A 72,089-nucleotide genomic window follows, 5' to 3' on the forward strand; every position below is an offset into this window, starting at 1 on the left:
TTAAACAATAGTATTTTTTTATGATGATTTTTATTTGTACAACCATTTGTATGACAACTTATGATATAACCATAAATTTATACAAAAAAGTAGGTATTGACACGAATAATCTATTTTAATCATTTGTATGACAACTTATGAGTATTCTTTTAGCCACTCATTTAAATAATTTATTTTAATCATTAACCAGTCATTATTTTTGATCTAAAACAAACTAAAGACACCAATAACACCAAAACCAAAAGTCAATGACTCTCAAGTATTTTCCTAAATATTGTCACAAAATATTTGCTTATATATCAAAGTGAATTACAAACCACTTTTAGTGGCACATTTGTCATTTCCATCTAAATTTTGCATTTTTTTAAGGAAATTTTTTGCTTGATATGTTAAATAATCGAATTTATATTTTTACCATATAGTTGAAAAAATTTCAGATTTAATTGCAATAAATAAATTTATATATAAACCCAAAAATTAAATCCATTCCAAATTTCATACACAGCTCCGTCGTGAAAACCAACCAAACACCGTTACATTCCACCGTTGTTCAGAATCAAAACCCCTTTTCCAAAAAAGGAATTTTTTTATTATTTTATTTTTTCTATATAATCTAGAAACCCAATTTAATTAGTGATAAGAACGCACTTAATTCTGACCCAGTTAAAGATATTTTCTTTGAAAATTAATTTTTAATTAGATTCCATTTCAAACCCTAATTACCAATTTTGGTTTTTTTGATTCATTGCATTGTTCCCTATTAATGTTTCATTTCGAATGGAAATTGGTTTCTTTGCTGTTAGACCTATCATTGTAGTTGCTGCTTCACTATCTTCAACTCAATTCTTTTCTCAGGTATTTTTCTAATGACCCTTTTACCCCTTTCTGTGTTTTCTGTTGTTATTTTCATTTACTTTGTTTAATTCTGTTGGAAAGTTGTTAGCTTGATTTCTGTTATAGATAGATATTGGTTTTTGCTTTATGTTTTAATTTCGTTTGGGATTTCTGTTATAGAGAGATCTTGGTTTTTACTTTATGTTTTAATTTCGGTTGGAAGTGACAAGTTCTGTTTTAGTTTAATTAATTGTTTGTTAATAAGTTCTAGAAGCGAGAGGTCCCAGGTTCGAATCCATTAGGTGCCAACGATTCCTGTGTTGGGGCAGTCCACACAGAGCTTTGCTCTGGCTTCAATTGAGCCCCTGTAAGTGGACGGTGGGATCTGTCCCTCGGATTAGTCGGTCCTTGGGTTGGATACTGAGTTTTTGTTTTTTAAAAGAACAAAAAGAAGGGAACATGTTTTGAATTTGATGCAATTAGAACTGAATATGGATATGATTGCGAAATCTATAAGTAGTTTTGCAAATTGTGTTATATGATACGATGATAATCTTAATGATGAAGAATATGATTGAGACATACTTGGAAAGGAGTTGTATTGGGGGATGTTTTTTAAGGAGTTGCTTTTGTCCTTTTGAATTTGTGGTGCAGTAAATAGTTTTTTTTTTTTTTTTTTTTTTTTTTTTTTTTTTTTTTTTTGTTTTTGTGCTGTAGTTTTAGTTTGTTTGTTTGTTGTAGGGTGTTTTTCGAACATGGATTTGAAGAAGTGCAAGCCTTGTACTGGTGTTGCATCTTCGATGAATGGTGTGCCTTTGAGTGTTCCGAATCAGGAGGATGAGATGGCCCGGTCCCTCAAGGATATGGTGCCTGTCAAGACTGATGTGGATATAGACCTCAAGGAAGTTTACTTTTTAATTATGCATTTTTTGTCTACCGGGCCATGCAAGAGGTCTTTTGATCAGCTCAGGAGTGAACTTTTAGAGCATCGGCTTCTACCTAGAAGATATCATGCTTGGTTTTCAAGAAGCGGCGAGCCCAGTGAAGATGATGCTGGCGATGATGACGGCATCTCTTTACCTTTACATTACAACAATTTAATGGACAGGTATTTTTGTTGCCATTTTATTATTGTAAATAAGGTTAGAGTTTTAGGTGCAGCCATTCAATTTCGTATGTTTATTATAGTTTTGAAAATAGTGGCCATTTAGCATGTTTGTGAACTATTCTTGTTAAATGCAAGCAGAAATACATACTGAATCAGCCTGAAAACTTCTTTTTCCTTTCCATTTGGTTCATTATGTAGGCTGTTTAGTAGAGCTCCAACATCCACTATTTTAGCAATTTCATCACTCGCTATCTCTCAACATATGCTTTATTTAAGTTTTACTGGTCAGGTTGTTGAATGTCAACATATAGGTACAAGTATTGGTTGTTCTTTGTGGTTTAACCATCTATGAGTGGTTTTTCTACTCTTAATCAGATGGACTATCAACAAACTCGACCTTTAAGTGTCTACAAGGGACTAAACTAATATTTGAAAGAGGGTAGCTTTAGTCAATGCCATTACACTTGAAAGTTTCTTGTTATTTATTTAACATTTAGTGGCGGGTTTTATTTATTTACTTGGAGTTTAGTATCGGAAATGTTTTTACCTTTTTCAGTTAAGAAAAAGGAAAAAATGCTTAGAAATTGGGTTGGGCCTAACTTAACCTTTACAAAACCGGCTTGCAAGGTGAGGACTGCCCTCACTTAAACACATGTTCCCATATCTCATCCAATATGTTTGTAAGGGTGGGCAATCCTCATCTTACATGCTGGTTTTGTAAAGGTTGAGTTAGGACCTACCCAAATACTAAGATGGTATCGGAGCCTATTTATGATCAGTTGGACCATCTGCTATCAGGTCACCGCTCTCGGGTCACGCTCCAGATGTTCAATCCTGGGCGAGAGGACCGTGTCAAGAGTCCCACATTGAATGAAATATGACCTGAACATATGGTTATAAGTAGAGGCAGTCCTCACCTTACCAACCGGTTTTGTAAGGGTTGAGCTAGACCCAATCCAATTTCTAAGATGGTATTAAAGCCTATCCAATATCCGTTGGGCCACCTCTTATCAGGTCATCATTATTGGACCACTCAGTTCACGCTCCAGATGTCTAGTTCTGGGTGTGAGAGGTGTGCTAAGAGTCCCACGTTGTATGAGATAAGGTCTGAACATAAATTTATAAGCGGGGGCAATCTTCACCGTGTCTTCATTTGGCGATTATATTACATTGAAATGGAGGATGCTTCATATTTTAATCCAAATATATGTTATTTGGTTTCAAAAACTTTTCTCTCAAGCTAGTGATGGCTGCTTATTGATATTACATGCACGATGACTAATGTTGGTCATTTTTTGTAACTTAAGGTATCCTCATGTAGCTAAGGATCACCTGGTAAAGCTTCTGAAGCAATTAATGCTGAGTACAGCCCATCCTTTGAATGGAAAAGTAAATAGCCCTAATGCAGCGGATGTTCCCACTTTACTCGGAGATGGTTCATTTTCGCTTCTTGATGGTATGTGATATGCTACAGTAATCCACTTTCTATAGTTGATCATTCAAGCTAAGATCTATAATTTTTAACTTAGATACACTAAAAACAACATCTTAATAATGTCTTGCAATCTTAGGTTAGCATACAAATGCTGTGAGTTTGTGATTTATTTATATTTCGTATCTATAAAAGATTTTCTTTTCTCGTTCTCTATAAATTTGGAAAGGGATGTATTAATATGTTAGGGCTAGCTGTATACTACTAGTTCTGAAATGGTTATATCAATCCTTGTTTCAGTTTCTGCTTTTGTAAGAATTGACAATTGAATATATATGATGAACCCCAAAATGAACTTTGCTTCTGCAGAATACACTTTTTACAGGGATTATATTTTTTATACTCTGTCATTAACTAAAAACATATTTCTTCTTCTTAAAAAAAAAAACTAAAAACATATTTATGGAATAATGTGATATTGATATCTGTTTATCTTAATCCTTGTGTTTTTACAGTTGATAGAAAAACGACTGTTAAGCAGGTGAAGCTCCCTCCACTTTACATGCGTTGGCCACACTTGAAAGCTAATCAGGTTCAGGGGCTAAGTTTAAGGGAAATTGGAGGTGGTTTCTCAAAGCATCATCGTGCTCCATCTGTTCGCAGTGCATGTTATGCTATTGCCAAACCGTCTACCATGGTGCAAAAGATGCAAAATATTAAAAAGCTAAGGGGTCACCGTGTGGCTGTCTATTGTGGTATGATTTACTCATGTGCTAAATTTGCTATTAACATGGTGGCTTAATGGGCATACATTTATATGAATTCATCTTCAGTTGTTCTCATTAAAGCTATTGATTAGATGTAAAAGCCACATGACATCAACAGAAGTTGCCTCCAATGCTTTTTGCGTTATAAATGTTGCTTTCTCTTCGTGTAGTTTTGTTCTGAAGTTAAATACCGATTCCTCTAAAACACATATAACCAATTACTTCAATAGCTAAATTACGATTGGTGATATTTGAAAAATGGTGCTATCTCGCAGCCATATTTGATGGATCAGGGCGGTATGTTATCAGTGGTTCAGATGATCGTCTTGTCAAGATTTGGTCTATGGAAACTGCATTTTGTTTGGCTAGTTGTCGTGGGCATCGAGTGAGTCATGATTTTGAATTATGGAACTAATTTTGATATGTTTGTGTTTCTTTCAATATCATCTGATCTTCTCTTGTCATCATTGCATAAAACAAAGGGGGACATTACTGACTTGGCAGTAAGCTCAAACAATGTTTTGGTGGCATCTGCTTCAAACGATTTTGTTATTCGAGTTGTAAGTAGTGTTTTTTAATCTGTATGTTCAATTCAATCATGTAAACCTTCGGGGATTAAATTGATATTTGCTTCACAACAGTGGCGCTTACCTGATGGGATGTCAGTATCAGTTTTGCGTGGGCATGATGCAGCCGTGAATACCATTGCGTTTAGTCCAAGGCCAAATGCTGTATACCATCTGCTATCGTAAGTTCATTTTAAAAGCTACTGGTCCCCATTATTGCCTTTATATATATGATTCTTGTAGCTTGAATGTCTCATTGTTAATCTATTTTGTGCATGGATAATTGAATCCTAAATATTTTGCAAATGTCAGGTGTCGCACCATAGTTTAAATTTTTACTTGCAAACCCGTATTTTTTTTTTTTTGTGCGTATATGTAAAACTAAACTTCAATAATGTAACAAATGCTCATTTGATGAATTTAAATGCTCTTTTGCTTGCTGGTGGATCCCTTTGCACTAATCCAGTGGCTTACAGTTGAGTCTAGGTGTTTTTTCCCCTTACCAGTCGTGTGACAAACATATTCCGTAATTATAAGAGTACTGGCTTACTCTATCCGGTCTTGATTATGAGAAAAAACAACTGATTTCGAACTTATTAAGAAATTTAGTCCAGTGTAATTTTTTTTTTTTTGATCTTATAAAAAAACAAGTGTGTTCTCAAAAGTACCATTCATAGGAAGTCGTTTCATGTAAATACAAGAGCGAGTCATTAAAAAATAAAACTTATATCAATTGAAGAGTATTTTAGGAATGGCATTATTAAATAGAGTAAAAGTAGTTAGTTTGTTGTAATAAAAAGAAGAGTACACTAATGTTGTGCGAGATTCGCGGGTAACATAGTAGTGGCAATGATAATAAAAAGAAGAGTACAATAATGTTGTGCGAGATTCCTACTATATACCATATTTATCTGAATTTGGATACAGATTTTATAAAGATTTTGATTTACAAATTAACTATTCACTGCAATCCTTATTTTGTCCTACAATTAGATTAAAAAACGTAGTAAGTAGTTGTAATCGAAATAAACCTAATGGAGAGATCGACCCCTTAACACAGCTCCAATAAACTGAATCCTTCCTGACTGTTGATATGCCATGATGGAATCTGTAGCTGCAAAAACAAATATTTGCACCCTTGTTGGCCATGAAGTCATGAACTTAACCCTCCAGTTATTTACTTGTCATTATCAGGTTATTTTGATATATTTGATAGAAGAGCAGGTGTTCTGAAATAAAATACAAGGTAATCTGAAAAAGGAAATACAAACTAATGCTAATTATTGCACCTATAATTAAGGGTCAGTGATCCCTTTTCACAATTAAAAATATACAGATGATCCAATCTCCTGTTAGAACATCAGCTAGCTGATTTCCTATGGATACATATGGTGTACAAATTATCCCATCATCCTCTAACTTTTTCTTGATATAGTGTTTACCTACCTCAACATGCTTAATCCTATCACGTTCCATTGGATTATGTGCAATGTTTATTGTTACGGTATAGCCTCATAGGTCTACCCCACTCGATTTTTAGGTCAACCAAAATTATTATCGGCTTTAGGAGTTTGCAAATTCTTAATACTATATCCCTGAGTTCTGCACTTGATCTTTGCAAAAACATTATGAATCATGCTCATCCATGTTACCAAGTTTCCTCAAAGAAAAGTGCAGTATCCGGCTGTGGATCTTCTGTCATTTATGTAGGGATGGCAATGGGTAGAGTCTGGGTAGGATACTATAGTACCCATTTGCATACCCGCAACATCAACAACCAAACCTTTTCCCACTAAGTGGGGGTCAACAGTGGATCAAATTACCCATTGACATACCTGCATTTCGGAAAAATACCTGTACCCACATGGGTAGCAACTTCAATACCTGTGCCCTATAGGTAGTCAACAGTAGCCTATCGTGCTGGAGCGAATCGGCCACTGACCGCAACGGTGCCGGCAGGTGCGGACGCAGCAGAGTTTGCAAAATGTGTGCTGCGGAGCAGGCGGCAGTAAATTCCACAGATTACCATAATACGCCGTTAAAACTTGAGATTTTAAAGGGGTAATCTTGACATTTTGCATGCAAAACACTCCCTTCTTCTCTTACCTCTTTCTACGCGAACCCTAAATTTCCGTGATTGCCTTTTTTGTTTCCTTCTTCTTTCTGCTGCGACTGGCAGGATTGAATTAGTCACCACCCAAATTCGAAGATGGTATCAGAGCTATCTACGTTTCGTTGGCCCACTCACTAACGGGCCACTGGGTTCAAGCACTAGATCTCCAGTTCTGGGGTTAGGTGGATGTGTTGAGAGTCCCATGTTGGGTGAGATATGGCTTGAAAATGTGTTTATATAAGTGGAAAGTAACGAGAAATCCCTTACCTTACAAGGGTTGAATTAAGCCCAATCCAGATCCTAAGATTATCTATTCTCTATTTTAACTCTGTTACACTTACACCATTCAATAACTTAGTGATTTTTATCGATCCCCTGTAAACCTTGGTTGTGTGTCAAATCTTGAACAACGATATAATTAAAAACAATTGGTTCTTATTTTCATATATTTTAAATGTGTATATCATATTGATTTTTTTATGCATATATTTAGTGTTGAATAATTTTTACTAATCTAAATCTTATAGATACGATCTATATGTATTATAGAAACTTGCAATCTAACAGTCTGCATAAAATCATCTTATAAAATTTTACACTGGTTTTAAAATCGATCCCCTGGGTACATGTGCGTTGTGTAATTTCCATTCTAGTCCTCATAGTCTGCAATAATATCAGTTCTTATTCTGTTACTTGACTTTTATGACTTATGTGATATATAGGGCATCGGATGACGGAACATGTAGAATATGGGATGCAAGAAGTTCACAAAATCCATGCATATACGTACCGCGACCTTCAGATGCTATCAACGGTCAGATTATCGATTCTAACTTTGTCAATAGATCAAAACCCACTTTGGTTGGCCTAGTGGTGCTGGCTTGGGACCTTGGAGTGTGCTCCTCTCTAGGTCTTAGCCCCTCCGTGCCAATGACCCCTCGGATTCGTCAATCCTTGGGCCGGATACCTGGTTTTTTAAAAAAAAAAACCTTGGCAATAGATAAAGACTGGATTAAATAGATTAGATTCTAATAAAATCTAAATACAGTATAAAAGATCATTTTACTTTGAAACATATTAGTTTAAATGAATATTACATTTTAGAACCATGGATGGAGTTTACCATGTTTGGTTCAAACCAAAATTTATTCAAGTGTGGACATGCAAGTTGCTTAAGCCTTCTAGATCAATAGTTTGACCTGTTCACTGCCATCTTTTTGTGATATTAGGTTAATCTGATTCACTATAGGATTGCTTGAGGAATTATAAATTTTTTGCAGGGAAGGGAAATGCTCCACCAGCTAATCTACCATCTTCAAGTAATGCTCAACGAGGCCTTCAAATACTTTGTTGTGCATTTAATGCAAATGGAACTGTTTTTGTTACTGGTAGCTCTGATACTTTTGCCAGGGTATGCTTACTGATGCACTCTTCAGATATTTCCTATTCTTCCAATAATATAATTGGTCTTTTCTTGTTCAAATATCACATCTATTAAGATTCGAGAAAAATACTACTATTTAACAGGTATGGAGTGCTTGTAAGCCCAACACTGACAACTCAGAGCAACCACCAATTCATGAGATGGATTTATTATCTGGTCATGAGAATGATGTTAATTATGTACAATTCAGGTTAGTCATTGCTGTTATATCTTTTCTCATTTTGTTTTATTTTTTCTTTTGTAATGATTCTCACTGTCTTCGCATTGTTACCTCTATTTGCAGTGGTTGTGCCGTGTCTTCGAAAGTTATGACATCCGACTCTTGGAAAGAAGAAAATACACAGAAGTTCAGAAATTTCCGGTCAATATCTATCTTAATGATCATTTCCTTTAGTTATTATGTTTTTAACAAACTTGTTAGGGGTTCATTTAATTTCCTAATCACTTTGGATGCCTGATATTTTGTGCTTTTTTTAAAATAAAAATTGGGGAATGGGAAAATCATTATTAATGAAAGTGGCATTAATGACCATTTTACAACCGTCCATGACAGCATTTGCACTCCACTCCGTCCCTTGAGCTTTTTTTTTTTTTTTTTTTTACCAAACTTATTAGGTGTTCGTTTAATATAACTATTATACCCTGTTCTCATTCCTAATCACTTTGCATGCTGATATTGTGTCCCCTTTTTTTTAAATAAAAACTGGGGAATGGAAAAATCATAATTAATTGAAGTGGCATTTATGACCATTTTACAACTGTCCCTGAGGGCATTTACACTCTGTCCCTTGAGCTTACAAGACCAAACTCTCATCACTAAACTAGCACCTCATGGAAGCATGCTGACATTGTGTATTTTCAGGTATTCTCATGATAACATAGTTACCTGCTCTCGCGATGGAAGTGCAATTATTTGGGTTCCAAGATCTCGTAGATCTCATGTGAGCTCCTTTATTGTATTATTTTACCATTGACCTATGGTCTATTTCGTCCTTGAAGACATTTTTCTCCATTATATCTATTCCACAAATCCTTGGGCATCTTAGTGACATGCCCCCATGCCATTCCAGGGAAAAGTAGGACGTTGGATTCGTGCATATCATCTGAAAGTGCCACCACCTCCCCTGCCTCCTCAACCTCCAAGAGGGGGTCCAAGGAAGAGATTGCTACCTACTCCTCGCGGCGTCAATATGATTGTGTGGAGTCTAGACAACCGCTTTGTACTGGCAGCTATTATGGGTAATGTTCTTGTTCAAATTAATAGATATAATGGGGCATTGTGATGTTATTTGATTTAAACAGTCAATCCCATCAGTGGAAAGAGTTATGTTGCGTCTATGAATTTACACCACTATATTATATCGTATTTTTTTGTATTACTTAGATTGTCAAATTGATGACACCTTATATCTTTTTGGTGGTGGCCGGGGTTCGAACCCTGGACCTTGCATATTTGTCCCTACCAACTGAGCTAAGCTCACGAGGACGATGACACCTTATATCTAAATTCAAGTTGAACTTCTACTGTGATTATTACAATCTGATTTTTATTTTTTCACATTCTTTGAGAACATCTACCCATTTTTGGTACAGATTTGTCCTCGATATGTCGATTATTATCACTTCCATTTCTAGAAAAACATACTATAGAATTAATTAGTTGTTCATGGATCAAGGTTGTTTAAATACACTGTTTGAAAATCAAATTTTCCACAGACTAAAGCTGTCAAGTAGCACTGCCATGTAATATATATTTTGCTAAATTTGTAGCACTGGTTGATGCTGTTGCTTATATGGCAACACATTATATTGCTTCATGGGTCCTTGTTTTAGTATGCAATTGACATTGTACATTACATAACTCATCATCATTATGTTCTTATGATTGTCATGATAATACATCTTTATTTGTTTGATTTTGCATTCATTTGCAACTTAGCAGCACCTTTCCATAATTTCTATAGATAATTTAAGTTATTTCATAGTGGAGGCTTGCTTGAGCTGAGGACTTGTCTTTTCATCTCATAGATTGCAGAATATGTGTTTGGAATGCAGTTGATGGCAGCTTAGTGCACTCTTTGACCGGCCATACTGAATCTGTAAGCCCTGTCCTCTCTTACTTCCCCTCTTTCTGTGTGTCCTTCCTAGAGGTGGTAAAATGGACCAGCCGACTGTTCGGGTCAGCCCGAAATGGTTGGTTTTATCGGACCAGGCTAATAACCCAGGTTAAATATGGGTTCTCAAAATAGTGCCCACGTCCGACCTTAAGTGTGCTGTGGGCTTTTTGGGATCGTCCGACATATATATTTATTAAAGAAAAGGACAAAATTAAGATGCATTCCCGTAAATGTCTTTCGTATGGTTCTTTAATTAACTAACCATGATTTCTTCAAATCCATAATTTTCTCAACGTTTGTTATAACCACAAAAAGTGTATTTTAAGTTAAGAACCATACAAAGTAAATGCATATTTTTTTCCTAAAGAAAATTCAATTAATATTTTTATCTTTTGTCTTTAATTAAAATCTATTACCGTGTTTTTTTACTTTTGGAAAGATAGAATTGGTTTTTTGGTAAAAAAAAAAGTGAGAGTTTGCTTGCTAACTTACTCCCAAAGTGAGAGTAGACTTGCTAACTTACTCCTTCATGATTTTGGGTGGGAGTAAGTTAGCAATCCCCATAAATATATACTCCCTCCGTTGCCAATTATAAACAAATTTGACTTTTTAGGTTCATTCAATTAATGATGTATGTGGTCCATGTTATGAACCACATACATCATTAATTGAATGAACCTAAAAAGTAAAATTTGCTTATAATTGGCAACGGAGGGAGTATAGGGTAATATTATTTTCGGGAACAAATCACAATTGCATTTGATATTCTTAGGAATCTTTTTGAAATTTGTTTAGTTTAGAAATAAAAAATAAAATGGAGATAAACGGGGAGTTATTGCAAGTTATTTTGATTTCTATGGGAAGAAAAGATTCCCACCCTCTATTATGGGAGGGTAAGATAGAGTAATTATGTAAAATTTTAATCCCAAGAATAAATAATATTTGCTAATAATTGTAAACTCTGTACCAAACATGAGAATGTCATATTCCCAAGTCTACTTTCCTTATAATAATCTTAGACAAACACCCTATCATGCTCGGCTAATCTGCTCCATCAGTAAACATACTAAATATTTTATTGTTTTTGCTGGACCAACATAAAATTGAAATATGGTCATACACTCGTACTTTTCTGGTTGGATTAAATTTAAGCCTCTTCTCATTTTCTGTCGTAATTGGGATACTCATCATTCTATTGTGATGTTACTGAATGCTGAGTTTTTATTGGTTGGCAGTCTTATGTTTTGGATGTTCATCCTTTCAACCCTCGGATAGCTATGAGTGCTGGGTATGATGGTCGAACCATTGTGTGGGATGTAAGCTTCTCTTCTTGCATGTCTTTAGATCCTGAATAACATGTACTAACAATTTCTTTGTAAAACATAAATCAGTTAATGCGTTTTGGCATATTCTTTTTCTAGGTATATATGTTAGCATGTTCTTTGTAAAACATTATAATGTTTGTTGTAAAACATTTTCTAATTTATGCTTTTTGGTACGTTCCTTTTCTAGATATGGGAGGGCATACCTATTCGAACATACGAAATTGGACGCATTAGATTGGTTGATGGGAAGTTTTCTCCGTAAGTGATTTTATAACAGTTGTTACTAATAGAAAATTTTAGTTGCCTATTATTATACAGTATACATTTGATGATTTCCGCGTTTATCTTTATCTTTTTATGCACTGAGATTTTGATTTGTTACATACTTTGATAATACTTAATGAATTCTTCCGTATTTCCCTTTCACATATTGCGGGATTTGTCTTTGGCAATGAGATTATATAACTCTAAATTGGTTGCATGTAATTGTTTTGATTGATATCCTGTCAAGAAAGCATGCTTAGTTTGTTAGTCAAAGATTTATATATTTTTTTCTTTTCAATCTAAGACTGTCCTTCATGCAAGAAGCTTTTGAGCTTCGTGTATGCAATTCATGAGCCCACTTCGAGCTGTTTGGTCAAATGCTACCTAGACACATGTTTGTGGCAATGGAATGATGCTCAGTAGTAACCAGCATGTTTGGTTACTTTGTTATTCTTTTTAGGTTAATAGAATTGATTCTAGATGTAAACAACAGCCATGTCTTTCCCACTAGGTAGGTAAAGGGGGCATATGCATGGATCAACCAATCTATTAGGTCCAAAGATAGACCATTTACCACATCTTTGTTGATGGTTTTGACATGTTTTTCCTTGTTACTCCTCCAGCTCTAAGTATTGGACCATCCTCCATTTAATCAAGCATCATTACTGGCACTTTTACAGGTTTTCTTGGTGCACGTCCTAACCCTAAGTCAAAATTCTATCATTTTTTTCGATAATGACGGGGTGCCCCAATTGTACTTCTAATCCTATCTTGTCTCATGTTACCATTCATCCATCATAGCGGGGCTAAGTTTACTTTCTTGTAGATTCACATACTCCCTCCATCTCTTATTAAGTGTCCTCTTTAGAATATTTGTGTGTCTCAAACTACTTGTCACTTTAGAGTATGAAGAAAGTATCAATTACTTTTTCCAACAGTACCCATTTCAACCACCCATACATTAATTTGTCTTTCTAACTAACTGCTCCACTCGCTAATTAATTAGGTTTTTAGCTGAGAAATTTTTTTTCATCTTGGAAACTACTACATCTAATCATTTCTTTAGAGGTGTGAAACGACACATAATGTAAGCCGGAGGGAGTAATTTTAAATTATATGCCTATTGCCTATAATTATACTTCAAAAGTAATCGTACTTTACTATCCAAACACAATCGTACCAAACTATCTTTTGACTTCGAAGTCTTTGCCATGTTACTAGAAGTTTGTGGGTTCAAATCAGAAAACCTGCCCCTTGAAAGCGCAATGTAAGTATGCATATATATGATCCGCATTGGGTTCATTCAATCTTCCATAGATGTGCAAAAGTGAATTTGGAAAGTTATATTATTAAGCTGAATGTGGAAAAAGTGCATCCCAACACTAATATAATATGAATGCTTATACAAATCTAAACCGAATGGGCCCTCTAGCTTGTGCATAAATTCAACTTGCAATTAGGGTTGTAAGTAGTAACTTCTTGACCACTTAATCGCATTGGCTTTGATACCATGTGAAGACTTATGAATTCTGTTGTATTGGACCATGTTTGATATATCTCATTCTCATCTTAGAAAGACCTTTAACTGTCGCTTCTCTCTTTAATAAATGCATGATGATTATGAATCTTGTCATATAAAATATGTAGCTTGTCCCTTGTTCATCAGTTTGGCTAACAAATATTCTTAATTTGTTGTCATGAATAGTAGTCTAGTTGTGTAGATTCATACCAACAGTGAGCTACCTTTGTGCAGTTGAGATCGAATAGATATCCAATTTAGTCCCTGAAATTGTAGAACTATATCAACCTTGTCCCCCACATTATCAGTATTAAAAAATGATATATGATATTGCAATATAGGTTTGTCCCTCCGTTTGTATTTGCAGGGACTATAATTAAATTATGGGCTAAAAACATATTTAACCCTTAAATTAAGTTAGCAATGTCAGAGATGAATATGAAACCAAGTTAATAATGTCAGATATGCATTTAATAAAAGATCCAGATAGAGGGACGAACGTGATAGCATTTTGCAATTCTAGAGAGTATTTTGAAATATTGATAATGTGGGAGCTAGGTTGATATAGTGCTATTGTTTAAGAAAGGATTATACTATCAACACACTCTTTTATTGGTTGATATTCATGTGGGTCCCACTAAATTTATGTGGGGCCTAAATGATTTAGTGGAATCCATTTGAATTTCAATCAATAGAAGAGTGTGTGTTGGAAAGGGTGTGTTGCTAGCACCCCTCTTTAGAGATAAACTTGGATATTTACTCGGTCAAGATCCTCTTTGATGTGTATATTGATTGGTTCAAAATAATCACATTATATTCGCTGCTTTGTGTGTTGATGAAGAAATTCTGTAGGCTTTACACTCACCTTGCTGACGATGAGTGTTCCATGTCATAGATTTTATGCTTTATAGTGTCCATCTTTGATGAATCAAGAGTTCTGAACATTTAATAGAATGTTGAAAATATACTTTTCTGTTCATTTTAGGGATGGAACATCAATCGTGCTTTCGGATGATGTTGGACAGATATATTTTCTGAGTACAGGTCAAGGCGAGTCTCAGAAGGATGCAAAATATGATCAGGTTGTCAAATAGTGCACACGCTCACACACACACACACAGATATATATAGAGAGAGGGAGAGAAAGTTGTATCTACAACAAATTAATTTATGCTGTTGTCTCTTTGATTTTTACGGCAGTTTTTCCTTGGTGATTACCGACCCCTCATTCGGGATGCTCAGGGAAATGTTCTTGATCAGGTTGGGAATCATCATTGTGCTCTTTTTACTTTTTTATTTTGCCATCATAGTTGAATTGATAAATCTAATATCTATTTATTGGCATTTCCATACAATCTAAATCTAAACTGATGTTACACTGCTGTAGGAGACTCAACTTCCACCAAACCGAAGACACGTCCAGGAACCTCTATGTGATTCTAGTATGTTGTGGATAGAGGAATGCTAGCAACACTCTTTTCAACACTCTCTCAAACACTCACTCTCTTATTGGGTGAAATCAATGTATGTCCCACCACTTTATGTGGGTTTTATTTTCAAAACGTAGGACCCACATTGATTGAAGCTAATTTAGAGAGTGAGTATTAGAGAAAGTGTTCAAAAGAGAGGTTTTTTTTTTTTTTTTTTTTTTTGACGTTCAAAAGAGTGTTCAAAAGAGAGTGTTGCTAGCACTACTCGTTGTGGATATTATTCTTAATTTCTTGCTGCTTTATTTGGATGTAAATGTCTCTTATCATAAATAATTTAATTACCAGCTATGCTGCCATATCCTGAACCTTATCAGAGTCAATTCCAGCAACGTCGTCTCGGTGCTCTTGGCATTGAATGGAATCCTTCATTAATAAAATATGCTGTTGGTCCAGTTTTTAGTGTTGATCAGGATTTCCAGGAGATACCTTTGGTTGATTTAGAAGGAATGCTTGATCCACAACCTGAGTTCTTGGATGCTTCCATCTTCTGGGAGCCAGAACATGACAACGTCAGTGATGATAATGACTCCGAATACAATGTGAATGAGGATAACTCTAGTGCAGCTGAGCAAGGGGTTGTTAGCGCCACCTCTTCTAGTGATTTAGAATATAACGAAGGTGACTCTAATAATAGGGATGGTTTTAGAAGATCAAGAAGGACAAACCATGGTGTTGGAGTAAGTAGTGTATTTATTTTTGTTTGTTTAATCTTTAATTATAACTTGTCATCTAATCTTAGTGGTTCTCAGGTTGAGGGAATGATTTCTTCTGGAAGGCGTGCTAGGAAAAGGAATTTGGAAGAGTGCAATGGTAATACTTCTGGAAATAACAGAATTAAGAAATCCAAAGGAAGCTCAAAATCAAGAAAAAAGAAATCTTCCAAAGCTAAGACATCGAGACCTCAGAGAACTGCTGCGCATAATGCTCGTAATATGTTCGTTCAAATTGGCGAAACATCAACTGATGGGGAAGACGATGATTCTGATGATGAATCATCAGACAGTTTTCAAGATTCAGAAGATTTCAGTGAACCTGAGAGGAAAATCCATAATAAGCGCGAAGAACTTAAAAAACCCCTATTGGAAGAGTCTGCCAATGCATCCAATACACCTCCATATTCTGAATCTCAGGCAAATCTTGAAAGTAGACCGAGACTGGTTCTAAAGTTATCACTTCGTGATTCTAAGAAGAATGTGTCTTTAGAGGATAGAAGATTTGCATGTGAGAATCAGGCTGATATCGTATGTCAGTCTTCCAGACCCCAACCCCTAGAACGTGTACAAAAAACTTCGCCAGAAAAAAGTTTTACGGGCCCAGACGCTAATGGTATGTCAGATGATACTAATGCTAACCTTCCGGAATGCCACAACAGAAATGAAAATGCTATAAGTTATCTGGATTGTCATGAGGGGCACACAGATCAGAGAAGACACAAGTATGAACTTTCAAGATCAGGGGATGCTTTGCTGACTGATACTGAAGTTAATGGTCATCCTGAATTCAATGCCATTGGGTATGCAAAGCCTGATAAAAGTGTTCAAAATATATTTATGACACCGCTTCATTTTAGTTATTTGGTAACTTCTTCAAACTCAAATTCAAATGTTTTTTCTACCATGTTTTGCAGGAAATCAGAACATATGACCAACAAGCTAGAGGCTGACAGTAGCATGGTTAATATAGAGCTATCTGATTTTGATAATACAGCTAAATTTTCATCCCTTGAATCTTGGGGGATGGACAACCATCAACAAATTGCTGATGGCCCCATAGCATCTGGTTATGATAGGTTGAATGATGGTGATAAAGGCCGATCTAGATCTGATAAATGCACGGAGGACTCACAGGAAAACAATGAAGTTGTTAACTCAAGCCACACTCAAGAGGTCAAAATGAAAGTACCCTTTAAACCAACAAGAATAATTATAAAAAAGAAGCAGCCTCCAGAAGACATTGCAAATCCCTCCAAACTGAAAGTTGGAATTCCCAAGTCAGATTCAGTTGGTGCTAGAAGTGATGTAGTCTCTGGAAATCCCGCTTTTACAGGGCCTGATCGATTAACAGAAGCACTAGAAGGGGGAGATGGCACTAGTACAAGTTCCCCGCAGCTACTGAATTCATATTTTGACCAGAGAAGTTATAATCATGTCCATGAAAGGAATAAATCACATAAAAGGGAACCAAATCCTAATGGTTTTGGGTTTGATCTTGGAGAAAATGCTTCCATTTACAGCAATCAGCGCGACTTAGGAGTTGATTTATCTAATGTTGTCAGCGATCCTATTCGTCGACCACGTTCAATTAGGATGAAAACAACTTCTGAGGAGCCAAATGCTTTCAACACAAGGGTTAAAATTCGAGGGGGCCAAAGTTCAAGGGGCACATCCAGTCGGGAAGATTCTTCTATCAAAGTGTCTGATGAACTTCATCAAAGCACAAGGTCTGCTAGAAACAGGTCTGATGTATATATTGCCAATGATCCTGGTGCTTTAATTCGAAGTATGCCAAATCACCATGTCAAAAAGCTGTCATGGCTAATGCTGTCAGAAGAGCACGAGGAGGGTTACCGTTATATTCCTCAACTTGGGGATAAAGTTGTATACTTGAGACAGGTAGTTTATGTTGTTATGATTTTTTTTCCTTATAAATCATACTATCTACTTTGTTTTGGAATGCAAGTTTCTGCAATATGTTTCTTGGTTTATATTCTTGAGCATTTTTTGTTGTCAGGGTCATGAAGAATACGCAGAGTCGTGTACGATGTCTGAACAGGGTCCATGGATATCATTTCAAGGACTAAGGGCTGTTGAAATTTGCAAGGTTGAAAAGCTTGAGTATGCGGAGCTCCCAGGTTCTGGGGATAGCTGCTGCAAGCTCTGGCTTAAATTTGTGGATCCTTCTTCACGTGTGTTTCGAAAATCATTCAAATTAATTTTACCTGAGTTGATCAACTTCTGCGATTTTGTTATTGAGAAAACATTCTATGATGCTGCCATGAAAAGAAATTGGTCTCCAGAAGAAAGATGTAGAGTATGGTGGCGGAATGAAGACGGGAAAGGTGGAAGTTGGTGGTATGGTCAAATCGTTGCATTGAAGGCCAAATCTGATGAATTCCCCGACAGTCCTTGGGATAGGTTTAAGATTGAGTATGATACTGATGATCCAACAGAAGATCATTTTCATAGTCCTTGGGAACTAAACGATCCTGAGGTTCAATGGGAGCACCCCCACATTGATCATGAGATCAGAGATAAGCTGCTATCTTATTTCACTAAATTATACCACAGGGTGAGTTGACATGAAGTTCCATTTCTCCTAGCCTACTTGTTTTCCTCCTTTAATTAGGCTTGTTTAATGTGTGTGCGCGCGCGCGCGTGTGTGTGAAAAAGTTTGCCATTCATTTTTTATTTCAAGAATACAAGAGTGACATGTATCTTGAAATCAACTTTTGGAGTTTGGGAGGCTGGAGGAAATCAGATGTTAACCTCATTATTTTTCTCTCTCTTAATCCAGGAGAAGTATGATTTCCAGGCACTGAACCAAGTAGCTGAGAGGACGGACTTTTGTAACAGGTACTAAAACAAGTTTGCAACTTGGCAAAACTCATCTGATTCATATTTCTCTCTGGAAAAATAAATTAAGCAAAAAGAAATGACAGCAATAAAGAGACAGTTTAAATTTCAAACTTCTAATAATATGTCTTTGGATTTGTGCTACAGGTTTCCTGTTCCATTTTATCCTGGACTGATTCAGCTAAGGTTAAAAAATGACTACTATCGGAACGTGGAAGGCGTCAAGCATGATATCATGGTAATGCTATCAAATGCTGAAAAGTTCTCTATAGTTACAAAAAATAGTAAGTTGCAGCGCAAGGTCGAGCGAATATCAGAATGGCTTGGAAGGAAACTTGAAAGGATATAGAAAGCCCAAAATGGGTTATATAGGTTTCTTCTAACATTGGTTTCCATTCTTTTATCCAATTTTGAAAAATTAATTGGTCTTTATGCAATGGTTTTGTAGAATGCACAAGGCCATAGGTGGTGGTAAATATTAGTTGTTACCTGTGTATATTATTATATATACAGATCATCCTTTTGAATACTACAAGTGTTGTACTCAGTTACAATAAAAAAAAAGTGTTGTATTCAGTTCAAGACATGGCTAATTGGCTTTATAATGGTGGTTTCAAATCTGAAAGTGTTGGACTTGTTGGTTTCAGCATCCTAAGTTTCAATAGAAAAATATTTTCGAAGCAATAAAATCATTCATTTTCTACTTGCCACTGTATTCAGCAAGTTACTTTGAGTTTGAGATTGATGCATTTGTTTGACAGTGTGCATGGTAATCTTATCTTATACATTTACAAATAAGGGTTTCATACGTCCTTGATGCCTATAAATAAATACATCGTATTTAAGATTTTCTTCAAACAATAGTTTTTTAAATGTTTTCCGTTAGCATTTTTTATATTTTCTTGGCTTAATTGTATTTTTGGCCCCCTATCTTTCCAAAACTTGTGGTTACAGCCCCCTAACTAATTTAAATACCAAACAGCCCTCTAAGTATTGAATCTTTGACAGTTTTGGCCCCCATTGCTGACGTGGCAACCTAAATGAGGTGCCACGTGTCATTTTTTAATTTTTTTTGGCCTATGGGGGCCAAAACTGCCAAAGATTCAATACTTAGGGGGCTGTTTTGTATTTAAGTTAGTTAGGGGCTGTAACCGCAAGTTTTGAAAAGATAGGGGGCCAAAAGTGCAATTAAGCCTATTTTCTTTTATGCCAACTCTTGTGTAACATTCTAATCTTCGAATGATTTTCTGCAGTCTTGTTTATGACATTACATAAATCTCCCAAAATTTTAGACGTTTTTAACAAGTGATGAATTAAATATGAATTTTAAGCATTTGCAGCTTAACAATTCATATTTAATTCATCGCTTGGTTAAAAAGTTTCAACTTTTTGCTGGTGAGATTGTTATAATAATTTATACATGTTTACTAAAAAATCATTTCAAATTAGTCTTTCAATGTTGCTAGTAAATATTTTCTTTATAGGGACTAATATGACAGTAAATATTTATAGTGGCTGAAATGATATTAAGTATATTGAGGGACTGATATGACAGTGTTAACGGAACATTGCAACGTTAGAGACCATTTTGACTAATGTAGTGCATAATCATGAAATATTTTAGAATAATTTTAATACACTGAGAGACTATTGTGACAACTCATTATATTGAGTTCCTCAGTGTTCCTTTTTTAAGACACTAATACGAAGATAGTTAAGCTAACAAAAGAAAATAGAGATAAAATCCATCATATTGTGATTCTAAGATTTGTACTGAAAAAACACATTGTACTAATCACCAAATATGATTTTAAATAACCCGAGTAATTAAATTCGTCTCATGTGTGCCTTTTAGTTTTTTTTTTTTTTGAAAGAATGCGTGCCTTTTAGTTTTAAAATTATTGTGTTTTGAATTATATATAAAAAATATTCTATGTGTAAACGGATATATCACTGTTCTTAATTCCTCAAAAAAATCATTGTTCTTTTTTTTTTGAGTAAAAAAAAAATCATTGTTCTTAATTAGTTAATGTTGTGTAACTTTTTGAGGGGAACTTTCCTTCATTAATTGTTCATGATATATTTTTTAATTTTATGAATTACTACTATAACGTATTTATATGACCTATTTTAACGTATATGAGATATGATTATATCATTGTTCTTTTCCTAGTTATTTGTATATGAGAAGTATAACACATGATATATTTTATTAAGATTGTGTTATTTTAACATAAATTTAATATTAAATTTTTGAAAATGCATTAGATGGTTGACAAAATTCAATATTAAATTTAATATTCTAATATGTAGAGTAGATGATTAATAAATATAGGATTAAATATGTTTTTGGTCCATATAAAATGGGGACTTTTTAAGTTTAGTCCTTACTTAATTTTAATAGTTCTTTTAGTCCATAATTTTTTTTTTCACTCAGTATTCGTCCCTACTCAAATCAAATTTGTTTAATTTATGCTTAAACTCTTGAGTTTTTGAACAATTTTTTCGTAGACATTTTAAGTGTAACGCCCATTTCGATTATTTAATTATTTTAAATGAGTTTTAAGATATATTTATATGAATTATGTGATTTTAGAGAATTTTATGAGATGTTGTGACTTATTTTATTATTTAATAAAATAAGATTTGAAAATAAAATAAATATTGAGTTGTTGGGCTGTTTTGTGAATTTAGAAAGTTTGGTGTAGAAATATATTTGTTATTTTGTGTAGAAATATATATGTTATCTGGTGTAGAAATATATTTGTTATTTTGTGTAGAAATATATTTGTTATTTGATGTAGAGATATATTTGTTATTTGGTGTTAAAATATTATATACATACATATTTTGATGAAATATGCTATTATGTGTTATTTGGTGTATGAATATTATTTAGTGGGAGAATATATTTAGTGGAAGAATATATTTAGTAGAGAAATATAATTATTAGAATAAGTAGATTTGGGGGCTGAAATAGAAAGAAGAGAGTTATTGCGCCTAATTAGATTTAAGAAGAGAAGTTAGTATTATAAATAGAGGAGATATTAGGTTGAAAGACTAACATATGTAAAAAAAAAAAACAAGGATTTGGAGAAAACAAGGTTCAGAGAGAATAGAACAAGAGGAGAGAAGAACCAAGAGAAGGGCTGCCAACGATAATTCTAAGGTAAGGGTGAGACTATCATTCGGTAATATTAAGTCTATAATTCTGAATTTGCAATTAACATGTTCTAGGATTAGTTTGTGAGAATTTGCGAATTAGGGTTCTGAGAGAGAATTGATGATTAGATGATGAGAAGTTGTTAGATTGATGTAGAAATTGTGTACAAACCTTAGATAATCCATGGGTAATCGTAATCATAAAGCTTGAAGTGAATTTATGTTATTCTTGAAGGTTTTCATGAAAAATGGGTCAAATGGTGATTTTTGTTGAAAGGGTGTTTTAGTTCAAGTTTTATATGGATTTAGGTGTCTTTTCATGTTTAGAAACGTTTAAACAAACTTTGGGACCAAATTTGGGCTTAGGGGATTCAAAATTGGGATTTTGGGATGAAAAATGGAGTTTTCCCGAGAGCTATCTCTGACAGCATTCTCTGTTTCATGTTTTTGCATCTTTTTCACACATTTCAGTTTTGAATTGGTTTTAGGTGTAAACATGAAAGTTGTAGGTATGCATGTTAGCTTTCTAATGCCGTTGGTTTGACTTCAAAAAGATTTATAGAACTTGAGTTATAGTCAAATTACTGCACGTAGGTCACAGTGAATTTTTATGGACTTTCAGCACAACTTTTTCGAATTTAAAATGAAAACTGGTATTGATCGGCACAGAATTGGTCTTAGGCGTAAACGTGAAAGTTTTAGATAATTTTGTTTGCTTTCCAGTGGCTTTGGTTTGACGTGAAAATGATGTTTGGTCTTTGAGTTATGATGAAAATACTACAAGGAGGTCTTAGCAAAATTGCACAGTGACAACATTCTCTGTTTCATGTTTTTGCGTTTTGTTCATATGTTTATGTTTTGAATTGATCTTTGTTGTAAACATGAAAGTTGTTGATAATTGTGATATCTTTCCAGTAGCCTTGGTTTGACATGAAAATATGTTGTGCATGATTATTTATGTTCTTACAAAGATGCATGATGAATTGTTGATACTTGAATACGATGATATATGATGAATTGTTGATGTTTGAATACGATGTTATATGATGAATTGTTGATGTTTGAATATAATATTAATGATGATCTGTGAAGTTGTTATAAGATGATTTAATGTTGTTACAGATGATATATATAATCGTATATGCATTGTGTGTTATTATGATGCTTATGTTGATGCGATGTTTAAGATGTTGATGTTTATCGTTTGATGCCGTTGTACCATGATACTAATATGATATGAATTAATATGTGCTGCATATGTTGCTGTTAATCTTTATTAAGATGTAAATGTCGGTCTAAGTCAAAGAGTTGTAAGATGTTCATGAAGTTTCTAAGACGTAAGATGTTGAGTACATGCACTCATTTAAAGATGAGGGCTTATGCCCTGGAGCTTTTGCTCAACGACGACGAGGGCTTATTGTAACGCCCTCCTTTTATTTAATTATTTTTATTAAGTTAGAGTCTATTTATGTGATTTATTTATTTATATGAGGTGTTAGTATTTTATTATGTGGCATTATTCTATTATTTATTAGAATATGATAATTATTAGAGTAAGTAGATTTGGAGGTAGTTTTGAGATTAGATGTCTTTTTATGATTTAGTCGATTTATTTTGATGAGTGATATTTTGTTATGTTATATGTTGGTATTTACTATAATAATATATATTTGTTAGAGATATATTTGTTATTTGGTGTAGAAATATATTTGATATTTGTTAGAGATATATTTGTTATTTGGTGTAGAAATATATTTGTTATTTGTTAGAGATATATTTGTTATTTGGTGTAGAAATATATTTGTTATTTGTGAGAGATATATTTAATTTAGAAATAAATAAGAATATGAGGATTATTAGTGTGAGTGGAATTGGGGGTTAGAATAGAAAGAAGAATAAGTTGTCGGGTCTAAATAGATTTGGGAAGAATATTTTAGTATTATAAATAGAGAAGCTTAGGTTAGAAAGAGTTTACCGGAAACCGCTTTTTGGAAAAGAGGAGAACAAGAAAGAAGAGAAGAGGAGAGAAAAGTCAAGAGAAGAGGAGAAGACCTTAGGAAAGAAGAACGTTGCCGCTGATTCAGGAATTAATCTAAGGTGAGGGTGATACTATCTTGCATTAATATTAAGTTGTTAAATCATTAGATTACATCTAACAAGTTGGGGAGAGTTTGTGAGAATTTGAGAATTAGGGTTTTGAGAGAGATTTGATGATTAGATGATGAAAACTTGTTGAATTGATGTAGAAATTATGTACAGACCTTAGATAATCCATAGGATGATTATTGGAAGTAGTTTTGAGGTTAGAACCATGAGATTAGGTGAAACTTGGAGAAAATCTGCATTCAGCCCGAATTTTGATATTAAAACTGGAATTGATCGGTGCCGAATTGGTCTTAGGTGTAAACACGAAAGTTGTAGGTATGGATGTTAGCTTTCTAATTCCGTTGGTCTCACGTCAATAGGATTTATAGAACTTGAGTTATGGTCAAATTACTGCACGTAGGTCGCAGTGAACTTTTATGGACTTTCAGCACAACTTTTTCGAATTTAAAATGAAAACTGGTATTGATCGGTACAGAATTGGTCTTAGGCGTAAACATGAAAGTTTTAGATAATTTTGTTAGCTTTCTAGTGGCTTTGGTTTGACGTGAAAATGATGTTTGGTCTGTGAGTTATGATGAAAATACTACAAGGAGGTCTTAGCAAAATTGTACGGTGACAGCATTCTCTGTTTCATGTTTTTGCGTTTTGTTCATATGTTTCTGTTTTGAATTGATCTTTGTTGTAAACATGAAAGTTGTTGATATTTGTGATATCTTTCCAATAGTTTTGGTTTGATATGAAAATATATTGTGGACAATTTATTATGTTTTTACAAAGATACATAGTGAATTATTGTTGATGTTTAAATATGATGTTATATGAAGTTGTTTATGATTGATGAATATGATGTTTTAAGATGTTGTTTATTATCATTTGATATTGTTATATTATGATATGACATGAATTATTTATGTGATCCATATGTTGTCAAGATGTTAAGATGTTAAGACGTTAAGATGATAAGAGTTGTTAAGTCGTCAAGTCGTTATGAAGTCATCAAGTTATTAAGATGTTATGTTGTCAAGATATCAAGATGTTAGGATGTCATAGATGTTCATGAAGTTGTCTAAGTTGTAGGAAGTTGAGTCCATTGCATACTCATTAAAGTTGGGGGCTTTAGGCCCGGCAGCCTTTGTGCTCAAACTACGTTGGAGGCTTTAAGCCCGGCAGCTTTATGCTCACATGTTGAAGAGCCTAATTACGCTCATTTATGTTGTTGAATGGTACCACATGCATTTGCATATCAAGAAGTTTTAAGATGATTTAAGATGTGAAGTTGTCGAGTTGTCAAGTTGTTAAGTTGTCAAGATGCTAAGATGATTTGAGATGTTAAGAGTTACATAGTCGAGTTGAGTCGCATTGTCGAGTTAAGTGAGGTTTGATTATGAAGTTTGATTGTGATTTGATGATGATGTTTGTTTATGAAGTTGATTATGAACTTGATTATGAAGTTGCTTTCGATAAATGCTATGTTTTGATAATGATACTTATGTGAATTATATGATGATGCTTACGATTATATTTGGTGTTAGATATTGATGCTTATGATCATGATTTAAGATAAGATATTTTATGAATAATAATTGAGATTACTTGATGAAGTATATGACTAATGTAGGAAGGATAATGACACTAGTTAAGGAAGTTTAAGTTATTAGATATGATTAATGAATTATAAGATGTTTAAGTTGTTGAATGTACTTTATATGATTTATATGCTTAATATTATTGTTTGAGAAATCTCACCCCTCTGCTTGGAAATGTTGCTCTTCGTATGGGTAACTTGCAGGTAACCAGGATTAGTTGCAGTCGTGAGTGGACTCCTCACAAGTGTGTCTTAGGTGCTCTGATACGTAAGGGATGGGATTATGTCTTTACTTTCTGTTCCTTACGTATTACTTTATGAATCTTTCAAGAATTGATGTTGAACTAAGTTTTATGAAATTTTATATTGAGGCCCTTGTGCCAAAGATTATTTAAGTTGTCAAACTATTCCGCTGCGAAGTTTTAAAGATTATGTTGTTATATTTTTGAAGGATAAATTATTATTCCATTTACGTTTTTTAAGAAATGTGACATTCCGTTTTATGATGAAAAACTCTGATTTTATTTAAGAAATTTTTACGTTGGGAAAACGGGGTGTTACAATTGGTATTAGAGCAGGTCGGTCCATCAGGCCAAGTAGATGAGTCGTTGTGTCGTGACGTCATGTTTTCTAGTTAGTAGTTATGTTTTATTATGTGATCATGTTTAACTGACTAACTTTGATGTGGTTTTGTGTTTTGTTTGAAGAAGCAATAACTAAATTTATTTTCTCTTGTGCTTTGAATTTCGAGGACGAAATTCTTTTAAGTTGGGGAGAGTTGTAACGCCCTCCTTTTATTTAATTATTTTTATTAAGTTAGAGTCTATTTATGTGATTTATTTATTTATATGAGGTGTTAGTATTTTATTATGTGACATTATTCTATTATTTATTAGAATATGATAATTATTAGAGTAAGTAGATTTGGAGGTAGTTTTGAGATTAGATGTCTTTTTATGATTTAGTCGATTTATTTTGATGAGTGATATTTTGTTATGTTATATGTTGGTATTTACTATAATAATATATATTTGTTATTTGTTAGAGATATATTTGTTATTTGGTGTAGAAATATATTTGATATTTGTTAGAGATATATTTGTTATTTGGTGTAGAAATATATTTGTTATTTGTTAGAGATATATTTGTTATTTGGTGTAGAAATATATTTGTTATTTGTGAGAGATATATTTAATTTAGAAATAAATAAGATTATGAGGATTATTAGTGTGAGTGGAATTGGGGGTTAGAATAAAAAAAAGAATAAGTTGTCGGGCCTAAATAGTTTTGGGAAGAATATTTTAGTATTATAAATAGAGAAGCTTAGGTTAGAAAGAGTTTACCGGAAACCGCTTTTTGGAAAAGAGGAGAACAAGAAAGAAGAGAAGAGGAGAGAAAAGTCAAGAGAAGAGGAGAAGACCTTAGGAAAGAAGAACGTTGCCGCTGATTCAGGAATTAATCTAAGGTGAGGGTGAGACTATCTTGCATTAATATTAAGTTGTTAAATCATTAGATTACATCTAACAAGTTGGGGAGAGTTTGTGTGAATTTGAGAATTAGGGTTTTGAGAGAGATTTGATGATTAGATGATGAAAACTTGTTGAATTGATGTAGAAATTATATACAGACCTTAGATAATCCATAGGATGATTATTGGAAGTAGTTTTGAGGTTAGAACCATGAGATTAGGTGAAACTTGGAGAAAATCTGCATTAAGCCCGAATTTTGATATTAAAACTGGAATTGATCGGTGCCGAATTGGTCTTAGGTGTGAACACGAAAGTTGTAGGTATGGATGTTAGCTTTCTAATTCCGTTGGTCTCACGTCAATAGGATTTATAGAACTTGAGTTATGGTCAAATTACTGCACGTAGGTCGCAGTGAACTTTTATGGACTTTCAGCACAACTTTTCCGAATTTAAAATGAAAACTGGTATTGATCGGTACAGAATTGATCTTAGGCGTAAACATGAAAGTTTTAGATAATTTTGTTAGCTTTCTAGTGGATTTGGTTTGACGTGAAAATGATGTTTGGTCTGTGAGTTATGATGAAAATACTACAGGGAGGTCGTAGCAAAATTGTACGGTGACAACATTCTCTGTTTCATGTTTTTGCGTTTTGTTCATATGTTTCTGTTTTGAATTGATCTTTGTTGTAAACATGAAAGTTGTTGATATTTGTGATATCTTTCCAATAGTTTTGGTTTGACATGAAAATATATTGTGGATAATTTATTATGTTTTTACAAAGATACATAGTGAATTATTGTTGATGTTTAAATACGATGTTATATGAAGTTGTTTATGATTGATGAATATGATGTTTTAAGATGTTGTTTATTATCATTTGATATTGTTATATTATGATATGACATATATTATTTATGTGATCCATACGTTGTCAAGATGTTAAGATGTTAAGACGTTAAGATGATAAGAGTTGTTAAGTCGTCAAGTCGTTATGAAGTCATCAAGTTATTAAGATGTTATGTTGTCAAGATATCAAGATGTTAGGATGTCATAGATGTTCATGAAGTTGTCTAAGTTGTAGGAAGTTGAGTCCATTGCATACTCATTAAAGTTGGGGGCTTTAGGCCCGGCAGCCTTGTGCTCATTAAAGTTGGGGGCTTTAATCCCGGCAGCCTTTGTGCTCAAACTACGTTGGGGGCTTTAAGCCCGGCAGCTTTATGCTCACATGTTGAAGAGCCTAATTACGCTCATTTATGTTGTTGAATGGTACCACATGCATTTGCATATCAAGAAGTTTTAAGATGATTTAAGATGTGAAGTTGTCGAGTTGTCAAGTTGTTAAGTTGTCAAGATGCTAAGATGATTTGAGATGTTAAGAGTTACATAGTTGAGTTGAGTCGCATTGTCGAGTTAAGTGAGGTTTGATTATGAAGTTTGATTGTGATTTGATGATGATGTTTGTTTATGAAGTTGATTATGAACTTGATTATGAAGTTGCTTTCGATAAATGCTATGTTTTGATAATGATACTTATGTGAATTATATGATGATGCTTACGATTATATTTGGTGTTAGATATTGATGCTTATGATCATGATTTAAGATAAGATATTTTATGAATAATAATTGAGATTACTTGATGAAGTATATGACTAATGTAGGAAGGATAATGACACTAGTTAAGGAAGTTTAAGTTATTAGATATGATTAATGAATTATAAGATGTTTAAGTTGTTGAATGTACTTTATATGATTTATATGCTTAATATTATTGTTTGAGAAATCTCACCCCTCTGCTTGGAAATGTTGCTCTTCGTATGGGTAACTTGCAGGTAACCAGGATTAGTTGCGGTCGTGAGTGGCTCCTCACAAGTGTGTCTTAGGTGCTCTGATACGTAAGGGATGAGATTATGTCTTTACTTTCTGTTCCTTATGTATTACTTTATGAATCTTTCAAGAATTGATGTTGAACTAAGTTTTATGAAATTTTATATTGAGGCCCTTGTGCCAAAGATTATTTAAGTTGTCAAACTATTCCGCTGCGAAGTTTTAAAGATTATGTTGTTATATTTTTGAAGGATAAATTATTATTCCATTTATGTTTTTTAAGAAATGTGACATTCCGTTTTATGATGAAAAACTCTGATTTTATTTAAGAAATTTTTACGTTGGGAAAACGGGGCGTTACACTTATGCCTTGGAGCTTTTTCTCAACGACGATGAGGGCTCATGCCCTAGGAGCTTTTGCTCAACGACGATGAGGGCTTATGCCCTAAGAGTATATGTATGCTCAACGACGATGAAGGCTTATGCCCTAGAATGGTACCACATGCATTTGCATTTCATGATGATTCGAGATGGTTTAAGATGTTAAGAGTTGCATAGTCGAGTCTAGATGCATTGTCAAGTCAAGTTGTTAAGTTGTGATGTTTTAACAAATTACCTTGTGATGTCTTTTAGTATGATGATATGTGACGATGATTGTGACTGCTATATGATGATATATTGCTAAGATGAAATGATGATGTCTATGTATTTGATTATAATTGTTAAATTATAAGATGTTTATATTGTTAAATGTAATTTATGATTTATGAGCTTAATATTATTGTTTGAGAAATCTCACCCCTTCTGCTTGAAAATGTTGCTCTTCGTATGAGTAACTTGTAGGTAACCAAGATTAGTTGCGGTCGTGAGTGGACTCCTCACAAGTGTGTCTTAGGTGCTCTGATACGTAACGAGATGGGAATTTGTTATTGCTTTATGTTCCTTACGTATTATTTAAGAAGTTTTCATGAATTATTATCGAACTAAGTTGCTTTGAGATTTTATGTTGAGGCCCTTGTGCCAAAGATTATTTAAGATGTTGAAATAATTTCCGCTGCGAAGTTTTAGATATTAGATTGTTGGATTTTGAAGGATAAATTATTATTTATTCCATTTATGATTTTTAAGAAGTGTAGCATTCCGTTTAAGTTGTTAAACTCTGATTTTTATTAAGAAATTTTTATGTTGGGAAAACGGGGTGTTACATTAAGAACATTACTAAAAGTTCTTCTGCAAAAAATTGTCACAAAATTTGATTTCTACGTCCAGACTTTGTTACTTTTATCTTTAATTTTCGTCGTTTTAAAAAATTCATATTTAGTTATTTTCATGTTAAAAAATTCTAAATTTTAGTAAATGAACATTTCATAGTGTTCTAAACTTGTCTAAGAAAAATTGTTCAAAAATTTAAGACTTTAAGGATAGTTAAACAAACTTTGTTTTAGCAGGGACTAAAATTAGAAGTAATTTTTTTTTGTAGGCACCAAAAAACCTATTAAAATTAAGTAAGGACTGAACTTAGAAGTTCCAATTTTATAGGGACCAAAAACATATTTAACCCATAAATATAATGGTGTTGTAACTCATTACACATCAACTGAATACATTTAACCATGATTTTAAATGTTATTACCACAATTTTTAACTGTTTAAATATACATAGTTAAAAAAGTGTTAATAAAATTTCTCTTTATTTTTTTTTTATGATAAAAAATTTCTCTTTGTTTTTCTTTTGTTAATTGTATGATTTGTTCCTGTTGAACATTATGATCCTATCATCGTATACTTTTATTTCTTACGCTTAATGTCAACTTTTTGTCAAAATACTTACGGTCAATTAAATCCATCAAACTTATATATGGTTTTAATTAGATTTATACTTTTTTTTCATAGGTTCCTTCTATTCAAGCTACTCTTAGATTTTAAATGTGAACACATCTCTATGCTAAGATTGAATCTTATCTTGGTATGTTGGGTTGTGGAAATCTAACTCCATTAGACTCAATCCATTAGTAATTAGATTTATATATTATCATATGCTCTTGAGAATGACAACTATAATTCGTCCTAATGAATCATGAAAGCAATATCATTTATTTTTTTACTTTTTACAAGAGAAGTAAAATAAAAACAAGAACTAAGGTGTGACTGAAGAGGAGCATCCCCCCCTTAAATTTCTATCAAGAAGCTAAGTAAACTAATACTAGGAGGAATAATATCTAACGAATGTTCCTTCTAATATCATTTAATCTCCTCAATTTGATAGGTTTTGTTATCAATTTTATAAGTAAGATGAGTACTAAACTCAATCTCTCTAGAAAAGAATACAAGGAGAGAACAAACCATATTAAACATTAATATTTGTGTGAAAGAAATAATATTGAAAAGTTGTATATGACTTGGTTTTCTAAAGGAGATTAATTTTGATACACTAATACTGTAATTTTTTTACAATGTCAATCAATTACAAATCATTATATCTAATGGTTTAAATCATTTTTAAAAAGAAAATTAGAAGTCATAGATGTAATATATACACAGACTAACCATTTTTTTCACATCTAGCACAACTAACATGACACATAAAGTTGATAAATTATAATGTGTAAATATAATATTTTCAATGTATTTGTTAAAATGTGTAGATATAATTCACATAAAAATATATAGAGCAAACGATAATCATAATAGTAGAATTTATTTCTATCATTCATAATTGATGAATTAGTATCACTGTAACTTTGTAATAGATCATCCTAATTCTGTAGTTTTACAAAGGAAAGCCTTCCTTATTAAAAAAAAAAAAAAAAAAAAAGAAGAAAACCAAAATGGTTAAAAGGCTTCCTTTATCCTAGAGTATAAAAAAAAAAAAAAAAACCTTACATTATTATTTTTTTTTAGAGAAAAAAAAAACCTTACATTATGTCACTATTTTCTATGTACGCAATAGCTTTGAGTAAATGCTCTTTCTTGATAGGTTTGGTAATGTGGAAATCCATTCCAGTCTCAGTGGTCAGCTTGTCAATTTCAGCAGATAATGCAATGATAGAAATGTGAAGACCATAGTGTTTCTCCATCTCTCTTATCTCCCTTGTTGCCTCAAACCCATCCTTCACTGGCATCTGTCCAATTCATTGTGGAAAAGTTAAGCACATTGACCAAAATATAAAGCTTAAGTTATATTGCAAAAGACTTGCAAGCATGAAAAAAAATGCTCTCAAATAATCATTACTTACCTGACAATCCATTAAGATATAATCATAAGGAGGATTAGTAAAATCCTTGGTTAAACCCTCTTGAACAGTTCTCACAGCCTCTTCACCATTCTCACATTGGTCAATAGTAGTCACACCAAGAGATCTCAAAGTAGCCATACAAATCTTTCTCAGCATAGGACTATCATCAACAACCAAAAACTTCTTTCCACTTAATGGTTTAGGATTGCTTGATTCTCCACTTTCTTCTATTTCACCTTGATGAACAGAACCTTTTCTTCCCAGATTAACATAGGACTTTTGTGTTCCCTTCCAACATTGTTCCACACTTAGACACACACTTTCATCATTGGAAGGTACTTGTGATCTAGGTTCATTTCTTGGTTTACTAGAATTGCTTATCCAATTACCACCGAACTCAGGAAGAAGCCTAATGACTTGGAACAATCTACTACCATGAAATGGTTTTGATATCACAATATCATCTTGATCAATTGCTTGGTAATCAACACTACTCTCAAAAGGCTTTTCCAACCAAACAACTTTACTAGGATTGAGAAGATCTTTCTTGAAGTTTGACACAATCTTACAAAGCTTAGAAAATGGTCCTGTATTTGCATCAATGATAATCAAAACAAAACTTGGTGCAGCTCCATTGTTTTTCTTCTTGAACATTGAAGATAGATATTCATTTCCATGATCCATAGCTTTGAAAGGAACTCTTCTACTACAAGAAGAGTTATAAGATGTACACCTAGAACTCATCTCCGAAGACTCCGGTGAACTTTGATCACTGATATCGTCACCCTTTTCTTTTTTGATCTTCTTGAGAGTATGAATTAGATGATTTCTACTCTTCACAACCTTGACTTTAATCCCTAAGCTCTCTATGAACAACTGCGAAGTTCTTCTTCTTTCCTCATCAGTAATGTAAAGAATGACATGTGAAGGCTCAGGCCTCTGAGAGGGGCTAACATGGAGTTTTGGACTCAAAGAACAAATGCTTGAACCAGAACTAGCAGTACGAATTGTTAATTTTTTCTCTAGGGTTTGGTTTTTGTCACCTGAGGTTGATCCATACTCATAATTCACTGTCTCATTCTCACATAAGGTGAGAAGCACATTGAACTTGAAGCATGTTCCTCTTTTGCCAACTTCCTTGTCCACAATACCAATGTCTCCATGCATCAAACGTACCTAGAAAAAACCATTTGACATTTTTATTAAATGATTTTTTTACAACTAAAAGGGAGGACTAATGTATGCATACTATTAAGATTCAAATCATGAACTGGAAGATGTTGTTTTCGAATTGTGAATCGAATCTTATTATGAAACATAAGCTACATTGTCAATAAAAATTTATTTTTAAGTAAAAATCAAGTGACATAACAAAATTATAAGCTAACCTTTCTATATCATATATGAACTTCAAAATAATTCAAGATTCAAGTCATATATTAAAAGACAAAAGAGAAGTGATTGGTTATACAAAATTGACCAAAAAGTTGTTAACTACATTAAGTTTAGTAATGTTTCATTAGAATGAATCAAGGTTCATCATAATGAACTGTGATTCAATATTCAAACAGATACATATTAGAGTCATATTGTTTGTGTTGGGTTTCTAGTAGGAGTGATTAAGTCTCACATTGCCTATGAATAGGTAAAATGTTGGATACGTAAGAGAGGTGACCCATATACCTAATGCCTTAAGGTTTTGGGTGGAGATGTGGTGTCTATGTCTCTTGTGGTTATGGAACATTGGTTCGTTGTTGCCCCCGATGTTTCCTCAGATTCCCCAACAAGTGGTATTAGTGCCTTGGTTCAGCTTGGTGGAAGAGTGGAAGTGGGATTCTAGTGTTTGGATTAAGTATAGGAGGTGGGAACTCACTTGAGGGAGAATCTTGGGTTTATGGGGTTCCAACAGACCGCCCAACAAGTGGTTGCAATGTGCTGGTTCGGCTCGGTGGAAGAGTGGAAGTGGGATTTTCTAGTGTTTGTATCAAGTATAGGAGGTGAGAACTCGGTTGAGGGAGAGATTGTTGGGTTTTAAGTGAGTGGTTAAGTCTCACGTCACCTATAAATGGGTAAAATGTGTGAGTGGTTAAGACTCTTATCGTCTATAAATAGGTAAAATGTTTGATATATAAGAGAGGTGACACATATATCGAGACGTGACGTCTCTCTCTCTCTCTCTCTCTCTCTCTCTCTCTCTCTCTCTCTCTCTCTCTCTCTCTCTCTCTCTCTCTTATGGTCCTAAAGCATTCACCCAATAATGCTCCTGACTCTCCTCGGGCTCTCTAACAGATTGTATTCAATTTAGTATGACCTCTAAATGAATTGACAACTAAGTGAACTATAAACTCGAAATTTTCTCACAATTATTTGAATAGATAAAAAATATGCTTACCAATGACTGCACAATCCCAAGTCCCAAGCCAGTTCCTACTTGGCCAACAGAATTCTCTTTAACTTGAACATAATTCTCAAACACTGACTTGTGATTCTCTTTAGGAATACCTTTCCCTGTATCATCCACTTCAAATACAAAATCCATAAGACATGGATCTTGTTGGGCTAAATTCACAGCTTCTATGTCTTCACATTCTTTGTCTTTCTTACTAAACAACCAAGACAAATGTTTCATAACACTCTTGCGGTTGGTCTTGGATTTTTGCAATTTGGCTTTCTGAGTCCATGCTCTAACTGTTATGTGCCCTTCATCAGTAAATTTAACAGCATTGCTTAGCAAGTTACACAAAACTTGCTTCAATTTTCTCCTATCACCTTTCACACGTGAATGTTTGATCACTGAGCCATTACAAGGGTCCAATACAACTTCTACACCTTTCTTCATTGCCATTGGATGATACAAATCAACTACATCCTCAAGGAGAGAGGATAAATCAAATTCCTCTTCCTCTAGTTGCATTTTTCCTGCCTCAATCTTGCTTGTGTCAAGTATAGAATTCAACAGTCCTAAGATTGTAACAAAATAAAAATGAGTTAATGATGCCATTATAGCCGCTCGTTAACAATATTTTGTACTAAATAGTATATCACGGAACAACAACAATTTGTTCAAATTCAATTATGTTATAACACTATAATGTGCCCTATTTAACAACATTGGTAGCATGAACCTATGATGATTTACCTAGCAAATCTTGGGCACAATTATCCATTTGTTTTAAGTTGGTCTCCAATTCTGAACTTGGTTTCAAATTGGTGTCCAATTTTGAATTAGTAACAACTAATTTAGAGGACATTTCAATCAAACCAATAAGGCCTGCAAGATAAGCACGAAGATCATGGCTAGCAGTAGCAAAAGCAAGACTCTTATTGGTATTCTTTCTCTCAGCTTGTTCTGTGGCTTCTTTTTGTTGTATGAGTGATGCACACAAATGCATTTCTCTCTTTGTCACTCCAACATTCAAGAATAGAAAACTCAAGATAGCAATAAATATCATCATCATCATTACAATCAAGAGTGTCAATCCCTTTTCTTTATGACTTGGATTAAAGATGAGAGATCCATTTTGTGGGACTGCTAACACATGCACCTGTTATTTAATAAAATTAGTTAGAGATAAGAAAAATATTTAGTTACGTACATGTTAATTGAAACATACATGACATTTGTGAACATATTTGGATAATTAAACACATGTTAATTGAAGTCATTATTACTTGATTATTTTTTTTTCTTCTTCTTTGAGTTAAAACTATTAAGGTTATGTTCGACAAAAAAACACAATGTTCACTTTCTTATTGAGTGAAATTCATGTCAATTAATGTGTGTTAAATTTTCAAATTATGGGACCACATCAATTTCACGTATGAGTTAGAAATAATGTTGCTAAAACTTATCTAAAATAAATGTTGTAAACAATGTGTATTTGAATTTTTTTTTTTTATGGAATGTGTTTATAAACGGTGATTATTTAAATAAATAATGAAATAGAGTGAGAAAAATGTAGCATAAAAAATAAAATTAGAAAACAATTATAAGATACAAGACCAAGAGAGATGTTTTGTGAAAATAGTATAAAAATATTAAAGTGTGAACTAACATGCAAATTGTATTGTGAAAGTAGTAAAATTATTTTTTGGGTACAAAGTACTATTTGGTATTTTCGGGTACAAAAGTACGGTCTTGTTTTCTTAGTTAGTTAATATACTACTATTGGAATCAATTGAAAAAAAATTGCATCGTAATCAAACAAACTAATATGCAAAAAATATTAAAACGTACCGATTCTATTCCCATAATATCAATGGGGTAGCAATGAATCAAATATTGAGTATCATGAATATTCAAACTAGAACCAACAGCTTGATCCTTGCAAGATACAGCTCCCTCATTCCTTATTAGATCTCCATTACCATTAACATCTTGAATTGAAACACTATCATTAAAAATCATCAAACGGATATTTTGAATTCCTTTTACAATAACTTTTCCATCTTTGGTAGCCAAATATGATTTTGTCCCTTGACGATCGACAATGCGAGTGATATAATCAGTTATTGCTTTCGTCGAAAATCCAAGAGAGACCCCTCCTATTCTGTTGATTCTAGCTGAATTCATGAACAAAAGATCACTAACATTGTTCAACTTTGTTCCCAATGATGCAAATTCATGTGAAATATTATTTGTTCCATTTATCCAACTTGCATCAATATTGATAGTGTTGTTAGATATTATGGCTTCCCCAAAAACCATTCCAGTGTCATGGTTCACAGGTTGGATATAGTATATGGTTTTGTTTGAAGCACCCCCACTAGATGAGTTAGAGTACATTGCTAGAACTTGATCACCGTCATTGTAGTGTGTGAAAAAAAGACCTTCCATTCCTATGTATGAGATTTGTGTCAAGTGAGGAATTGTCTTCAATGCTTGAAATAATAACGGAGCCACCTACAAAGTGCAAATAAATTAAACCATTAAAGCTACAAAGATATTTTTTTTCTTTTCGCGCTGGCGCGAAAACTTAATTCCTTCGCAAATCTAGAGTACATTTAAGAGTTTTCGCTCCAAAAAAGTGAATTTCCTTCGCGATCTCGAACTACTTACCACTTTGACCACGACAGTTCGGTAATAAAAAATAATTTTGATATAAAAAATAATAAAAAATAAGCAAACAAAATATTTATGGTTTTGAAGGGAAATTATACAAGAAATGGGTATACCTTGGTGTGAACATCAGAGAAGGTGACATTAGTAGAATTAAGGGTTGAGCTCAATAATGTAGATAAATTTGTTGATGATGATTTCATTGGTTGCAATAGTTCAGCTGAGTACTCAATTTCTGATTGCAATTGTGACACAATATTTGCTGAGTGCAAATTCACACTTTTCTCAATATGTGTGACCATGAGATACCAACATGGTGTCAATGAGGCAAGGACTATTAGTGCACCATATGCCTACAATAACACAACAAATAATATCGTAAATTTATGTGTAGCTATGTGCTAGTTGAAGACATCAATAACAAATCTCAATTGTTCCTTAATCTTTGTTACAAATCAAATCGAAGAAAATAAAGAGTGCTGAGGAACATGAAGAAAAATAGCATGAACGCATAAATATAAAGACGTACCAGCAAGATCATGAAAGATGAAGGTCGAAGTAATGCCATTGATAAACCAGTATTCATTGAGTATGGTGGATGTGATAGTCAACTTGCTCTCTGTAATATTTCTGCATTGGAAACTCCATAAAATCAAGTTCATATATTGAATTTTTTGAATAGTGAAAATACTAGGATTTAGGGTTTGTCTACTCTTGAACTGCAAAAGTTATAGTAATTTCAGGTCAAATTGTGATAACATGCGGGTTTAGATTGAAGAGAGAATGATGAGAGAAAGAACAAATAGAGAGATATAGAGAATTTTTGTCCAAAATACTACGGGCTTTTTACAAATAGGAATTCTTGACAACAAAAATTGTAGAGAATAGTTTTATTTTGTATGCATATCTATAGCATAATTATACAAGGCGAGGCATTAGGAGAAAATATCTCTAAGATAATATTTGATTTTCTTTGCACATATATTCTTCATAATCAGAACTCAATCTTTTTATTTTTTTGATAAAATCAGAACTCAATCTTGTTCATTACTCACATCTACCAAAAAAACAATACAATTTAATTTGATATTTACTAATATTATCATAACTTCAAAATTTTCAATGCTATAACAATATTTAAATACATAATAAAAAAAAATTATGAATATATGAGCCAAGGAAGAAGATCAACTGATATTGTGTTTCTGGTCTTAAGATTAGTGAAAGAAAAAACATATATTCTATATATCATCTAATCAAATAAAAATGAAAACAATTAAAATTATACATCAAACTAATATTTGTTGGCGCAAATGATTTATCAACCTGAAATTGCAATAGATGTCAATCTATGAAATTATAAACTATGTAACAATGTAATCTCTTAAACTATATCAACCTGAAATGGAGTTGGAACTGCCTATGAGCATAGAAAAAATTCATCTGCTCGATTTTATTTTGCGATAAGTAGTGTTTAACACCCATCACTTTTTACTTTTCTCTTAAGCCCATTTCATTATTCTTTTTCTTTTTAAATAAAACAGTGTGCGGTTTTGAATTTGTGGTTTTTTTTAGGAGGAAGGATGGTGGTTTTTCTTTTTAAACTCTTTTTTCTAAAGTTTGAACTAGTTTATCTTTGAAACTACAGTGACACTATGATATTGTTAAAATTTTAAATCTAATTTTTGTAAAATCGAGGTATCGCGGTCATTTTATCAAACCCGCAAAAGATTCAAACGTATTATAATTCTCGTATAAAACTATCGCAGATTATCATTACATAGTGCGATGGAAATTGCTTGATATAGCGAAAGATACCATCAATAAAGCAAAACGAAACAAATTTCGTTAGTCGTTGACATGTGTGTTGCGTCAAAGCCGTTGAAATTAACTCAAAATTTCCTCATTTGTTTTGAAAGTCTGACACGCGTATTTCATTATAATTCTCGTATAAACCTATCGTAGATTATCATTACATATTGCGATCGAAATTGCTTGATATTGCGAAAGATACCATCAATAAAACGAAAAAAAAATTATTAGCCGTTGACATGTGTGTTGCGTCAAAGCCATTTAAATTAACTCAAAATTTCCTCGTTTGTTTTGAAATTCTGACACGTGTTTCCATGATTTTTGCGATTCCGAGATGCGTGTTTCCGTGATTTGCGCGATTTCGAGATTTATCACTTTTTTTCAGCACAAAAAAGAAAAATTATTAAAAGAAATAAATAAAAAAAATTAGAAGTCATATAAATATAGTGTTACTTTACATGTGTGCATTTAAAGGATTACCTTCTTCTAAAAAAAAAAGAATTGCCTTTTTATTTTGTTTACAATAGAAAAAAAAATACCTGTTTCCTCTTTTTTAAAGTACTACCTGTTTTTTAATTTCTATTAATAGACTAGAAAACCAGCACCCTGTTTCAACTCAAATTTATCAAATCTTTGATTTGGTATGAGTAGGCTCTTCGAGGTGTCAATCCCTACATCGCTTAGTAGCTCTCTGATTTTTTTTTTTGACTTCTTTTTTCTTTTTTCCTTTAAGTTTTGGCTTTTGTATTAAAAGAACTAATAAATTTTCCAAAATTTTGATATTATATGTAGATGCACAACAATATATTATAGGTGAATAAAATGTCAATTGACATATTACTTTACTAACTACTCATTTTATATGAGCCAGACTCAAAAACTTGGTAGGAAAACCACAATAAAGGGTACATATATATATTTGAAAAAGACTAAAACAAATTTCTACATTGGATGGAACTAGTTTGCCTGAATTGAAAAAAAATAGAAGTTTGATGACACACATTAGTAGTGTTTATATAGTGGGAGACGTGCCTCTGAGCGGGTGCATAAATTATGTGAACCGAAAGCACTAGTGGAAATGTTAAATTAAATAATATTTTGGTAAAATATTTTGGAACTTAATATTAAATACTTTGGTGCATAATCTGAAATATTTTGGTATGCAATCTAATATATTTTAGTACGTGATCTAAAATATATTTTGACACTCAATAATATATTTTTGTACTCAATAATATATTTTTGTACACAATATGATATATTTTACTAAAATATATTGGTGCACAATCTGAAATATTTTGGTATGCAATCTAATAAATTTTGGTACGTGATTGAAATATATTTTGACACTCAATAATATATTTTTGTACTCAATAATATATTTTTCTACACATTATGATATATTTTGGTACTCTATTTGAGATATTTTTGTACTAGATCTAATATGTGAATGACTTGTTTCTGAAATTTCTCACATATTAGTTGTGAATTTTCTCTATAAATAGAGAGCTCACGTAGTTTATTCACCAAAAAAGTATTATGAAACTTCGAATGATTTTCTTTTCACTCCCCCATTTGACTTGGGTTGATGATTTTTTTTTTCTCTTCATCTTCTTTTTTTGTCCCTTCAGAATTAATAGTGTTCTTAAGATCATAGACATTTTCTAGATGTCCATTCAGAATTAAGAATGATGTTAAGAGCATAGTCCCTTTTATGGATTATGTCCCTTCGAAATAAATAATATTTTAAGATCATAATCATTTTTTTGGTGTAATAAAAATGATCTTAAAAATATATTCTTCTTCAATTCTTGCATAAGTTAGAATGGTGGTAGCATCGTATTTGAGTAGTTGAAATACCATATTGATATTTGGAGATAATAAAATTTAAAATGGTGGTAATAAAATTTAAAATGGTGGTAACACCATATTTGAATGGTCACAATACCATAATAGAGTGCTCATATGGTTTCAGTATTAAAAGAGTGGTCTTAATTGTGTAATTCTCGAACAGTTGTCTACAATGTAGTAGTTAATCACACAATTAGAGTTGAGCTTCTTTTATCCTAAAGGCGACGTGATTGATGGTCTGTCATGCACATACGTCTTAAAGAGAGCGACTTGGTCCCTAGTGACAACTTTGGTAGATGAAAATTATTTTTCAAAATAGACTTTAGAAATCCAAACACAACGGTTTCAAAATCCAAAAACTAACATTTTTAAGACGAAATAATTGCAAAAAGAGTCTTCTATCACGCACAAGCTAGTTTCTATATTAGATACATAAATCTCACCATTAAATTAAATGAAATCTGATATGACTTTTCAATCTAATGATAAAAAATATGTATGATGCATGCTAAACAAATTCATCTTTTTTTTTTTGAAGGAAACAAATTCATCTTTGTATGCTAGTATTCAATTCACAATAAGAAGTCGATTATAAATATTGGTTTTTTCTTTTAGGGAAATTATAAATATCGGTTGACTATCGATGTTTGATTGATTCATTGATATTTAGAATTTTCTTTCAAAAAAAATAATTGTGTACACCGGTTCTTTCAAAAAAAATAATTGTGTACACCGGTTTTAAAAAAAAGTTGATAAAATATAAGTAAAAAAATTAAATTTTATTTAATATACGAACAGAATGAATATAGCGTCGTCATGTGATACTGGTCTTGAAGGGAGAATTTATTTTATGGTAATAAATTATATAATAGACAGTCTTACATCACAAAAAGTAGCAGTAGCATTTTTCTTGTAAAAAAGAGTAGTAATTTGATTTGATTTATAGTTAATATATATTTATTTTATTATTTCTTTATGTACTTTTTTTTGTTGAAAGATATAAGATTACTATCATATCTTATTTAAAATGATAATATTTTTACAAAAAAATAAAATATTCTTATCAAATAAACATTTTTTTTTACGAATAAGGATTGCATTAACTAAAACGAAAGCTAGCTGAGAATTGAAACTTCCTACATCAAACATCAGAAGATTATTTAGCAAAAAAGAAAGAAGAGAATTTGTCCAATCATTACGAGGAATAAGGGACACGATTTCCCTGAGAAGCAATTAGAGAGGAGCGAGGAGCGAACTCAGTATGATCTTTCTTAACCATATTAAATAACACAAGGAAGTCGATTTCTGATATGTTCAATGAAGATCGAGAAAGAATACAGTTGTGCTTGACGTTCCGTTGCACTGGACGTTGATCTCAGTGGCGGAGCCAGGAATTTTTTGGAGCCTGGGCAAAATAAAACAACGATAAGTTTTAGTGACAGCCGCAACCGTAGGTAGAGGTCCATAATGCTTTTAAAATGGTCTCCTTAGAATTACCTACGGTTTTTTCCGTAGGTAAAGATGGAAAACATGCAGTGACAACCATTTGACAATGACAGACAGATTTACCTACGGAAATTTGCCCTATAGTGACGGATTTTGGCCGTCACTAAAAGTCAAATTTCTTGTAAATTTCTCGTAGCGATACAAAGAAAGTATGGGTTGAGCCCGGGCGCGTGCCCGGGCTAGCTGGGGGGTAAAATCGCCCCTGGTTGATCTTCTGCGGTGGTCTTCACGGTCGAAGAGAATTGTGTCTACAAGCACGTTAGCAGTCTGACGTCCAAGTCAGTGAGAGAAATGAGGTGGATATGTGCGAAATGGGGTAAAAGTAAATCACCTTGGAGGTAACGATATGTCGCCCTTATATAGGCATGTAGGAGAACAACTATCTCCATAAAATGTGGCGCCTCTGTAGGAGACGGTTAGAGATGACCTTAACAGCTCAGATGGGCGTGCTCCAGTGTGGTGTTCCACACGGAGCTTGACCTGCTCCATCACTGTCATGAGCTAGTCTTATTTGGGCTTTATAGCCGATCCGAAACAGTTTCAAACACTACTTTCATGAGACGAAGGTTGCGTGCAAGAACGATACCACTTCTAAGGGACTATACTTTTACTAGAAGTCACCTTTGCTGAAGAACTATTTTATGAAAGATCCATCATAATCTCTAAAAATACTTCTATAAGTCGAAGAGCCATTATCAAAATTATAAGCACTATCCAAATGTACTTGGAGAACAACACATAGATAGAATGCATGCTATACTTCGGAGAAATTGAATGCATCATGTTGTTATGAATAAAACCAACTTGATTTCATCCAATAAAAGAGTGGGTGTTAAAGAGAGTGTTGAAAAGTGGTGTTGCTAACATTCCTCTAATACCAAATGTGTGGTTTGAGAAAAGACAATGAATTACGACCTCTCTTGAAAGGGCATTTTAAGCCACATCAAAGAATGTCTTCCAAGACCAAGGAGTTTATCGATCTCAGTGCTCAAATATTCCATTCAATCCCTGCATACAAGCCAAGGCTAAAAAATGTACTCCATTGGTCGGGAGAAACTTTGTTAATGATAAAGAATTTCTTAATTGATTTGTTAATTATGTACAGATGAAGAGTTGAAACGAGAACATGATATGTAGAGATTGTGGGAGGGGGAGATGGGGTGGAATGAGAAAAAAAAATTCGATGTTGGTTTTGATTTTTTATACTTTTGTTAGGTTAAAGACAAAGACAGAAATGAAGATGATGAATTTAATATGATTTCATATCTCAAAAAAAAATCATTGCATACATGCCTAAATTGAGGGGGATTTTTAAAATATGATTATGGAATACATTGAGAGATAAGATCAGAATCTAAAATAAGATCCTCAATTTAATAATTTTGTCATCATCGAAAAAGGAGAGAATGTTGAGGAAAATCACAAAATTCCGTTTTAGATGTTTTAATGACAACAATCTTATTACAACAAAGATCAATTGTGATTCTGATGTGTTTTATTTTCTAACAAAGTTTATTTGAGTGTTATTTAGAACATGATATTACAAATGTACACATCACAATATATCCAAATAAAATGAATCTGAACTTCATAATTACTCAAAAAGGACTTCAAATTGATTAAAAAGGACTTCGAGTACTTTAGAATGACTGAAAGATACTTAAGATTGAGATCATAAGCACTTGATGTTCATATCAAAAATGACTTTAGAACAAGAGTTTAGAAGCATTCTCATGTCACATCAAAACATTACAAGGTCAAAGATTTATATCAAAATGAGGATCAGATTAAAGTTATGACAATCAGATTGAAGGTTTGAAGATAAGGTTTAAGTTTTGCATTTCATATTTGAAGATCAGACTAGACATTGAGAAATTCAAAAAACAACAAATTAATGATTAATGGAACCAACTTCAAAAAGTGTGCTAGAAGATCAAATTGAACTTCATAAGATGAAATTAAGATCAAAGCAAAATTCTTTTGTGTAGTGTCAACAAAGCATTTTTTTGCTTTTTGGGGTTGCAAGTAGGATAAAATCCTATGAGATATTTGTCTTGGAAGTCGATTATCATTTCATTAGAGAAGACACTTTTATGGTGGAGATGGAAGTATTTATCAATCGGAGGAAGGGTGGTTCTTATTAATTTAGTAGTTTACGGTTGTTCCTCTTCAATTTTTACAAGGCTTCTAGGAAGATTTTGAAAGAAGTGACACAAATTCAACGCTAATTTCTTCGCGGAGGAGGCTTCGATAAGAATAAGGTAAGTTGGGTAAATTGTGAAAATGCACTACTAGAAAAAGAAAAATTAGCAACATAAAAAATGATTTTCCTCGTCACAAAATTTAGCAATAGAATTAGAGAGGGATTTCACGTTTTCCCTCTCTAAAATTGCGCGTATGTCTTGCATTGATTCAGTTGCTCATGCAGATGGTGATATAGATGGTCTGTGCTATGCAGAATTATGCCATTTATGGATTGTTTCCACATTAGTCTGGTGTCGACAATTAATGGGTTGTGGAAAAATATAGCTCCCTAAAAAATGCATGTTCTCATATGAAGTTTGCTTCAATGAAGTCTACCAACATGTGTGGAACAATGTTGTGTGTCATATTTCAACGAACTTGAAAACATTTATTTATAGATGTTTTTGTAAAGTGTTCAATGATTATTTGGTTACATACATATAAAAAAATGTATTTGATAGTGCTGAAAATGAAAAAAAAAATCATCAAATAATTTTAAAATATAAATAGATGTAGAGAATTATAATTCATAGATATTTAGATGTCTTTAATTTTTTAATATAAAATAGCATAAATTTCTTAGTCTAAATTTTGCTTTGTAATAATTATGTTAATATTTTTAACACTTACACACTAATGTGTTTTTTTATAAAAAAGATTACAATATAAAACATTTCCCCATCGATTGAAATTTCTGAATCCGTCATTGACTACATGCATTTAGCCTAAATTAGTTAATATCATGTTTTTTCTATACTCGAAAATAGTTTTTTTTTAACATGACTAAAATTAGTCATCATGTTAAAATTCCACGAATCCATTCTTTTAAAAAATGCTTTAAAGCCATGCATGTTATTACGTATGAATGTATGTTTATTTCAGTCACAATAAATACAATGCTTTAATTATAGTACTAAAAAATTTAAGGTTGTCACATTGTACATGTTTTGGATTGACATGATAATGGACAAGTGAATACATATAGATGAAGTTGGTTGTTCCATCTATTTAGGTTATTGTGTGGTAGATGGGGACACACTATCATTAAAACGGCAAGGGAATATATATGCATTTCAATGTAAATTCCATTCATTTTTAATAATAAGAAATAAATTTATACTCAAAATGTTGGAATTTGATAGAGCATCAGCATAATGCTCTTATACACAAATAGTAATAAAAGTATTATGACTAATAATGTGAATGTCTTAAAATTGCAATATGTGGTGTCCCATTTTCTTCATCATCTCCATCAGACATCAATGAGTCATCTTCAGAATCCTGATATGTAGAGCAACAGATTAAATCATTCATTAGTTTTATGGTTGCAATTGCACATCAAACTCAAAATCTAAGTATTAATCTGTCCAAACAAAACTAGATGAAAAATATGTTGAATTAACCTGATGATAATGACGTTGGATACTTTTATGAATGGCTCCCATGGTCCTAATAATTATGCACATAGGTATAATAATTCCACTGGCCCTTAATATAAAGATCTACAAAAAAAATACATCATAAAGTTAGAAAATCAATCAATGATTTACAAAACATATAGTTTTCTATTACTTGTAAGTTTAAAACTAGAAACCAATTAAGTAGTACTTACTGTAAGAATTGTAAATGGATAATCTTCCATTCCATTTGTAAGCAAAGCAAAAAGATGTCTTAGAAGCAATATGAGAGTAAACTGCAAAACCAAAAAAAGATAGTTAAACCACTTAGCTTAAATTAATTTCAATATATTCAAATCCAAGGGCGCGGATTGAATCGCTGAGGAATCACGCATTCACGCAGTCATGTTAATTAGAATCTCGTTTATATTTGGAAAAGTAAAATTGAAAAGCAAATTTAAAATCTACACAAAATAAGCTATCTGATTACATGACTTCCAATTTCTAAACAGGAGAGAATCCAAATGCCAAATCTATGGTAACAATGAGTAAAGTCATGACCTAATAATGAGCTGCACCCAAAGGTCAACAAATCCATTGTTCCCTTAAAAGATGAACCCAAACTCATTGACCATAACTAGCCAATGGAATTGGCAAGGCAAATAATTGCAATCAACATTGGAGTCTTTGACCCATTAATTCTTTTCCAACTCCATAATTACTCCTACATTTTCATTTTAATATCACAACACGGCATGTACCAGTACCACAATGCTAATGAATTCTCTTAAAATTGTTTAACAACAAGCCTAACAGTGGTGAGCGTGAGTAACTGTATCGGAAAAAACCAAAGTTTATACATGCATCTAATCAAATTATATCATAATACCATTTTCGTAAGTTAGTTGTTAAAATATCTCAATTAGTATTAGGGTCTTGTTAAAAATATTTATTGGTGTATACGGATTAAATATACAAAGACGAAAAAAATTAAAAGAAAATGCTTACTGCTAAAGCCAGTGATCTGCAGCAAGAAGCACTTCTATCTGTAGCATAGGTGCATTGAGAGTAATTGTTTTGTCTTGTTACACCTTCAACTATACCAACTATTCTTCTGTTTAACTCTTCTTCCTCCCTCCTTGATATTTCAAGACTATCTCTGTATATTCACACTCAAATTTAGTTAGTATTTCTTAACCATTCAATAATTAATTATAATTATAAACATGTGTTACAAAAAATTTAATTTGACCAAAAAAAAATGTGCCCGTTACTTAGTAAAGGTGTTACAGTTTAGAATTAAGGAATGGTTGAGGCTAAATAATTAATTGCAAGGCACATGAGTTCACTTTGATTGACTTCCACGTTGGAATGTTGAGTAACATTGAGAAATTTGCACCCAAGAAAATTAAATTAAAATTGCGTTACATTACATTCAACTTAAGCATGTGACATATATTTGACTATATGAAGGAAAAAAAAAATACTATAAATGGGGGAATCACCGAATGCCAATGGTCATTGCTTCTTCAGGTTTTAGAGATTTCTTTGGTGGGGGTGCTGTGTATCCAGGTTCATATTGCTGCAAAAACAAGAATATTTTCAGAAATAAAAATTAATTAGTTTTTGCTTATCAAATATACTACTCAGCTCTTAGGATAATGATAAGGGTACATTAATGTCTAATAATAAAAATAATTATATTAAAAATAATATTATTATTCCATAGACCCCAAGTTCCTAAAATATAAAATGGAAATAAAGATTGAAACAAATTAAAATGAAAGATAGTTTTGTCTTTTGGAGAAACTATAAGCATTCAGAAGTAGAATGAATTTAACATTTTTACCAACAAAAAAATAAAGAAGAATTTAACTTTAAGTCTTTAACAAGTTTTATTGTATAATGAACATTCCATACCTGTAGACAAATTTCACAAATTGTGTTTCCTTTTTCATTGCACCATGTTTGAATGCAATCCCTATGAGCAAACTACACAAAAAAAGTATATTATCATGAGAAAATTTCCATAATGAAAAAAGGGAAGCCAAGAAAAGCTTAAAGAATTTATAGTTTTACCTTAACTGTACCAGAACATGCACAAGGAGCTTCTAAGCTTTTGAAACTTTCAAATTCTTCTTCATGACATATTCTACAACGAGAAAATCCAGAAAATGATTTCAAATCATCAACCAACAAAACAACTTCTCCCATGTTTCTTAGAACTTTGAGCTTTTGTTTTCAAATTTTGTGTCTTGTACTCTGTTTTTCTCTGTTCTCCTCTCTCTAGAATCTAGGCTTTATATATTAAATAAAGTAATTTGGATTTACAATATTGTCCTTGTATTATTTTTCAAGAAAAAAAATATGTCGATATTGATTAGACCTCCCCCTTTTTCATTAACTTTTATATATTATATTTATTATATTCTTTGTTTTTTATAGATTATTGTATTCTATTTATATTGAAGCCTAATTTGAGAGAAACAAATTCGTGAATATAGTAAAATGAAGGATACCTTTGACTCATTCATTAACTTGGCAAATGGACATACGATAGAGAGTCAAAGAAAATCTCATTTTGGCCTACTTTGAAGGTATGAAGCATTTAAGTTGGTCAAAATAAACGATAAAAGATTGAAAACATACAAAGGACATTAAGATGCTGTATAATTCATAACGATAAAGTCTTGGGATATTGCTATCTGGGAAGAAAGCAAGGGAAAGAAGGAAAGAAAGAAAATAATATTTACTAAGCCTTTTTTCTTTTTGTTGACAAAAATCTTAACTAAGCCTTTGGTAACGGGTAAAACCCATATACTAGGGGATAAAACTTGTTCATATTAATATACTGTTAGAAGAGTTATGTCTCTCTCTCTATTCTTTTTAGGGTTATTATGATTTTTTTTTTGTCAAGTAGTTTAGTGGTCATAGATCACACATTTTTAATGTGGAGAAGTGATGTGTTTGACGTTCGAACATGGTCTCTGTATATAATATGCGATATTCCTATCAATTAGGTTAAGTTCACGGGAATATCACGCCTCTTTTTTATAAAAAAATTAAATGATAAATATTAAAATATTAATTGTTATGTTAATTTTTTTTCTAGACCTCAATTTTTTTTAATCTTTAGCTCAAACGAGTTAAGCAACACAACCTCACTCTTATAAAAAAAATATGTGTGTCGTTTATTTATGAAGCAGTTGAACTCCAAATAAAAAAAATGATAATATTTCGCTATCAACTATTTAAGAATCTTAGATTTTAAATTGTAGGGTACCTTAGGCCCATTACTGAGAATAAAACCTTGATTAGTGTGGGTTAAAAAGTACTTCTCCGCGTACAGTTCATACCTTAGGCCCATTACTGAGAATAAAACCTTGATTAGTGTGGGTTAAAAAGTACTTCTCCGCGTACAGTTCATAATTGCCCTTTGCATTCATATTTGAATACCCTCCATTCCAGCAGCAACGGTAACATAACATTCAACATGACAACTAAAATTTGAAACCGTGGGACCCCTTCTGGTTTTTACATTATATGTTACAGAAATATTCAGAAACGCGTCCACCGAAATTTTATGACAATCCTCTTATTCGACTGTTCCTTCTTTCCATATGCCACATTTTGTTGTTCTCGGAAGAGCAGTGATATTTGTACAACTCTCTATGAACAACTTCTTTGACAATTTTGTTTTTCTCTATTTTGATTGGTCAAAATCAATAGAGAGAGAGAGAAAAAAGGTAGAGAGAATAAGAACATGATGTGAGTATGAGAGAGAAAATTGTCAAAAAATTGTTACAAATTGGTTGTACAAATATTATTTCTCTTCTTGGAATAGAAAGTTTAAGTTGGTTGAGTTGTCTTGTGTATGTGAATTAATTTTTTATTATTCGAGTCAATTTTTTATCTACAATGTTTCATTTTTGTATAATACTAATAACGTATTATACTTTTTAACATTCTTTTTTCTTCAAAAAAATTATTTTATTCGTTTGGTTTTTGAAGGGAAAATTCTTTTATTAGTTAAAATTTATATAGATTTTATTTAAATTTATATAAGTCGCACATAATTAAACAAGACTCGTATTAGTTTCAACCAATACACAAGAGTGTTGAAAAATATGTGATCATCTTTCACGATTTAATGACAATGTTGTAATTATTTGTTTTATAAACAAAAAATAGTGCAAATGCATCATGTGACAGAGAAACACTTGCATAGGCACAAGCCTAACACCTGTCTTTGGGCACAGCCAACGAAATTTTGACAACTCATGTTTGCGAGTTTTTAAAGTCGGTTAAAAAGTCAACCGATGTTGCTTGTATGGCCTAATAGTAGGGTGACACGTAGCTGTCTTTTTAAATCGGTTAGTTGGAAAAGCGATTTTAAAAAGCTTTTGTTTTTGGAAAAAAGATATTTTTATTTTATTTTTTTATTTTTATTTTCACCATTTATCCCTTAGGATTGTATTACTGGCTCTGATACCAGGTTTGCGGCAGAATCGCCAGCAGAATTTTCTAATGACAGAAGAATTTTACAGCCTCAGTATCTTCCTGTGTCCATTTCCATGGCACTTTCTCAGATATTTTCTTCTGTAAAATTCTTCTGTCATTTGCTAAATCTTTGAAAAATCCTTCATTAGCAATATAATTTAAACATCCCAAAAATCTTTGGATTTGTTTTCTATCCACTAATTGATCAGGAAAAAGTTGAATTTTTTCTTGAACATGTGGTGATAAATCGAGTTTTCCTCCTTCTCTTAAAATAAGACCTAGGAATTCAATTTCTTGTTTCAAAAGTTTTGACTTTTTTCTTGATAAAACAATACCTATATCTTTTATCCTGTTTAAAACAGTTATAACATCTTTGACATGTTGTTCTTTACTTCCTTTAGTAAAAATTAAAATGTCATCGATATATACAAAACAGATATGGTCAAGACCTTTAAGAGTATTGTCCATAAATCTTTGATATATTGATGGTGCTTGTTTTAAACCAAATGTTAAAACATTCCATTTAAAATGTCCTTCTGGGCAGCTAAAAGCTGTTAAGGGTTTTGTTTCCTCTGATAACCTTAACTGCCAATATCCAGACTTTGCATCTAAAGATGAAAACCAATTACATCCTTTTATTTTTTTCAAAAATGTAATCTTTTCTTGGTAACTTATAAGAATCACTTATGGTTGAATCATTAAGTTTCTTATAGTTAATTACCATTCGAGCCTTACCTCTTTTTATCTCATTGTGTTTCCTGACATAAAAAGCTGGCGCTGAATGTGGACTGATAGAAGCTCTTATTAGACCTTTTTCTAATAATTCTGCTATCTCTTGTTTGAATTCTTCCTTATCTTCAGGGGAATAAGGTATTTTATATAAAACTCTAACTTCCTTTTTAGGGTCTTTAAGTTTTATAGTGATTAAATCTTGTATCTTGTTGACCACAAAATCTAATGGATTTTCAGAACAAACTTGATCTAAGTGGTGTTCTAAATTTTGTTCGACTGTTAGGTAAAACTTTCTCTTATCCCACATACATCTAAGTATATTAAGATTTTCTGAAATTGCCTTCAAAATTTCATTTTTCGTTATAATATTTGTTGTAACAAATTCACTTTCTTCTGGATTATTGACATCAAACCAATTTAATGTTATAGTGTCAAGTTTTTGAATAAAAGGATTATATAACTTTAAAAAGTTATTTCCTATTATTACATCTATTCCAGAGTCATGTTCATAAATTGATCTTACATAAAAATATTTATGTTCAATTTTTATAAAAACATGTTTTAGAACAAACCAAATTTGATGTTTTACCTTATCAGCAAAGATAATTTCTTTTGGCTTTTGTAATCTAATCCATCCTTCTTTTGAAATGGATCTTCTGCCAAAACATAAAGTTGCACCAGTATCGATGTAACCCATAATTTTCTTTTTATTCAGTGTTATCTGAATAAATGTTGCATTAGGATTTCCATTTTTCAAAATTTTTCTACTCATTCTTCAATTTCTTCTTCAGTAGTATATTCAAAAATACTACTTTCGTCAGAATCTATATCTGATTCTATTGGTTCGAAACCTACTTCCCAGATTAATTTCAAGGTTTCTTTTTTAGAATCTTTCTTTTTAGGACATTCATTTGCATAATGTCCTTCTTCATTACACAACCAACATGTGCATGTTTTCTTTCCTTTAGGACATGAATTCTTTTTAGGATATTTTTTATTTCTCCTAAAATATTTTTGTTTATTGAATTTTTTAGGAAATTTCTTTTTTCTTTTGTATTCAGAACGATCTATTTTCCTAAAAACTTTTTTCTTTTTCTTTCTTCTAAGTCTATTACAACCGTAGTTTCCTACTTTGTTTTGAATTCTATCACAGCAAACGTTTATTTTTGCTTCTCTTTTAGCAGTTTTTTCCATGCATTTTTCGGATATCCATTTCCTTAATGCAGTTATCCTTGTTCCTAGAGTATCGTCTAATCCAACGATTACTTCTAGGTGTTCTTGGATTACTTTTTCCATTATTGTTCCTACGGATGATGGAAGTTTATTGTAGAATAATCCTAAAAGATTATATTGTAATCTCTTTTGTGGAGATATTGCATAATAATATTTGCTAAACTCATATATAAATGGTTCAACATAACATATATCACAGATTCTTAGATTAAAGATTCTATGAATGTTTGTATTTTCTAGGTCTGATTCTGCTTCTGGCGCATCAAAACCTACAAATTCTTTTTTCAAGATCGAATAAACATGATTTATAACTTCTTCAGTTGTTGATGGAAGTTCTGAGTCTGATTTTTCAGACATGAAACTCCAAGCATTTCCTATGGTTTTTGTTTTTAAATAGTTGAAAATACTTTTTGGACTTAGTTTCCCAAGTGTAGGGTCTAATTGGATTGTTACCATGTGATCATGATACCAACTTCTTAGTTCTTTTTTAGTATCCTCACTGCAGTCAATGTTTAAAACATTATCTTCTTTGTGACGATTTATAGTAGATATATATTTAGATGGTATTTGTTTAAATTTTCTATCATCCATTTTGTTTTGAATGATTTGTTGATCGATAAATTCTTCTTCACCTTCTCGACGTCCTCTTTTACGTCCTTGTTCTGATGATTCTGGTTGTTCATTAGTTTTTACAAGTCCTACTTGTGGTTCTTCTTCCATACTGAAAGAACTTTCTGATCCAAAATCGTAGACGAATTTGTTTTCGTCATCAGATTCTTCAGTTATTTGATTTTTTCTATTAATGTCTAAAGAAGCCATTAATGTTTGTAATTCATTTAGCTGGTTTGCTATTTCTTCTTCTGTTTCGTCCATTTTTAGGGCAATGGCGCAAAAAAGTTAATTTCTTTTTCTGATTTTTCAATTTTTTCTGAAATTTCTACCATATCTCCCCCTTCTTTTTTGACAAAAGTTTGTAATTCTTCTAAGGTTAGACATTTATCTCTTATAGGTAAGAGTTTTAATAGATCGATCAAATCGTCTATTTTTACACAAAGTTTTTCATCTAACAATTTTTGGTTTTCTTCTAAGTTAGATAATTTTCCATTGAGTTTTTCTTCAAACTCTTTTAGTAGAAATTCTACTATTTTATCTAACTGTTCCTGAAGTACTGTTAGGTTTTCAAAAATATCTTGTATTTTTTCACTTACACCTTTACTAGCCATGTATAAACCTTTGTATTCTAAGGCTTAAAAGATTTGCAAAGTTTTCATACTCCCAGTATGTAGAATAATCGTTTTCAATTATTAGAAACCAATATGTTGTTTCTCTTAACCAATTAATTTGGTTTCTCATTCTAATTATATTATTATAATTAGGTTCTAATATGAATGGTTGAGGTATTATTTTTCCAAATGGATTTATAAGACCTTCCATTATCTTGCTAATTTTTAAGTTTTTCTCTTAAAAAATCAGCTAATTCTATATTTTATTTAAAAAGAAAATAATCAAAATTTTCTTTGAGATAGTATCTTGCTGTTTTTTCATGCCATTTAATTTGTGCTTTTACCAGTGCGATATCCTGATAATTTGGACATAAAACAAATGGTGGTAAAACCAATTTTCCTTTTGGACTTATATTCCAATATTTTATTTTAGACTTTTTAAGCCGGTTTTTGTAAAAACTGGTTTTAAAGGTTTTTGACATTTGTCAAATTTTTACTTGTTCTGTCCAAGAATGACGTGTTGTGTTTGTGTGCAAGGAAGATTTTTCCCCAAGTGACAAATCAAGACATGTCAACTGTGTTGACACTCTTTAACCGTCATCTATCATTTGCATCAGTATAAAAATATTATTAAAATAAAACTAAAGATTCAATCTAGACCAAAACCAAATATAGAATAACAAGGGAAAATTAACGTGTCTCTTTAAAAACCCTCTTTGGAAAATGCAGAGGGATGGAATTGACAAGGAAAAAAGAGTACAAAGCAAACAATAAAAATAAGGCTTAATAGCACTTTTGGCCCCTTATGTTTGCAAAAGTTGCGATTTTGGCCCCCTATGTTTAAAAACTACAAAACCGCCCCTTATGTTTTGGTTTCTTTGCACTTTTCGCCCCCATGGTCAATTTTGACCTAGTCCACGCTGACATGGCACCCACATCACTTATGTGAGGGGCCAAAATCACAACTTTTGCAAACATAAGGGGCCAAAAGTGCTATTAAGCCTATTTTTTATTTTTTTTAATTCATTTTTTTCCCATTTTTTTGTTTTGAAAAAATTAAAAAAAAAGGGTTAATATGTCTTTACCCCCCTGTAATTTAGGCGAGTTCCGGTTTCCCCCCTGTTAAAGAGATTCTTTCGATTCCAACCCTGAAATATGAAGATTCATTCGAAAACCCCGTTGATCCCATCTAAATCAGATTATTTTTTAATATACATACCACATCATTAAATCATTTTAATAATAAAAAAACATTAAAAACTGAAAATCTTTTAAAAATAAAAAAAAACCAGATTATTTTTTAAAAAAATAAAAGATTGATTTTTTTTAAATTTTAAAAATAACAAAAAATCAGATTATTTATTTCGAAAAATAAAAGAAAAAAGCAGAAAAGACATTTAGATTTTTTTTTGAAATTTAAAAAATTAGAAAAAAATTCGGATTTTTTTTCGAAATTTAGAAGATATTTAAAAATACTGGAATTTAATTTTCAAAATAAAAAAAGTTTAGATTTTTTTGCGAAACAAAAAAACTGGAAAATATTTAAAATTTTAAAAATCTGGATATATATTTTTTTAAAATCCAATTACAATAGAAAAATTAAATTTTAAAAATCATATAATCTGAAGAAAAAAATCATATAATAATGCATTGTCCTACCAACTGAGCTATGCTCACGAGACTTTGGATGATTTTTATTCAAGAAAAATCAATTTGGATGATTTCATATCATCCAACTGTTTGCCACATCATCTAAAACATGTCAAAACACTACTTCCTCCATCCCATAATACTTGACACAGTTGATCATATTACGCATGTCAATGCATAACTTTGAGCTTAAATATCTTGAATAATATATTAGAAAAAATTATGAAAATTTGATATTTTAAAAATACTCATCGAGACGAATCTAACGATATCTTATATGATATTATTTATCTTTGTATATTAGTAGAAAAATACGGTCAAAGTAAGTTAGGTTAAAATTACACATTTTCAAATGAGTCATCTATTGCGGGACGGAAGAAGTGTTTTTAAACGGATAGATTTTATAAGGACATGAAAATAGAAGACCAAAACCATCATTAAGCTAAAATAATCAACGGTTAATCCTTTTATGTGTACCCCTAAAAAGAAATACTTTTAGTCTCTTTTACTGAAATGCTTTGGTTTTATCTCTTCACATTTCAATGATTTTTTCCCCCTCTTCACGTGCATTTCTAAAATTAACAATCCCTTTGATTTGCCCAGTAAAGAATTGAATACTAGTTGAGCATGCAAGAAAGCTGACGCATGCACTTATGTTTTCTTGGTCTTATTGTCGCCTCCCATCGCTTAATTCAATGGATTTATCCAACAAATACAAATAAGAACAAATGAACAATCCTTTCCTTCCATATATGGAAGCCTCGCGGTTCAAAGTTATTTGACTTTTTCTTGAGCTTTTTTGTAAACATATTTTTTTTAAACGGTTAAGAAATTAGGTGCATGCATGGTCGGTATAATATGGCTTGCTAGTATCATTTTGTTAACTATAATATTGTAAAAAGTACACTTTATTGAATGTGAACTATAACTTTACAAAATCACCATAGCTAATTCTAACAAATTCTATGTGATACCACACATTTAATAGAAGGATCGAACTAACAAGTTTATATTAATAAATAAAAGAAATTGAACGACTGTAGTAATAAAAAAGAAATCTAAATGACCGTTTCTTGGATATTATTAAAAGTGAATTCACATCCAATAATTTAAAATTATGTTGATCATATTCCTTTTTCTTTATAATTATACTTAATTTTTTTTTGAAGGAAAACAAACTTTTTTCTCTGCGTTTACTATACTTTTGATAAAATCCATTTTTTTTTTTAAATTATTTTTCAAATTCAATTTTTAAAAGTAGCTACTCAAAACCTCTATTTTTCATCTTTTTCTAATTCTAGTTGGAAATAAAATTGTACACAGTAATGATTTGCAGATAAATTAATTGTCTTGACTAAAAATTTAAAAAAAAAATGAAAACACACAATCAAATTCAATTATTTTCCTAAAAAATCACAGTCAATATAATTAAATTAATATGAGAAATTAGGTACATGCATGTTCGGTATAAAAGGGGTTGCTAGTAGTAGTTACACTGTGTTAACCGTACAATTGTAAAAAGTACAACTTTACAATAATGATAGTTCACCGTGATTCTAACAAATTCAATGTTATACCACACATTTAATAGAAGGATCGAACTAACAAGCTTATATTAATAGAAGAAATTAAATGACTGTTTCTTGCATATTATTAAAAAGAATTCACATCCAATAATTTAAATATTATATTGGTCGTATTCTTTTAAAAAAAATTATACCTTGAAACTTTTTAAGGAATTAACATAAACTTTTTACTATACTAATAAAAACCATTTTTTGTTAAAAATATTATTTTTCAAAATCGATTTATAAAAGAAGCTACTCAAACAACTTTTATTTTTCTAATTCTAGTTGGAGATAAAATTGTACATAGTAATGATTTGGAGATAAATTATTTTTTTGACTGAAAATTAAAAAAAAATTGAAAACACAAAATCATAGTCCATTATTTTCCAAAAAAATCATAGTCAATTTAACTTTTGGTTTTTTCTTTAAAATATAATCATTTAGAAATGGAATGGTTAAATGTGTACCAAAAAAAAAAAATGGTTAAGATTTTAATTTGGCACCAAACTATCATGTTGCTAGTAGGTAAGCAGCAAATCAAAAGTGTTGCAATAAAACTTAAGAATATAACGAAATAATGGTAGATTTGGTGTTCTTGATTTTTCAATTTCTTTTCCACAAGTGATATTTCGTTTTGTTACCTTAGACATATCTCGTGATTAGATCAAGGACATGCTATAAAAGTTGAGTATGGTTTAAGCTAGCTATGATATGACTTATGTATAGCCTAAAAATGTGCTCTAGTGATGAAAGGAGCAACGCATTCGTGCAATAATTGTAAGTTTAACAGTTGTTGATTATGAGTGAAAATGAGAAGGTCCTTATTGAACATTGATGCCACACCTTGAAAAGTTCATGCAAATATCATTGAGGTTGATGTTATATAGAGATAGAGCCTTTCAGGTAAGGTGGAGACATTTCTTTTTTGAAAGGACCATAAGCATAGACATAATGCTCTTAAAATAACGGACGGTAAGATATAATTTCCCATTTCGAAAGGAGGGTATCGGCTGGTATCTCATAGTTTTTTTTTTTTTTTTAAGCAAAATAAAGGGTGCAGAGGGATCTCCAGCTGCAACACCTTGAAATATATAGATAGAAAAGAAAAAAATACAAAAGAGGGGGGACATAAACCAAAACCCTCAAAGATAAAAGAAAAGAAAGAAAAAAGAAAAAAAAAAAGAGAGCAAAGCAGAACAGATGAAACAACCAGAATTTAGAGGAGCAACATTAAACCCAATTACTAGTAGCGCGAGCGACTGGAATCCCCAACCTTAAACCCTTTACTAGTCTCAGGTTGTCGCTTTAATGTACTTTTCTTTTTCTTTGGAATCACTAACTGAAATTGTTGATTTGAGTCAGAATTAACAGAATCTTCCTTCTGACCCATGTTAGCCCATGAATCGCTCAGAAAATCCATAGTTTGTCGGGCCGCAGTAGGAACAAGCCCTAAAACTTGCATGTCATGAATAACATTTTCACTAAAGTGTGACAAGTCGGAGTCTGTCGCCACTATGGCCCTACCGAGATCTTCCTGAGCATTCTCTATCGATACCACATCCTCATTTAACTCTTCACGACAGAGAGTGTCAACTAAGTTTGCATCAGATGCTTCATCACGAATTTTATCTATATTTCTTTGATCTGATGGGGAGTCTGGTAAAACAGTGTTGCCATCTAGCTCCACAATGGGAATGAGATCAGCATCATGGTTTTTAGAGAAGGCAAAGGGGAAGCAACAATTTTAGGGTTTTTCTCACCCTGATTAGTGAGTTTTTTTGTTATCACAGCCTCTTGTGCTTTAGATTTATCCTGCTTATTACTTGCATCCATTTTTCCATGCTTCAACTTGTTACATTGAGATATGTGATGACCTAAAGTCTGACAGTTATTACAATATTCAGGATGTTTTTCATAGGCAACACCAACATGAAATGCAAACCCTTCCCTTTCGACTAAAATATTGTTATGAAGAGGTTTTGATAAATCAACATCAACAAGCAGCCTAGCATAGTGACCAAATACTCTATGTCTAGTAGGTTCATCTAAAGTAATAGGCATACCAACAGCACATGCAATTTCAATTAAAGTTTTTTCCCTCCAATATTCCCGAGGGAGATCAGAGAAACGAATCCAAACCTGGGCATTAGATTGTTTCTGAGCACCGGGGCTGGTATCTCATAGTTTGATTGCAAATAAATTGTCTTGGCTGATATTGAGTGCTTTTTTTGTCCTCGGAATTGCTCTTTAGGTACATAACAATTATTCATAGGCTTGGGATTTTATAGTGTGTTCTTCTCAAGTTTTCAAGTTTGATTTTTTTTCGGTGTTAATTTCGGTGGATTAGTTTGACTCTTTAAAAGAAAAACAATTACTCACTGCCACCTAAACACACCCCACCTATAGTTAATTACTCTTTGGTCATTTTGAAAATCGGTTACACCAATTTAAAAGGTGATTAACTGATTTAAAAAGTGTCGAACGATAGTTAACTTCCATTTTGTAGTAAACGATAGTTAACTGTCATTCGGTAGGTGCTTGTAAGCGATTATTAGGTGCCTAAAGTGCAATTCCCTTCTCCAATCACACCAAATTTGGGTTGGGCTTTATACTTATTCGGTTGGTTTAGAATCATTAGATGTCTTCACACCCCTACAATTGTATTTCTACCCCAGCATATAATAAAAAAATTACCAATTTTAACCATATTCAAATCACACCCCATTCACCCTCTATAAAGTAACTTTTCCAGATTTGAAAGTATTTTTTCAAAAAACTTTCAGACAGTATTTTTGGAATTGATTCCCATGGTAAAAAAATAACTTTAGGCAAGTTTTCTAGGCTGACTTGCCACCTTTAAGTTGTGGCAAATTATATTTTTTTGATTAAATATTTTAGTAGGAAGGTTGAATGTTCTAGGTTTGAATTTGAGTTTAGAAATAACTCAGAGCAAAAGCTTCATCAAATTTTAGTGATTTAGAACTCAAAAAACACTAAACTAAAGAGAATAAAAAAATGTATGATCTTTGATTCAATACCATAATACTATTTAATCATCAAACTGTCGATGATTTTGAAGTTGTTGTGCTATGTAGAGAAGGAAGGGTCTAAATAAAATAAGGATGATGAGAAAAAGAAGACATGTTCATGTTAAAAAGCTTGGTTATTGTTGTTTGATTTTATTTAACCCTTATTCAGAACTTTGTAGAAGAACATAAATCTGGTTTCATCGACTTGGTTACTGTCGTTTGATTTAATTTGACAAGAGGTTGTTTGTTTTGTGTAAAACCAATTTTAGACAAGTATTCTTGATTTTCCAAAAGAATACTAGAGGATAAAAACTCTATGGGTCATACTAACCAGCGTCTCCGAGACACCGGTTAGCATTTCTAAAACTCTATTTGAGATAGCATCTAAAGTGTGTGAGAACACCTTTTTACTCGATGATGCTACATAGAATTTTATTTATGGGCACTATGCACACATCTTTATTGAACGTGACATTTCTAAAGGTATATTTGATGAAATTGTGGTTGAAACTGGAAAGTGAAGTAACTTGCTAATTTACTCGTTTATGTTTTTGGCAGAATGTAAATTAACAATCTATACGTATATTTATATATATATTCCTTTCATTTAAGTATTAGCTGCTCTCCTTTGTTTTTTTTTTTTTTTTTATTTCTTTCTGTATATTCTCTTCACTAAAAGGTGAGTTCGAAAGTAAACCAATTTTGGGGATAGTCTACTTTGAAGTGTTTTAGCTTTTAGATTGTTTGTGCTCATTCAATAGAAAGATAAGTGGATAAGAAATAGAAGGAGAATCCCACTCATCTTGACAAAGACTGCGCTACATTCATAACTCCAGACAATGACATACATGAGAGTTGTGTAAAAGTCGCGGTATACTGCGTATAATATCTTCAGTTCTTAAAAGAAAAAATTATTGAAATAATTGGAACTCAAAGAGACATAGAAAGATATTTAGGCCAGTGAGGTTGATGCATCTTCCTTTTATAAAAAAATTGATGATGTATCTTATCTAAATTTTATTGATTGAAATACATCACATTTCATTAACCAAATACGTCGAATTTTAGTGATGAAAATGAACACTTTCCATGTAAAAATTACTTATCTTAATTCCTTAAAAAATGTGTCAAGGGTACTTATTAATATGTTTCTTTTAATATAATTCAAAACAAATATAAAATTTGAATAAATTTTGACATAGGTATACCAATAAAAAAAATTGGGGGAAGTGTGGATTAATTGAGAAACTATTTGTTCTAAAAAGGAGAATGAAGCTTTGGGGTGAGACGGATTAAAAAAAATTAATATGGCGTTACTTGAAAAATGGTGGTGGAGGATGAGGGTGGAGGTTAAGAGTTTGTGGTATAGAGTCTTAGTGGCGAGATACGGGGAGGTTGGCGGTTGTTTAGCGGAGAGGGGCAGAGTGAATTCTATTTGGTTGAATAATTTGATTGATATTAAAAGAAGGGTTGGTCCGGAAGTTGGGCGGTGGTTTGATGAAAATTTAGGGAGGGAGGTAGGTGACGGTACTGCAACTTTATTTTGGTGGGATCGTGGATTGAAGGTATGATATTGAAGAGGAATTTTAGTCGCCTTTTTTATCTTATTGATAATAAGATGTCGCTGAAATGTACTCTTTTGGGTGGGGGGAGGGTGGTGCCTGGAAGTGGCGGCGTCAGTTATTTGCTTGGGAAGAAGAACAAGTTAGGGAATGCTGTGAGATTTTATCTAATATTGTTTTGCAACCTAACTGTCCTGACTGGTGGTTTTGACACTTACATGCTTCCAACAATTACAATGTTACCGGTGCTTATAATTATATGTTATCGTCAATCAACATTATGGCAGCTGATCACTCCAACACAATTTGGAATAAGGAGTCTGCTTCGTAATCGTCTACCAACAACAAATAATTTAATCAAGATGCACGTTCTTCATCCTAATGCCCAATTATGTATGAGAGGTTGTGGTTTAATGGAGGATATTAATCATCTTTTTCGCTCTTGTGAATTTTTTCGAAAAATCTGGCTCGGTATCTCTCATTGGCTTGGTTTTAGTACGGTACACCCCACCCTGCGCATGTTGTCGATCACTTTTATCAATTTGAATATTTAGGCGGGTAGGGCCGGCCCAACAGAATAAGAGGCCTAAAGCAAAAAATTTAATGTAGTCTTTAAAAAAAAATTAACATACTATTTATATAAAATCAATTTTGTGGAGACCAAAATTTGAATTCATGACCAAGAGTAATTGAGGCATTTTTGGTAATCAATTAAGCTATGCAAATGTCTGTAATTTATCTATCATATAATATACTTATAACCAAATTAATTTTTTAAAGGCCTTTTTTTCACATAAAATTTTGAGGCCTAAAGCCCTTGCTTGGGTTGCTTAACCCATAGGCCGGCCCTGTAGGCGGGTTTTCAAAAAATATTTGCGCTACTTTTCAATTCATTTGATTAACAGCTGTGTGGGTGATCTGGTGTGAAAGAAATGTTCGGATCTTTTGTCAAAAAGAAGAATCCCTACAACATCTTCTAGACAAGATTAAGTTACAATCTTATTGGTGACTGAAAGCAAATATAATTAATTTTGTTTCTAACTATTATTTGTGGTGGCTTAATTTGTTAACTTGTTGGGAATCACTTAGTATTGAGGTTGTTGCGCCCTTTTCCTTTTTCTTTCTGTTATATATTTTTTATGTAATGTGAATCTTTTCTTCCTAGTTTTTGGAACTTGTGCTGAAAATACAAGGATCTCAGTTTATATAATCCATTTTAATTTTTTTAAAAAAAATACAAAATAATTTCCATTTAAAATATAGTCCCAAATATCTTCTATGGATATTTTTTTTTAGATATTTCATCTACATTTTTATGAGAAGATATTTCTTCTACTACTCTCAAGTGTGACAGTTTTTTTTCTAGCGGAAGTGTGACAGTTTTTTATTATTTTAAATTTTAAAATAAAAAATATCTTTTTTAAGGGAGTGACTTCTAGGGGAAGTGTGACAGTTTTTTATCATTTTAAATTTTAAAATCAGAAATATCTATACATGACACAAAATAATATTTTGAAAAATGATATTTGTTGTACGACTTGACTTTTCTTCTCATTCATTCATTATATTCTTATTATCGTCAAAAAAATAAGAAGAAAGAGAAAAAGTTATATCACAAGAGAGAGAAAGTTATTTCAAAAGTTGTCGTAAAATCATTATACGATTAACATTCTAATGGTCATTCGAAAAAATAAAACAGTAACATTTTAATAGAAGAAACTATTGAAAAATATTTTGGCTGACTTAGCACCGCTGTAATCTCAAAACAGCGATAAAGAACCCACGGGTTTAAACCGCAATATGTTCTAGTACTATCCTTGTGTCCCAGCTTCTATATAATCCATTCCCCACTGGTTTCATTCTTCATTATCTACAACTCAAAACACACAATTTTCTCAAGTTTGCAAGTAATAATTAATTAGTAATTAATACATACAAAATGGAAAAGAGAGAGCGGAAGATTATGGTAGCAGTTGATGAGAGTGAGGAGAGCATGTATGCACTTTCCTGGTCTATCAGTAACCTTATTGCTGACACTAACAACAATAACAAGCTTGTGCTTCTCTATGTCAAGCCACCTTCTGCTGTCTACTCATTGGATTCTGCAGGTTAATTTCTTCACACTCACTCCTTATTAAAACATTAAACACATAATTGGTCTTATTCAGGATCGGCCCAATAATCTCCAGAAATAAGTGAGGCATGAAATAGGTTTTGATATATATATGAGGTCTTTTTGTCTGCAATACGAGGCCTTTTTACTAATAAAACTTAATAAAACTAATATTTTTGTTGATAGGCCTTAAACGAGAGGGCTTTAGTGGCCTTACCTTTAGGCCGCGACTTGTTATGATGAACAACTTAATTAAAAGCTTATTGAATAAACTTTTAATATATAAGTGCTCATGTAAAAGTAATTTTCATAACAAAAATATAAAATAAAGATTAACTGTTTTCATATAAATTATAAGTTGATTTTATAAGCTACCTTGAAGAGCTTATAAAATAAGTTAAAAACAACTCATAGACATGTTATGAACGGTTTCATTAGTTCTTCCAAACAACAACAACTTATTTGTCTAGATAAACTCAAATAAGTCAATATATGTTGACTTGGTATTATTATTTATAGGATATTATTATGTAATTACTATTACTCTTGGCTTTTGAGTAACATGTTTATTGAATACTAATTTGGTAGTAATATATTTTACAGGGTATATTTTTTCCAATGATACAATTGATACTTTGGAAAACTATAGTTCACAGTTAGCTAAATCAGTAATGAAAAGAGCTGAAGCTATTTACAGAAACTTTGACGATGCAGATGTAAGTCAACTCATCCAGCTCAATTTTTTTTCACTTTTTTTTTTTTAAAAAAAAATCTTCAATTTTTAGTTGTTGACTCTGAATTTGAGATTTTATTTACAGATAAATATAGAGAAAGTAGTTGGTACTGGAGATGCTAAGAATGTTATATGCAACGCAGCAAAGAAACTAGGGGCTGATACCTTAGTCATGGGAAGTCATGGCTATGGATTCATCAAGAGGTAATTAACATTAACATATATAGTCTTTAGTTATTTTTTAGAATATACAAAATGATGGTATAACTAACTTTTATGGTGCCAATTTGTAGGGCACTACTTGGAAGTGTAAGTGATTACTGTGTCAAGAATGCCAAATGCCCAGTTGTAATTGTGAAGCAACCATAGTTCATAAGAGAATTTGGTTTCCTATTTAAGGCATCTTAAAATATTACTGGGTACAAAAGTCTTGCTATGTAATGTTACAATTTGTGTATGCATGTATTTTGCACTTTATTTGTTTGTATAATATAAAAGTTCCATGGTTATTTTTCCCAAGGTGCCTTGTTGAAATTTCATAAATGGTAAGGAACTATTTTCTACGAAAAATAAAAAAAAAAAACTGAACAAAAATTGAATAGTCATCAAGTAGCACAGAGATTCTTGGATTGATCTTGTGAGTTCAGAGGTACAATGAATTGTCGGGTTATATTCTAGCGGTAAAACTCATATGCAATATAAATTTGTCTACCTTGATGAGAAACACATTCTCAGATCCAAGTTAATACTACCAGACTAATACAGATGGGTTGATGATAATAATAATAATAATAATAATAATAATAATAATAATAATAATAATAATAATAATAATAATATTGTAAAATCTAAAAAAATTGATCCAAGATATTTTTGATGTACACCCTCTTCACTTATAACCGTTGCTTTCAAATGTCGAGTCTCCAAATAGGGGTAAAGACTAAGTGCAATGTTTGAAGTCACTAAATGATACCAGAAAATCAATGCATCCAAAATGTCCTCACAATCATATAATTTCTTATCCAAAAAACAAATAGAGATAATGCCTAAATAATTAGGTTCATCCAAAATCAGCCATCTCAAGTACTCAAAGAACCTCTAGCACGTAATCTAGTTTTTTTAGTGTCGCATTAAATGAGATGTGGTATGCAAATCTATGACCATGATAAAAAAAATTAAAAAATAAAAAAACAAGACCAAATATAATTATATCAAATTTACGGCTCTGATGGTGAAGGTCAAACGCAAAATCATGCACTTTAGCTTTGATCAATGACCATGATAAAAAAAATTACCATGTCAAAAATAAGACCCGAGTTGTTCTCTTGTTGAAGAAAAATAATATTATTTTCGAATTTTCAAATAGACTAAATACATGTCAATCACATAGCACGATACCTTTTTCACTTGTTTATCGTGAGGAGCCAACCCAAAAAATTTAATGGCATTAATCAAACTATTATTGGGCATTAAACAATAAAACTCACCCCATTACATTCACCCAAACTTTACCAAACATCATACAATCAAAAAATATATGTTGTGTATTTTCGTCAAGCCGGCAACCCGACATGCAGAGTCGTCCCTTATAGAGTACAAACAGCTCTACTGAGCTAGACTTTCAAAATTTTGGAGCCCAAAATGTAATGTATATTTTTTTTTTTTTGAGGGAAGTATATTTTTTGTTTAGAATGCACGTAAAAACGTAATATATATTAACAACGCAGTAAAGATGTCATATTGAAAACTATGGTTGAGTGGCAGAATCCTGCATTGTCAACCTTATGGATGGACTAGGGTTTAGTTCCCCATAATGTCATTTTTTTCTTTTTAATTTTTTTTTTCTTCCAGCATGAGTGAACCTTATGGATGGACTAGGGTTCAGTTCCCCATAATGTCATTTTTTTCTTTTTAATTTTTTTTTTCTTCCAGTATGAGTGAACCTTGATTTGGCCCTAATTTATCATGGATTTGAGGCTCATATGATATCAATATAGTTTTTTCTACCGTTAATTCAGCGCAATTCCCTTCAACCTATAGAACTATATATTTACAATTAAAAACACAATATATCTTTTATTTGTCTTTACGGATCTTTTTTGTGTTAGTTATAATGATAAATATTTTTATGTTCACGGAGGTTATTTTAAATTTAAATAAAAGATTACTCTTTAAAAAAAAATATGTTTTTATTTTTTTAGTGGTCTACTTTTATAATGAGAGTAGGGCCTCCAATTTCATAGGAACGACTCTGCCAACATGCATAAATGAGTATACAAATAAGAAACACCTCTTATGACCAGATTGTCTTTCGTTGGTGGTCTATCTTTGAGACAACCTACCAATTTATTCCAAGAAATAACGCTTTATGGAGAATCGTCGAAACATACATATGATTTAATCACCGCATAAGCTTCTTTGGCCGAATAGACTTCACCTAAATTCTAATTTCAAAATCAAGCATCATTCACATTTTTCTACAATTACTTTTGACTCAAAACCATTGTTGAAATAATTAAGGGTTGCGTTAAATAAGTTTTTCGTCTCTATAAATATATCAAATTTTGATTTTAGTCCCTAAAAAATAAAATAAGATGTTTTCATCCTCACAAAATTTTTTGTTTTATTTTTGGTCCATAATGGATATAATTTTGATATGTTTTTGATATTTTTCCAACATAATATAAATATATAAATGTTGAACATAATAAACAGACATAACATAAATATAATTTGAACATAAAAGAATTTTAATCTTGATATTTACATTAACATTAAGTGCCCCATTAAGGACCAAAAACAAAGTTAAAATTTTTGTAAGAATGAAAACATTCCATTTAATTTTTTAAGGACTAAAATCAAAATTGATTATATTTATAAAAACAAAATACTTATTTAACCCTTAGAATATCTATCAAGTCTACTCATTGTTTGACAATCCAATCTAGACCAAATAAATCTTCTTCCATATATAGAGGCAAAACAATCAATTATGAATCATCAATGAAATTATTAAAACATGACATATCTTGATTACGTTCTAACTCTAACATGATAGCATTAAAATCACCACCACACACACAAACTTCCCTCCCATCCTCCACCAATATTTTGCAGCATTTGTTACCATAATGCTTGCTTACGATTCAAAATCAAATCAAATACATTATGATTCCATATTGTTAAATCCCCCTGACCTGACTACTATTAATTTAAACAAAAACTTAACGAGCATCTCCAATGGGAGGTCCTTACTTAACAAGGAACATTCCTTGTTAAGAACCCCCCATTGGAGGAAGAAAAAATGAGTTTCCATTAAGGAATGTGTAACTATACAAGGACTCTCTCTCTCCTAGGTAACTAACGGGTCCTACGTTTAAAAGAAGAAATAAAATATGTATTATGTGGTCTCGCTTACAAAAGAAGTAAGATTGTAAAAATTAATAGTTGTTTTGATTTAAAAAATAAAATTAATAGTTGTTTTAAAAAATTTTGGTCACCAAATATGTACGAATAGGTGTCATGCAGCTGTAGGTTGTAAGATAGGAAGCAACTTTTTCTGTCTCATCAAGAAATCTTTCTTGCACTTTTTTGGGTGACTATTCACTTCTTCTTAAACAACTTACTCGCTCACACCCCCATCTGAGGGCCTTTGAGATGGCATCTGAAGATGACAAAGTACACTCATCCATAAGAAAGCTAGCCAGATTCATACGTTTGGTTTGTTGTGCTACAGCCTACAGCTGCATGACACCGATTCGTTCTGTTTGATTCTTTTCCACTAACAAACGGTTGTTCCTCACTACTAGAGTGGACCAATGATTCAGTTGGATTATTCCCGTCACACCCCCTGCATGTGTAAACATCTTCGTACATTTTTTAGGGACACATAGTATCTAGTGGCGGAGCTAGAAAAAAAAGTTAGGGTGGACCATTAAAATTAACCGTTGAAAAATTGTTTAAAGCCTCGCAAAATAGACCTATAATTAAATTATTTAAATTTTTCGGGTGGGCCACTACATCACTTTGCGGGAATTTGGATCAACCGAAACCTAAAATCGACATAAAATTGTATAAAAGCTCGCAAAATAGACCTATAATTGAATTATTTAAATTTTTCGGGTGGGCCACTACATTACTTTGAGGGAATTTGGATCAACCGAAACCTAAAACCGACACAAAATTGTATATAATCTAGTAAAATAGACCTATAATCGTTGATTTTTTAAATTTTGGGGGTGGGCCGTGGCCCACCTCAGCCCATGAAGGGCTCCACCACTGATAGTATCTTTCTTTTCAGTTGTCGATGACTGGAATTCACATTTTTCAAGGTGAATAAGTAGGGTGTTCAGAGTTCGAACCCGACCTCTGTATATAATAATGTATGTCCCTGTCAACTAAGTTATGCTCACGGGGACAAAGAAGCATAATATCTATCTCTTAATTATATTTATATCATCGTAGAATAAAAATTATTGCAATTATAATTTTTTTACCAAAATAAACGATAAGCATTCATTTGAATTAATAGAATAAAATATAAATTTAAATTCACTATAAATAAAAATGATAAATATGCGAACAAACTCACAAGTTAATAGCATAAACGACCATGGTCGTTCCTATGAAATAGGAGGCTCGGCTCTCAAAGTAAAATAGATCATCGATAAAATAAAAACACAATTTTTCTTTTTGTAAGAAAAAAAATGCAATTTTTAAAAACTTTCTAATCCTAAGAGGCAATTTAGGAGGCATGGAGGAAGACTGAAGGAAACAATGTAGAACCTGAAATTTAGGAGGCATATATTAGCAACATATACCAAAATTTGTCAACATTCAACGTCCAACATATAACAAAATTAGCAATTATATTTTTCAACATATAACAAAATTTCAACATTCAACATATATTAGAACCATATATTTGCAACATTCAACAAAATTAGCAATTACACAATGAAATTTTAAAAAGTAATTACTAATAAGCATTAAGCAATGTATAACAAAATCCGTGTAACTAAGCTTCATTAAAAAAAACAGAATCATAAGAACTTCTAAACATGAAATGAGATAAAAAAAATATTAAGCGAAAGAGAGGTGTTGAGTGAGAAGAAGAAACTCAAAGGCGTATTAAAGAAAGAAAAAGAAGGAACAAATTTTTTTTTATTTGAGTGGGGTGTGGGTATTAGACTATAATATTTTTTTAAAGCCCAAGCATTTTGGAGGTCCGACTTGGTTGAACTGTTTGCACTACCCCATGGTCGGGCCTGAAAACAACATAATATCTACGCCTACAAATATGAAGTCTCTAGAATATTCATTTCTCTGGATCTGCAATGTTGATGACGATAAAGTCACTGATTGAATGTGCATTTGCTCAAAGCTAATCTTTCAACATAAATCAAATAAACACCACACTAAGACGAAAAATTAAGAACTCATCACACAAAGATAGGAAATCAAAACAAACAAAATCTTGCAAAGACAATGAAATCACAAAAACAAACAAAATAAGATTGAAAATACGTAGAAATCACTTATTTAACTAAAAAAGAAAGAAAACACAATTCAGAGAGGTGATTTTGGATCAAAATTGACTCTAAATCACAAATCTTCGGTATATCAAGGAGAAGAAAAATGGTGACGACTAGAGTTTGAAAAGGAGAAGAGAGAAAGTTTAACATTTGTTGCAAATATATTATATCATCCATATTTTTTTTTTTTTTGAAATTACATAATATGAAGTGTCTTTTTTATCTAATTTTATACTCTTCATGTATAGGTAGGTATTTTTTAGAAAATTGAATTCTATATAATTTGAACTTCAAACTAAAGGTAAGTAAGTTATGATCAATATAATTTCAGTTAGAATTTAAATTCAAATTCTTTCGAACAATAGTCCATTATTGTATGTGATGTAAAATTTTAAGACAAGCCAACCCAAAGGTAAGTAAGTTCCAGTTTTTTCGAAGAAACTAAACTAGTCCACCAATATTGATACAAGAGAGAATTGAACTTGAGACTTTGATGAAGAACGCACTTCAAGGTCCCAACCAGAGGCGATTGCTTTCCTATGAGAGGGGTAGCTATGGGTACCCCATAGTAAAAAAATAAAATAAAATTGAATGAGTATGTATATTTTTATATTAAGCTACTCCTAATAATATATATTTGGTTACCCCAAGTTTGATTTCAGGTGAAATTATTCTGACTTCACTTACTTTTCAATCAAACTCAAGATTATTTAATCTTGTCTCTTAGGAACCGGAGGGTGAACACCAAAAAAATATTTTTTGATTGATTGACAATGAAAATATGACGACAACAACAATCTATCACTTCCTCGCCAAAAAAAATAAAATCTATAATTATTGGTCCAAACATATTTAACGGCACTTTATTATTGTAAAAACAAACCCTTTATTAACACTTTGCTTCTTTTTATAGCTAAAAATAAGTAATTAGTAAATTTTAACCTCTAATAATTCGTTCTTGTTGGTTTAAGTGTATTTTATGAAGTACATTTTATATGCATAACAGTTATTGTGAATTTTTATTATTTATTAGTTAAATTTACTATTAACTCTTTTTTGTGTGGTCACCTCATAAAAGTGATGCTAGCTTCGCCGCTGGTCCCAACCTAACACTTTCAGGACAACCCAAATAGATTAAGACAAGTTCCATAAGGTAAATTTAAATGTTGTAGCCAAATTAAATTGTTGGTAGTGTGAAAATAGGCCATACATACTAGGAGAGACGTTAACATCAGGTTTATGTTAGATAAGTTTTGTTTCAAAAATAGACAAGACAAGGTCTCTTTTAGTCATCTATCTATTTATCTAAAAATGTATGTTTCAAACAACTGAAAAACCCTTTTAGTTCTATCAACTTGGACCACATAATAAATATAAGTGATATTATTATTACCATTAACTTTTAAGAGTTAATTGATATAAGCCGACAATATGTAAATACTTTGACACTATTAATTAATCATAATTATTGAATCATTACTAAAAGAAATTGACTTTAATCATTTCATACGAAAATGACTTGTGATTCATTGACAAAGTAAAAAGTTTTACATGGATCAAAACTAATCTCTTTTAGTAACCAAAAAAAAAAATCTCTTTTACTATATTAATTTTTTTTTACTTTGTGTTAATTCATAAATCTGCTAATATTTTTATCATTTAAGCACATAGACCAATATTTGACATATTTAACTATATTATCATAAAATATGATGTAAATAAGATGTCTTTTTTTTTTTTCACAATAATGTAAATAAGATGTCTTATAAAGCAAAATTTTCTAGCTAAAAGTTATGGTAAGTCTCAATATAACTTAACCACATTATAGCTCACATTTATAAACTATGGGCTTGAGTTTATTAGAAGACAAAGTAATGAGTTTGTCCACACTTTAGTTAAGGCGACCACCTTTTTAGTTAGTTTCTGATTATTCCGTGATGTACCCCATTGTGTACTTTTTTTATTTTATTTTTTGAATTACCATGATATTGATACGAAGTTTCTACTGCCGTTTAGCAGTGACACATAAGGTGGGTTCTCTCCTCTCAACCGAATTTTCTTCATACACAGAAGGCAATGATCTAACCCTTAACCATGCTTAAATGCCCCAAATCACTTACCACTTAGACCAATCCATTGTTGATAAGTACTCTTATTTTTATTGAAATGAATTAAGTTTGTTGCTCTACAAAAATAACATACCATATAATTTCCTAAAATTTTAAAAAATAAATAGAATGTCAAACCATAGCATGCCCTCTAAAAGGTCAAGTCAAGCTTAGATCTTAATTCCTTTAATAAAAAAAAACTTAGATCTTAATTTGTCAAAATGAAAAGCTTAGATATTAATTATCTATTTTTTTAATAACTTTAATTTTATTTTATTTTTGAATAGTGAGACTTAAT

The 72,089-nt window shown here is 31.9% G+C and overlaps 5 protein-coding genes across 5 annotated transcripts; 2 read left to right on the forward strand and 3 right to left on the reverse strand.

Moving 5' to 3' along the window:
• Nucleotides 1–497: 497 nt before the first annotated feature.
• LOC146957532 (uncharacterized) lies at nt 498–19,176 on the forward strand. Its single transcript, XM_085736962.1, has 25 exons — nt 498–855; nt 1,576–1,942; nt 3,250–3,398; nt 3,890–4,129; nt 4,417–4,526; nt 4,624–4,701; nt 4,783–4,889; nt 7,543–7,634; nt 8,101–8,231; nt 8,348–8,454; nt 8,548–8,625; nt 9,127–9,205; nt 9,335–9,503; nt 10,293–10,363; nt 11,617–11,697; nt 11,894–11,964; nt 14,475–14,571; nt 14,690–14,749; nt 14,877–14,931; nt 15,265–15,656; nt 15,729–16,492; nt 16,607–17,591; nt 17,710–18,267; nt 18,493–18,551; nt 18,699–19,176. Exons 2-25 carry the CDS (start codon nt 1,590–1,592, stop codon nt 18,898–18,900), a joined length of 5,088 nt encoding a protein of 1,695 aa, XP_085593088.1. The 5' UTR covers nt 498–855; nt 1,576–1,589; the 3' UTR covers nt 18,901–19,176.
• Nucleotides 19,177–31,509: 12,333 nt separating this feature from the next.
• LOC146957533 (histidine kinase CKI1-like) lies at nt 31,510–37,582 on the reverse strand. Its single transcript, XM_085736966.1, has 7 exons — nt 37,526–37,582; nt 37,113–37,349; nt 36,175–36,840; nt 35,077–35,482; nt 34,330–34,898; nt 31,938–33,113; nt 31,510–31,823 (listed from the first exon to the last, which is right to left on the reverse strand). The coding sequence occupies exons 1-7, from the start codon at nt 37,580–37,582 to the stop codon at nt 31,617–31,619; spliced, it is 3,318 nt and encodes a 1,105-aa protein (XP_085593092.1). The 3' UTR covers nt 31,510–31,616.
• A 7,890-nt stretch (nt 37,583–45,472) lies between these two features.
• LOC146957534 (uncharacterized) lies at nt 45,473–48,094 on the reverse strand. Its single transcript, XM_085736971.1, has 7 exons — nt 47,886–48,094; nt 47,727–47,798; nt 47,312–47,388; nt 46,815–46,965; nt 46,022–46,102; nt 45,813–45,911; nt 45,473–45,690 (listed from the first exon to the last, which is right to left on the reverse strand). Exons 1-7 carry the CDS (start codon nt 48,018–48,020, stop codon nt 45,601–45,603), a joined length of 705 nt encoding a protein of 234 aa, XP_085593097.1. The 5' UTR covers nt 48,021–48,094; the 3' UTR covers nt 45,473–45,600.
• Nucleotides 48,095–57,955: 9,861 nt separating this feature from the next.
• Nucleotides 57,956–58,773, reverse strand: LOC146957535 (uncharacterized). The gene is made up of 2 exons (XM_085750668.1): nt 58,473–58,773; nt 57,956–58,389 (listed from the first exon to the last, which is right to left on the reverse strand). The coding sequence occupies exons 1-2, from the start codon at nt 58,771–58,773 to the stop codon at nt 57,956–57,958; spliced, it is 735 nt and encodes a 244-aa protein (XP_085606794.1).
• Nucleotides 58,774–63,168: 4,395 nt separating this feature from the next.
• Nucleotides 63,169–64,668, forward strand: LOC146957536 (Adenine nucleotide alpha hydrolases-like superfamily protein). Its single transcript, XM_085737018.1, has 4 exons — nt 63,169–63,411; nt 64,020–64,132; nt 64,235–64,353; nt 64,443–64,668. Exons 1-4 carry the CDS (start codon nt 63,243–63,245, stop codon nt 64,516–64,518), a joined length of 477 nt encoding a protein of 158 aa, XP_085593144.1. The 5' UTR covers nt 63,169–63,242; the 3' UTR covers nt 64,519–64,668.
• Nucleotides 64,669–72,089: the final 7,421 nt, after the last annotated feature.

The sequence above is a fragment of the Medicago sativa genome, chromosome 1, assembly GCF_051527215.1.
Source record: "Medicago sativa cultivar Bolivia chromosome 1, Bolivia_mono, whole genome shotgun sequence".
Classification (NCBI taxonomy): domain Eukaryota; kingdom Viridiplantae; phylum Streptophyta; class Magnoliopsida; order Fabales; family Fabaceae; genus Medicago; species Medicago sativa.

Excerpts from the sequence above, each read along its gene's own strand:
- LOC146957533 (XM_085736966.1), bottom strand. The coding sequence starts at position 37,582 with ATGAATACTGGTTTATCAATGGCATTACTTCGACCTTCATCTTTCATG. Across the intron at positions 37,350-37,525 it reads CATCTTTCATGATCTTGCTG|GCATATGGTGCACTAATAGT; the intron begins GTACGTCTTTAT and ends GTGTTATTGTAG. Across the intron at positions 36,841-37,112 it reads TCTCTGATGTTCACACCAAG|GTGGCTCCGTTATTATTTCA; the intron begins GTATACCCATTT and ends TGCACTTTGTAG.
- LOC146957535 (XM_085750668.1), bottom strand. The coding sequence starts at position 58,773 with ATGCCTATTACTTTAGATGAACCTACTAGACATAGAGTATTTGGTCAC. Across the intron at positions 58,390-58,472 it reads AAAAAAACTCACTAATCAGG|ATGGCAACACTGTTTTACCA; the intron begins GTGAGAAAAACC and ends TTGTGGAGCTAG.
- LOC146957536 (XM_085737018.1), top strand. The coding sequence starts at position 63,243 with ATGGAAAAGAGAGAGCGGAAGATTATGGTAGCAGTTGATGAGAGTGAG. Across the intron at positions 63,412-64,019 it reads CTACTCATTGGATTCTGCAG|GGTATATTTTTTCCAATGAT; the intron begins GTTAATTTCTTC and ends TATATTTTACAG. Across the intron at positions 64,354-64,442 it reads GGCTATGGATTCATCAAGAG|GGCACTACTTGGAAGTGTAA; the intron begins GTAATTAACATT and ends GCCAATTTGTAG.
- LOC146957534 (XM_085736971.1), bottom strand. The coding sequence starts at position 48,020 with ATGGGAGAAGTTGTTTTGTTGGTTGATGATTTGAAATCATTTTCTGGA. Across the intron at positions 45,912-46,021 it reads ATCCATTTACAATTCTTACA|ATCTTTATATTAAGGGCCAG; the intron begins GTAAGTACTACT and ends TTTTTTTTGTAG. Across the intron at positions 45,691-45,812 it reads TCCAACGTCATTATCATCAG|GATTCTGAAGATGACTCATT; the intron begins GTTAATTCAACA and ends TCTACATATCAG.
- LOC146957532 (XM_085736962.1), top strand. The coding sequence starts at position 1,590 with ATGGATTTGAAGAAGTGCAAGCCTTGTACTGGTGTTGCATCTTCGATG. Across the intron at positions 4,130-4,416 it reads CCGTGTGGCTGTCTATTGTG|CCATATTTGATGGATCAGGG; the intron begins GTATGATTTACT and ends GCTATCTCGCAG. Across the intron at positions 4,702-4,782 it reads ACGATTTTGTTATTCGAGTT|TGGCGCTTACCTGATGGGAT; the intron begins GTAAGTAGTGTT and ends GCTTCACAACAG.